This window comes from Eupeodes corollae, chromosome 1, assembly GCF_945859685.1.
Source record: "Eupeodes corollae chromosome 1, idEupCoro1.1, whole genome shotgun sequence".
In the NCBI taxonomy this organism is placed as follows: domain Eukaryota; kingdom Metazoa; phylum Arthropoda; class Insecta; order Diptera; family Syrphidae; genus Eupeodes; species Eupeodes corollae.
The window spans coordinates 285589216-285655698 of record NC_079147.1 but is presented as its reverse complement, the minus strand read 5'-3'; the positions used below and the strand labels follow the sequence as shown (position 1 = coordinate 285655698).

The window sequence follows — 66483 nt, the reverse complement described above, 5'->3', positions numbered from 1 at the left end:
TATCGCGTGCTGTGGACTAAATTTAAAGTTAGCAATTTACAATAAATTACCAGCGATTAACTTTTTTTTTATTTATTTGGTTCATTTTAATGGCGGTAGTATATAGTCCTTTCAATATTTTTACTTTTTGTTTCCGGCATTTTGTTGGGCGTTTATGTATACATTTATAGAAATGATAAACATCTGGATAGTGTAGAATTTAATGAAACTGTATGTTCTAGGTTAGCTAAGCAAGCTTTTAAATCATTGTTCAAAGAAAAAAAACTAAATTAAAATTAAAAATAGTACCAGAAAGAAATATAATGTTGCCATTACATTTACATGGTAAATTACTGATGACTATCTTATTAACATTAGATGCAGTTGTTGAATTTGCACGCATTTGCTTTTTAAATTGTCATTTTTCTATTCATATATTTGCTTGTTTTAATGGTTTTTTGAAGGCTCATCACAGAAAACTAGATGAATTTACTCACAGTCTTTAATGCGAGAATAATTTTATGCATTTTTAACAACAAAATTTAATCTGAAACATCGATTTTATTACAAACGTTGGGCGCCATTTAAGGTAAATCTAGTTTTTGCAGACGAAATAAGTACAGAAATACAAGAACAAAAGATGTAGAATGATTATTTTAATCATCTTTTTCTTTAACAACACAATTCAATCTGCAACTTCAATTTTATTACAAACGTTGGGCGCCATTTAAGGTAAATCTAGGCTTGCAGACTAAATAAGTAAAGAAATAAAAGAACAAAAGATGTGGAATGATTTTGTTCATCATCTTTTTTTTTAACAACACAATTCAATCTGCAACTGCGACTTTATTATAAACGTTGGGCGCCATTTAAGGTAAATCTAGTTTTTGCAGCCGAAATAAGTAAAGAAATACAAGAACAAAAGATGTAGAATGATTTTGTTCATCATCTTTTTTTTTAACAACACAATTCAATCTGCAACTGCGATTTTATTATAAACGTTGGGCGCCATTTAAGGTAAATCTAGTTTTTGCAGCCGAAATAAGTAAAGAAATACAAGAACAAAACATGCAGAATGATTACTTTTTTTTTGAACTGGTGGGCTTTATTTTTCCAGACACGAGGCGCATTATTATCTGTGAACTTGTAAGGTGTAATCAGTGTAGGTCATTGTCAAAGCATGTAGCACATATCTGAAATAATACATCAATTCATGTGATTATGGCTGCGTTACATATTCCGTCTGTCGGCTTCGGATTCGATGTCGTCCTCTCGGCTCGGCGGCGGCGGCGGTGGTGTCATGTCCGAAAGAAAAATCACTTTAACACCCACTTTACATTTATCTAACAACAAGTTGGATATACATATAGGTAATTACCGCACTCCCAACTTTGACAGTTGACAATTTGATTGCAGCTCAACAACGCCATCGCCACACGGCGGCCGTCCCCACAAACTCTCCTCACCAAAATCAACCTAACAATTTATATCTAGATACAGGATAACAAAACAACTCCGAGTATTAATGCGCTAACTGAAAATTCCAATTTATTAATACCATTCAATAATTTTGTTTATCCTTAAACAATATTTATTTATTTATTTTTATTCGTCGTTATCCTGGGCTGTCCTTGTGCTTGTGCTTTTGGTTTTGTTTTCTTGGGTGTGAGGTTATGTGTTGATTTAGTCACATGATTACTCTTCTATCGATAAACATGTCAGGGACAGGAATGATTATTTTTGGTAATGAATTGTTATCCCTGCTTTGCCGTGAATTTATACTCAAAAAATACGTACATATGTACAATATCCTTGAATCATTATGTTTGTTAAAGTTGAATGAAAATAGATAGGAAAAAGAGTGCTTATGGAATTTGTGGTGCTTTCTCTTTCTTTGACAATAAGAGCAAAAGGATTTATATTCGGTTAAGGTCAAAATTCTTTTGGGCATTTTTATGCGACACGTTTGAATGAATATAAAAAGGGTATATACACCCTTTTGTTGTTTACACATACACAAATATGTATATGTATTTGTATGTTAAAGATCAAGAAACCAAAATTTAGATGAAATTGAATTCAATAAATTGAACTTGAATACGTGTTAGCCATAAGGTATGATAAGAAAGTAATTTCATATTATTATTAGGATTTGCTTGTTGTCATTTTCCATAGATTATTTGTTTTTAGATAAAATCATAGGTGTTATAAATAGGTAGGTATATGACTTGCTTAGTGCTTAATAACTTTGATTCCTTAGATTCCATATAAAACGGGTCAATCATATTTCGGTTTCGAAATAAAAGCGTAATAAAGCACACAGAGAAACTGTGACACGTTCTTAAAGTTGATAATTCGCGGATTTAGATTTGTTGATGAAATTTTAAGCCTTTTTTTTACATTCTTGTTAGTCTTGGTTTTGGCATTTGGCTTTAAAGAAAAAAAATCGAATGGTGTCAAATGGAATTACCTTGTTGACCAATTGACGTTATAAAGTCCTTAAATTACGTGGGCAGGAAAATTCTCAATCAATAAAACCATTATTGGTAGAATTATGTGGCTTATTTCCTATTTTGTTGGAACCACATATCGTCCTTGTCATGATCTTCAATAGCCCGACAAAAAATAGATTACCATTCGACTGTGACTCCATCTTTAAAAAATTACGGTCTTACTACACTTTTCGACCATAGAGCACACAAAACAGTTCTTTTGTCTGATTTTAATGGCACCTCTTGAAAGCTTGTGAGTTTGTTGCGGTAAATTTTACCACAACAAGTTTCACCTCCCTTATTGCTAACCACCCTTGACGAATTCTTACTGCGGCCCCAAAATTCTAGAAGAGTCTAGTAGAAACCTGGACCATCAGCCAGTGACCTGCTCTCCTAGCATTTTGGGAAAGCAAATTTAACAGGTATCACCAAAGTGTGCGAAAGGATTCCACACCAACTACCTGTGCGACGGTTGACCCACATATTGGTTGCACAAGATCATCAAGGCACGAAGACGATACCCATGCCCAACAATGTGTGTAGTAAAGTCACACTAACATTAACTTAGTATGGCCGATGGCCCATCATAAAGTATAGTACCGATAAAAAAATCACTCCAAGAATATCTTGATAACTTTTATTTTAATTAAAGGCTTGGCTACCGACTTCCTTCAATACGACATAAGTAGTTTTTCCTCAACCAAAATCTAGCGTGTGCAGGTACTCGGTAATGCGAGGAACTCCACACGATTTTTCCAGAAAGTCTTGACTGGAATGGGTTCGAAAAGAGCTGAACTCACTCATTGAGCTACTGGGTGATCGCATCACCTCTTTAAAGAGATCGCGTGCGATGAAAGATATCTGGCTTCTCGGTCGCACACCCCAATCTTATGGTTGTAGGAAGTTACGGGACCAACAGATCGATCACCACGCAAAAGGTCCGAGAGGATTGCCTGAGGGCAAGTAGCCGGAAGGGTCAAGCTCGCCTGATGATGGCCACTTTTTGAATTACGCCCAAAGCCTTTTAACGAAAGAAAAATTGTGTGAAGGAATAGTTTTTCTTTGAGTTTCTATTGAGTTGAAGATTTTATTTTGTTCTGTCGTGGAGAAAAGTGAGGAAGGGTTACGATAGCTGTTGGAGGAAGTCAAAAAGAAGCTAAGTATAGTGTTGTTGTTTTTCTAAGAATATTGCTTTTTCTGGTGTTCATTTGTTTCAAATTCGTCCTTTTGACCTTCGAGTCGAAGTATTAATTTCCTGATATTACGTGACGCGTTTACCGCTTTTTGATTTTTTTTTCTTATCGAAATAATTTTCTTCGAGTGATTTCTTTTATCGGTTTTTATTATTATAGCCATCATTTTCTTTTGCAAAACATTTATCAAGAATTGCCCTTCTGTCAATCTTAATAATTCAATTTGTATCTTTCTCTTTTATAAAAGATCCTGGTTTTTAATCCCGGCTTCGGCTAAGGTTTTCTAGGCAATAAAACATAATTTAAATTTCCTTTCGGGAAAATAAAACCTTTCTTTTATTTCGTGAGTTTATTTGAAGACAAATTTTTCAGCTACTGGTTTTGGTGAACTTCCAGTACAAAGTTTCCTGGCACCCACTATAATCAATACGACTTGGAGAAATTCACCTCGTCGTATTTCGATATCATTTTGATATCAATTTCATTTCAATTTTATTGATCACCTTTAGTGCTGGCAATACTTTTATTGCTACCTGTGGTGAATTCTTTCACCTGTTTGCACGGTTGCCAGTTTGGTCATTTAAGACCAAATTTGGTCATTATTTTTTTACTTGGTCGCATGGTCATTTCTTATTCCATTTGGTCCCTTTTTTAAGAAATTGAAAAAGCTCGACTCTGTTCTCAAAAATAAAATGCAAACCTAAAGTAATTTCCATTTGTAACAGTACATAAATTTATTTAATTGAATTCGCCCCATAACAAATGCTCGATCAATGAATGCACACGCTGAATGCATTCATTTCACAATTTATTGACAGATGGCTCAACATCTCAAAATCATCACATCTCAAGATTATAATCTTACGGATAAAAGGGATCTTTCTGAATTTTGAGAAAAAGTCGGTTATCATAAAAACGGTTTAAATGAATATTGTTTTCGAAATTTAGGTAAGTGCGTTTATAACTTGATGTTACTTCCTCACAGCTCAGTTGCTTCTAAGTGGATGTCTCTTTTAATTAATTAAATTAAAACGAAAGATAGACTTAATTTTGATACCTTTATTAATAATTAAGAATTTCAAGATGAGAAAAATTACAAAGCGTTTGGTCTGCAAATCATTTTTTTAAATCAATTTTATATATTTGTATTGAGCGATAATATTCGATCTCCTGACATAATGTTAACATATTGTGATCTTAAAAAAGAGGAGTTTCCGCTTGACGATTTGTCTTGCTTAAATGGTTTGCAGGCTTTCGTGTTTTATTAAAATTATTCTAACAATTATTCTAACAAATTTAAAAATTACCAACAATATTTTGAATATGATGAAATAGTTTGATTTCAAAATCTATTTTTGTTACCGAAATTTGTTTAGTCGAATTTTAGTAGCATTTAAGTACTATTTCTTGTAGATTTAATTTTTTTATTAAAGAACTGACTGTTGGATTTTTATAAAAAAAATTACGGAATGTCGGAAACAATATTTTTAAGAGAAATGAGTTGGAAGCCAATATTTTTTTAATTTTTGAAAAGACAAATCGGACTGATTACAATAACTTCCCATGGGATGTTAAAAAACGCTGCGGATGAAAATTATTTTGGTCCTTTTTTGGTACGATTGGTCATTTTTATTTTCAACTTTGGTCATGTATATGTTTTTTAAGTGGCAACCGTGCCTGTTTGTCATATCGACTGACGTTTCTCGTAAAGTGTCAAAATAACTCCCGCGGCACATCGGCGGTGTGCAATTTCGAAAAGGAATTTAATTCGCGTTCGATCTTCGACAATATTGGATTCGGAAATTCAATATTGTTTAAAATAGTCGGAACTATATTCAGTCCGTCGGGTCGGTATTACGGTGGAAAAAGTTGCAACAAGTTGTCTGAGCGAAAAATATTACTTCTACCTAAAAAAGATCGATATTTGTTGCTTGTTGTTCCAACACTCAAAAAGCGTTATGAACGCTAAACAGGCTTCAATTGTTGCATGATTTGAGCTTTATAAAGCTGGAGATTCAAAATAAGCTAAAGTAAGGTGTAATCTTATTAAGACTCTCATTCCGCCTTTCCAATCATTGAAGCTTGTTAGAGGCTGAACTTTTGGCTATACAAGAAGTCTTGTCCTGGCTTAAAGAAAACGCGATATCATCATCTGATATCCGTATTTTCTCAGATAGTCAGACACTATCAAAACTCTGGACTCTGTTTCTACAAAATCTATAACAGTCCATAATTGTCGATCATCTGTAATGGAAATGGCACAGCAGTTTAATATTCACCTTTGCTGGGTGCCGGACCAGGAACTCGCCAGGAATGGTACAGTACAATCAATTCTACCACGTTTGTCAACTGCTGGCATACCAATCGTTACATTTAAACTATTGCTTAAGAAGGATGCTGTGAAGAAGGCAAACACCAGATGGAACAACATCACCACGTGTCAGGTTGCAAAAAACAACTGGCCAACACTAGATTTAAAGCAATCAAGGTGTTTGCTATCTCTAAGCAGATCGCCTGTAAGCTCAACAATCGTTGTCATAACCGGACATCTTCTAATAGAAAAAGCACACCACGTGCGGGTAGGCGTATTCTCAAATGACTTTTGCAGGAGCTGAATGAATGAGAAAGAGGAATTCTTCTCTGTACATGTCCTGTTCTAGCTCAAAAATGCAAGAATTACCTTGCAGTATTCTTCTAAACCGATCTAAAATTTAGATTCTAAATTAAATTAGCGTAATCAGCTTCTCACGTTTCGTAAAGGACTCAAACTGGTTTCATTGAGCTCAGATGAAAGCCTCAAGATTCATGTGGTAGCACAATGGACCAATAAAGTGGCCTTAGTGTATCGTACTCCATCACGGACAGCAACTTCAACCTAACCTAAGGTCTATTGATTTGGATTATTAGATACACTTCCACTTGATATAGAAACCTAACTTTATCAGGAACGTTTCTATTCTCTTAATTTACTTATAAATATATATATAAATATACTTTTCCAGTACATTTTTAACATTTTATTACTTTGTGTTGCTCCAAGCACAAATAAAATTCCAAATGATAAAATTAAGTATCCTCCAGATAACTACAATCAAAAACAATCCTTTCTGTTAAGTTAAAAAACTTAATTTTATTTCCTAAAAGGATAACAATAAATTAATAAGTTTAAATAAATGATAAATTAATTCATACTATTGGTATATTCATATAATAAGAAATTGACAGTTTACTTTGAGCAACGAAATAAAACTTTAGCTTGAATTTTACTTAGCATGATTTTGGCGCCGAATCTACATAATCTTTAACAAAAAAGTGAATGATCAGAACCATGCCCGCACAATCTAAAAGATTAGTTGTCTCTTTCTTTAGAAAGAAAGAAATCTATTCTGCTAAAATGACGGTAGTGTTAAGGGCTTGATTTCAGTTGGAACTTGTTAAGTACTCGATGACACTTTGTTCGATTGCTAAGTAATTTATTGAAGAAATGAAAGCTAAGTTTGATAGGTGTCAAATGCTACCAACTTGAAACCACGAAATTGCCCTTAAAATACGTAGAACAGATGACGTATTATAAACTGTATTTTGTCTTGTTGAAAATGACGTTTCTTTTCCGAAATAATAAATAATAATAAAGCTTATTTTTATTTCATTATAATACAAAAAACTTAGTGAATTCAAATTCCGCTGGAAGGGAGCTAGGACCTCTCACAATTCCGTCACCTAGACGAAGTGAAAATTTACTAAAGTCCGAAAAAGCTGCAGGAGATGACAGCATCGCTGTGGAATTAATCAAAGCAGAATCTCAGTTAACCCAATACACAAGAAAGGAGACCCTCTAAATTGAGCCAACTGCAGGGGCATCAGTCCCCTAAACATTGCATATAAAATTCTTTCTGCCTTATTATATGTGAACGTCTCAATCCGTTCGTCAAAAAACTGACAGGTTCTTATCATTGTGGCTTCAGATAAGGAAAGTCCACCATCGACCAAATATTCACACTACGGAAGTTCTTAGAAAAACCCAGGAACTTCAAATCGATACTTACCATCTCTTTATCGATTTTAAACCCGCTTATGACAGCATCTTAAAGGAAGAGCTCTACAGAACAATGCCTAGTTTTGGCATCCCTTAGTCGGAAAAGATCTCACCATAATGCATTTGATGTCAAAAAAGGTATTAGACAAGGCGATGCACTGTTATGCGACTACTTCAATATCGTTCTTGAAAGAATTGTGCAAAACTCAACCGTCAACACCAGAGCCACAATCTTCCAAGGGACCATCCAATTACTCGGATACACCGATGATATTGACATAGTAAGAAGATCAAAGCATGATGTCAGTGGATCGTTTTTGAACATTGTGACTGAAGCAAAGAAGATGGGTTCAGTGGTCCATGAGGGCAAGACCAAGTATATGCTGTCATGAAAAAAGGACATTGGACGACGACGTCTTGGGCAAAACTTGATCATGGACAGCAATAACTTTGAAATAGTTGAGAACTTTGTCTACCTAGGCACCGCTATAAACTCAAACAACACTGCTTCTTTGGACCTAGAAGGCAATTGGGAAGTAAAGTTCTCTCTCGAGCATCTAAAATCACCATCTATAAGACACTCATCATTCCGGTTTAAAATTATAGCGCTGACCGCTGAGGTTTGGACATTTTTCAAAGAGAGATGAGAGCGTCTTAGGATGTTTTGAGAGAAAAATTCTTCGGGTGATTTTTGGTCCCGTCGAAGAGAAGATACAACGGCCAACTCTACGAGCTGTACGGTGGCACTGATATGGCTAAAACAATAAAAATCCACTACTTAGATACCTGGGTCATGTAGAGCGAATTGACATCACGCTTCAGCCCGGAAGGTCTTCGAATCCAATCTCGAAGGACGGCGCAGAAAAGGAAGACCGCGACTCAGGTGGAGCACGCAGGCGGAAAAAGACCGCAATCAACTGTGAGTATTATCCAAATATCAACGTTCATTCTGAGTGACGTAACAGTATTTTGTGTGTTGGGCACTACTCTATGATCACAACCCTCGATAATCATAATAAACAACGTCTAAGAATACCAGTGTTTTGTTGGAAAATCTATCAATAGTTTAGTAGGATTTTACACGAATAACAAAAACAATATCCGTAATATGAATACTACAAATGGGTTTTGATTTTTATACGAGTGGATCTTATGTGATTTTGCCCTCAAATGTTGGTACGATTGATATTGTATTCGTATCTCGATGGCAGTGTTCGTTGAGTGGTTGTGCATTTGGAATCATGTGTTTTCCATTGGCGAAAAAAAATCAATCTGTTATTGTTGATATTGTTAACTTCCCAAAGGAAGTTATTGTAATGGGTTTGATTTGTCAAATTAAAAATTTTGACATTTCTCGACGTTTCAAGGTCGAAATAAAAGATTTTTAGAAAGATGTTTGTGCGTGTGTGTGTGTGTACGTACGTTCGCAACGTTTTTTTCGTCGTCCATAGGAACCAGAAGAGATGAAGATTTCAAATAAATTTTGTTATACAGATAATAAGGCAGAAAGATGCAGAAAGGGCTCTTAAGAAAATTGCGTGTGTGGTTTTTTTACCATAGCAGTTTGAAAAAAAGGTGAAAATTTTGGTTAACCCTAAATATCTTTCGAACCAAAAACGCTATAGACTTGAATTAAATTTTCCATAATATATGATGATATCAAAGAATTATATTTTTTGAAAAAAATCCGTTTAACGGTTTTTTTTTTTATAAATCAAAAAAACTGAAAAAAAAATTGTCTCTTCCAAAATTTTACTACTTAAATATGATTTTATCTCCAAAACAATTTTGTGCAACGATGAATAATGTTTTTGACATCTGATAAAAATTTGAAAAAATCGAATTGACAGTTTTTTTTTATAAAAAATAAAAATCTAAAAAAAAACATCACTCAAAGTTGGTAAAAATTGAATATCGATTCAAAATCTTGAAATTTAGGCTTCAAACTTATTTTATCATATAAGAAATATTGTTTTAAACATTCTGAAAAATGTCGAATTGACAGTTCTTATTCAAAAAATAAAAACCAAAAAAAAAATTAATAAAAGTTGGTAAAAATTGATTTTGGACTCAAATATCTTTTTAAAACTTTAATTTACTTTTATCTTTTAAAAAATACTGTTGTCAACATTCAGTAAAATTAAAAAAAAAATCGAATTGACAGTTTTTTTTACAAAAAATTAAAAACCGAAAAAAATTTATAAAAGTTGGTAAAAAATGATTTTCGACTCAAATATCTTTTCAAAAATTGAAGATATTGGCTTAAACTACTCTTATCTTTCAAAAAATATTGTTGTTAATATTCGATAAAATTTTTAAAAAATCGAATTGACAGTTTTTTTTACACAAAATAAAACTCTAAAAAAAACAATACTAAAACTTGGTCAAAATTTACTTTCGACTCAAATAGCTTTTCAAAAATTAAAACTATTGGCTTCAAACTTATTTTATTTCACAGAAAATATTGTTTTCGATATTCAGTAATTTTTATATAAGAACAGTCCTTTTTTTCATAAAAAATAAAATCTACAAAAAGTAGTACGCAAATTTGGTAAAAATTGATACGAGTACATATAGACAAACTTTTAAGCAAGACAAATCGACAGACGGGATGGGAAGTTATCAGTGTGGGTCGCGTCCAAGCCTCTTTTTCCTTTTAAAATTTAACGAACAAAATAAACTGAACGGAATAACTCCATGTTTGGGCTGAAAACTTGTAAAAAAGGGGAAATGTGATTGGATTGTAGCAAGTACCTTCTAAAAACTAATAACATTCCTTCATTATCATCATAAACATGGCTGAGCACGCCAATTAACTATTCCGTATTCGTTTTAGACACCTGTCTAACTAGACAACCAATAGGCGATCGCTTTACAATTTAAACATACATGTTCTTCCTCTTTCTTATCTTCAGATAATTTACTTTCCATCCTGGTTCTTCTAATATTAAACTAAAATAAAGCTATCCAAAGGAAAAAGCTTTGAACGAACTAGTTTAATACACAAAACAATTGTTTTCGTTAAGTATGCTTACAAGTATTTTTCATTTCCGGGATGTGCTGTCCTAGAATGAGTTGTGTCTTGGGATGAATCGCGCTGTTTTGTTGACAAGTCAAATTGCATTTTTATCTTTTAAGACAAACTTATTTAACAGGTATATTTTGAAATCTTATATAGGTACATTAAACAGACTCTTTGAATACAGGAGCAAGTTCGTGCGACCCAATCGTGCATTTAATTTTTTTATTTGATTAAAAAAAACTATATTTTCCTCCACACAGGTTTTTCTCTACAAATTTTGACAGAATCGAGGCGAATCAACTCGATTCAGGTATGCAAAGAATTGAGTTGAGCTTCAAGCTCGCTTGGACACCACATGTTTATGTAGTAGTCTACGAACAAACCCCTCCTTGAAGCAATTGTCAAATGGACTTTTTTTTTATAGAATCTCAATTTATAAATGTTTTCTTACCATTTCATCTTGTTTATTTTATTAGTTTTAGTTAGTTTTTTTTTTTGCTGAAGTTAATTGTAACTTTTGATTTCCCAAAACTTTCTTCTATTTGTGTGTATTTCTTAATTATAATTCTGACAGATCTTAACTGATCTTCTGTCAGTTGTACCAATTTTTAAATACAAAAATCTGGCTACTGCCGATGCGTTTTTTGGGAATTTTAACTATTTATAGAATGCCAAAAAAAAATACCGGTAATGAAAACCTCAAAATACTTTCGATACTCGAATAATTTCACTTTAACTTTTATCGCCAGTATAAATGTCTACTGTACTTTTTAAGTATGACTTTCTCAACAACAAAAAATGAACATGGGTAATGTAACAAGTTAGGAATCTGTCAAAGATTAAACTAATTTTACATATAAATAAGTTTTTTTGTTTTAAATTAAGTCTAGCTCTATTAATAAAACCTCTCTTCACGTACAATTTTCAAGAATTCAATTTATCATAATCATGCCTACTGGATAACCCAAATATTCAAAATCAAAGCACGCAACCAAAAAAAATAAGCAATTTTATTTCCATAATAACAACATAAAACGCCAACATTCAACCGACACACAACCTTATATTTACGTCACAACCTCCAACGCACAACATTCTTAAAGGGAACATTTTTGTGACGTATGTATATTCGGCCGAAAGTGCCTCTGCCAACACTTCAAATTCAACTCATTCAGCTTTTTCTTTATCTTTATTACATTTGGATGACGTCAGAGCCAAAAAAGGTAGAAATATATTCCATGTCATTAACATTTCAACAAAAACCTCAATAAAGTTATAAAACTGGGTTCTGTTTTATAGCTACGATATAACAGATGCTGCAATATACTACATATTTTATTAATCCACACAGATTAATTAAATCTCCTAGAAACAAATTCCCTCATTGACATTTCCACATCGGGAATCGAAGAAAAATTACCAGAAATGTTAAGTTCATTCGTAACCTTTTTTGAAATTTATAATTCCACTCACAAAAAGGATGTAGTTATGTATGTAGGAAGGTACAAAGGAATCTCCTCTTCTATAAAATTTAATTTAAGTTGAACTCTGTATGCGATGGATAGCATTATCACCTTTAAGTTTGACCTTCAAAAGTTAAGGATTTTTGTTTTTGTGTATTGTTGTTGGATTTTATTCTTTTCGAAGAGGAAATAAAAGTAAGAAAGCATCATTCTTGGCGTCACAAAAATGCCACAGTGTGTTCCTTTTATTTTTGTTTTGCTGTAAATTTTCAAATTCACTTGAAAAGCAATAACAAACCCTTCAATCTTCTTCTTCAAGCTTCCACCCACCCACATTTCACATACCTACATATATTCTAAAGCCGAGAAACAAGAACACAAATCACATTGAAGTACTTTCACCCGTTACCCTTAAAATTGCATCATGCCTCACATCGCCCTTTCTCATTCACCTACCCACTCCCTACCTTCCTTCCTTCATCTTCAAGAACAACCACCCATCCTCATCCTCGTTCTCATCCTCATCGCGTAGTCAAGTCTAAGAGTCTTTCGAACCACATCACGTTTCCCCTACATGCCAAAGCATAGCTCTAGAAGTCGAGCGACGACGACCGACGACCGACGAGCGACGAGCGACTGTAGCCCAAAAACTTGAACTTTAAAAATAACCTTTCTTATGATAATTATGCTACAGAGCACATAAAAACATCCTTCGTTTTCCAGTCCTGCGACTTTTATACCTTCCATGGCCAATGTTCTCATTTTTACCAATACACACACTGACTCCTCAAACTCACACAAAGAGACATGCATGAGCTCTCTTATAAGAGTTGAAAGGGATTTATTTTCTGCGGTCGTACACAGCGTTATAAAGCCCCACTACCCTACATAATATAAGTAGTAGGATTCTCATACCCTACTGCCCTGCTATGCGAATGATAGAGACGAATTTCGAAACGGTTCGTGTGGAAAGATTGAGATGACTCTCGCTTCGCTATAGAGCTTGAGGACGAACTTAAGTAGTAATATGCATGCAAATTTAAACTCAAACCTAAAACTGAAAAATAAAAACATATCACCCCCCTCCCCCACTTAGAGCAAGGCTGGCTGGTGATGTTATGTCAGCTGGTTGATAAAAAAGGTCAAAAAGGGGTGGGGAGGGGAGTAGTGGCGTTGGATGAACATTGAACATATAGATATCCATTGTACACAAAAAAACTTAAATTTTCTTTTATTATATTTTTGCCTTTATGTGTTTTGTAGGATTTGTTCACGCTAAGTGCTTGACATAACAAAGTTACAACAGTCCGTATCTGTACTGAACACAGTGCGGAAGGCAAGAAACTGGAAAACTTCCAAAACCTAATAGTGTCAAGATACATATACGATTAAAAATAAATAAAAATAAATAAATTGGGTGGCGCAACAGTCCTTTGAGAACCAGGGCCTAGTGACTTACAACTCTCAACCATTCCTGTGTGCGAGTAATGTTGTCAGGAATGGAGGGGACCTACAGTTTATATGCCGAATCCGAACGGCTAATTTGAGAAAGCACTTTTTCATGACAAGAGTTACTCTTGGAGAATTTGTCAATTCCTCGCAAGAGGCAGTACCCGTGAAAAGACTTTAGATGGCATAGGCAGGGATCGAACCCAAGACCTCTGGCATGACAGTCCAACGCACTAACCATCATGCCACGGGTACTACAACATATACGATTACATTTAAATAATTATAGTTATTAAATTTCTATTGAACAGAAATGTCAAGTAGTTTTTCTTTTCTTTTATGTTTGTACAAAATCAATTAAGCTGTTCATGAGATAGGTCACTATTCCATGCTTTCAAAAACGTCAAATTTATGTATTGAATATTCACGCCAACTTTTATCTTAGTTTTAAAGGTCTTGTTCTTGAACGTCAAACCTAAATAGCGAATTGTTATGAATTTTGACAGATATTTAAATAATTACTCAGTAAGTGATTTATCTGTCAAAGAAGCTGTCATAATACTTTCTTACTTACTTAAGGTGGCGCTACAGTCCTGTGTGAAGTAGGGCCTCACCCAACAAACTTATCCATCTAGCTCGGTCCCTAGCTAGATGTTTTTAGTTTCGAACTCCAAGCTGTCATAATAGCGTTTTGAATTTGAATAAAAAATCTGTTTTTTTGTTGCCAATGAAACATGATCCACAAAAATATGTTATTCTAATTATTTTGGTGTTTTCCTTGCAGTATCCAAAGAATCAAAAATCAATTTGTTTTTGTTTAATTTTAGGACGCAAAATTAATAACTACTGGTATAATTTTAACACAATTCTGACCTCTTAAAAATATCACAAATCTCATCACTTAAAGTGACAGAAACTTAAATCTGTAATAAGTCCGATATAGAACTTTGATTTCAAATAATAAAGATCAATTTATACATGAAACATAAATAACGAATTTTTCTGAATTTTGACAGATATTTAAATAATTGTTATGCAAGCGACTTATCGATGAACTGTCAAACAAGCTGTCATAATAACGTTTTGGATTTGGATACAAAATCTATTATTGTTTCGTTGCCAATGAAACATGATTCATAAAAATATGTTATTGTAATAGTTTTGGTGTTTTCCTTATAGTTTCAGGGAATCTTCCAATTTTAAAAAATTGTTTTTGTTTTAGACAATTTAAAAGATAACAACGAATTTTTAGGACGCAAAATAACTAACTACTCGTATAATTAACATAATTTTAACGTTTTAAAAATATCACAAATCCCTTCAGTTAAAGTGACAGAAACTTAAATCTGCAAGAATTGAGATATAAAACTTGGATTTCAAATAAAAAAGATCAAATTATACATGAAACATAAGTAGCGAATTGCCATGAATTTTGACAGATATTTAAAAAATTGCTCAGCAAGTGATTTATCGATGAACTGTCTAACAAGTGACACCTTGTTAAAAGCGTTTTGGATTTGAATACAAAATCTATTATTTTTTATAATGAAATCATTCACAAAATATGTTATTGTAATAATTGTTTTCCTTGTAGTTTCAGGGAATCTGTCAATTTTCGACTGCTAACTTCTATTATTTGACATTTAAAAATAGTTAAGGTTCCCGTTGCACTTGTATGAGAATTATAGTTTTATTTTCAGACAGTATATCCAAATAGCTAAACGCCTTAAAAGTTCTCAAATTAAATATGTACTAGTGTTTATGAATAATCTGAGTAAAATAGAAGGGGTTAGAAAGGAGTTTTCGGCGTACTTACTTACTTACTTACTTACTTAAAGTGGCGCTACAGTCCGGGACAGATCTGTACCTCAACAAACATGCGTCTCCAGCCAGCTCGGTCCCTAGCTAGCTATCTCCAGTTTCGCAAGTTGAGGTTGAGGTCTTCACATACCTGCGTGCGACAGGAAGTATTAAATTTATCGGTGAGATATTTTCCGACCTTGATAGATCAGCGTTCATACTCCTTTTGACAGAAAGGCCAAAACTAGACATCGTTTTGTAGAGCTCCTCCCTATGGATGCTGCCATACGCGGCTTTAAAATCGATAAAGAGATCGACTTGAAGTTTCTGGGTTTTTTCTAAGAGCTTCCGTAGTGTGAATATTTATCCGATGGTGGCGTTCCTAATTTGACGAACGGCTTCAGACGTTTACATAATACGGCAGAGAGGATCTTATATGCAATGTTCAGGAAACTGATGCATCTGTAGGTGGCGCAATTTAGAGGGTCTCCTGCCTTATGTATTGGGCAAATTATGCTGCGATTTCACTCATCGGGCATGCTTTCTTCCCACCATAGTTTGCAGAAGAGTTGGTGCATGCTCCTTACCAAGTCATCGCCTGCTGCTTTGAATACTTCGGCAGCGATTTCGTCAGCCCAGCAGCTTTATTTGACTTCAGTTTAGATACAGCTGTCTTCACTTCGTCAAGGTCGGGTAGGGGGAATTTTTGTTCGCGTCACCTAGGTTGAGTGGTTCTATCTCCCTTACAGCAAAATTCGTTTCGTCATCGTCCCGCCGTTAGTAATTTGGAGAAGTCGTCTTTCCATATTCCTAACATAGATTGATCCTTACAAGCTTCGGTTCGTGGCTGGTATCCTTGAGTTTTGTTTACCTTTTGGTAAAATTTACGAACCTCATTCCTGTTGTGACATCCCTATATCTCCTCGATCGCTCGCTTCTCATGCTCCCTTTTTTTCCATCTAAGGAGCCGGTGTTTCAGTGAAATGGGTTTTAAAGTCTAGAACATTGCAATGACGAGAAGAGACAGAGCTTGGTTACTCATTACACATTCACGCAGCACGGCTAAATAACAAATCTCTGTACTTCAACGTACAAATAAACTAATGGGCATTTCTATTAGCTCAATAAATATTACGGTTAAGCTACTCCACCAGAGCATAGCCCGTTAAAATAACTGTAAAAAACGGTGAGACAAGTAAAATTTCGATAATCTTCAAGTAACTTTTGTGAAATTTAGAAGTACCATAAATATTTTGACTGCAAAGTAACTGTCAGATGTCAATTTACAAATCCATCATCAATTTCAATGGATTGGACCCATGCTTCAAAAAGGTAATGACTCCATTTTAAGAAGACCGAAGATTCGAGATACCAAAAACCAATAAGAAAAGAGGCTGGGATGCGACCCACACTAATAGCTTCCCATCCCGTCTGTCGACTTGTCTTGCTTAAAAGTTTGTTTATATGTATTCGTATCAATTTTTACAAAATTTGCGTACTATTTTTTGTAGATTTTATTTTTTATGAAAAAACGGACTGTTGGATTTTTATATAAAAATTACTGAATATCGAAAACAATATTTTCTGTAAAATAAAATAAGTTTCAAGCCAATATTTTTAAGTTTTGAAAAGCTATTTGAGTCGAAAGTAAATTTTTACGAAGTTTTAGTATTGGTTTTTTTTAGAGTTTTATTTTTTGTACAAAACTGTCAATTCGATTTTTTAAAAATTTTACCAAATGTTGAAAACAATATTTCTTATGAGATAAAATTACTTTGAAGCCAATATTTAAAATTTTTGAAAAGATATTTGAGTCGAAAATCAATTTTTACCAACTTTGAGTAATGTTTTTTTTAGGTTTTTATTTTTTGTAAAAAAAACTGTCAATTCGATTTTTTTCAAACTTTAACTGAATGTTGACAACAAGATTTTTTGAAAGATAAAAGTAAATTAAAGCCAATATCTCAAAGTTTTTTAAAAGATATTTGAGTCGAAAATCAATTTTTACCAACTTTTATAATGTTTTTTTTAGGTTTTTATTTTTTGTAAAAAAACTGTCAATTTGATTTCTTTCAAACTTTAACTGAATGTTGACAACAAGATTTTTTGAAAGATAAAAGTAAATTTAAGACAATATCTCAAAGTTTTGAAAAGATATTTGAGTCGAAAATCAATTTTTTTCAACTTTTATAAATTTTTTTTTAGTTTTTTATTTTTTGTAAAAAAACTGTCAATTCGATTTTTTTTCAAACTTTAACTGAATGTTGACAACAAGATGTCTTGAAAGATAAAACTAAATTAAAGCCAATATCTCAAAGTTTTGAAAAGATATTCGAGTCGAAAATAATTTTTTACCAACTTTTATACATTTTTTTTTAGGTTTTTATTTTTTGTAAAAAAACTGTCAATTCGATTTTTCTCAACATTTTTCAAAATGTTTAAAACAAGATTTCTTATAAGATAAAATAAGTTTGAAGCCTAAATTTCAAGTTTTTGAAAAGATATTTGAATCGATATTCAATTTTTACGAACTTTGAGTAATGTTTTTTTTTAGATTTTTATTTTTATAAAAAAAACTGTCAATTATTTTATCAGATGTCAAAAACAATATTCTTCGTTGCACAAAATTGTTTTAGATATGAAATCATATTTCAGTCATAAAATTTTGGAGGTGACAAATTTTTTTTTTCAGTTTTATTGATTTAAAAAAAAAAACTTTATATTGATTTTTTCAAAAAATATACCTGTTTGGTATCATGTAACAATATATTATATAAAATTTAATCCAAGTCTCTAGCGTTTTTGGTTCGTAAGATATTTAGGGTTAACCAAAATGTTCACCTTTTTTTCAAACTGTAAGAAAACCACCCACGCAATTTTCTTGAGACCCCTTTCTGCATCTTTCTGCCTTATTATCTGTATAACAAAATTTATTTGAAGTCGATATCTCTTCTGGTTCTTGAGCTATGGTCGACGAAAAAATCGTCGCGAACGTACGGACTTACAAACGTACGTACGTACACACGCACGCACAGACATCTTTCTAAAAATCTTTAATTTCGACTCTAGGGACCTTGAAACGTCGAGAAATTTCAAAATTTTCAATTTCACAAATCGGACCCATTACAATAACTTCCTATGGGAAGTTAAAAAAACAAATGTCAACAGAGTTATCCAACAACTATATCGACTTTGACAATCAATTATTATTATGTTATTAAACAATTTATATTCATTAGTTATTGTATTAGTTTTTTTTGTTAGAACTGATAAATCTAAAAAAATAAATAAAAAGGCGTGAAATCGGTGCTTTGACGGATTTTAATCAAATCGAAATTAATTTATTTTAATAAAGGAAAATTAACTTAAAAAATGGTCAGCTGAATAAATAACTGTACAAATAATGAGCTATAAAAATAAAAATAACTTCCCCTGTTTCCATTTTAATTAACTAATTATTTTTAGCCATAAATTTACCAAAAGTGAGATTTACTTCCATAATTTATCTGAAACCTTATCAAATGTCATCATAAAGCTTCATAACCAAATGTCAACTCCGTTGCCATCGCTACTGTGTGCACAATGCTCGAATCGATGAAAAGATGCTTTTATATGCAGAAACATACATAGATACAAAACTACAGAGTGTAGATACTCTTATATCCTATTAACCTTTTAAATTCTACACTACAATGCGAACATACAAAATGGCAACAAAACAGGATAGTTTGCAAAAAAAAAAAAGAAAGACCAAAAGAAAAACAAGCAAAAATCTGAACTTTCAGCATATCAAACTAAAACTACACAAAACAAGTCTTAAATATAGTGGAGACTTATATTTTTATCCACCCGCCACCTTTACCATAACCACTGCTGTACCTTTATAGCAAAGCGTCCCGTTGGCTGTGTAGGTATCAGTATCAGCACCATCCTTCGCATCGCCATCACCATCACCACCACACAACATAACTGATTTTAATATACGTAACGCTAAAAGTCTGTTATATTGTATCGGGTATCTCTCCTATGTCCTCCTGTGTTCTATCCAATCCGTTTGGCATTTCGATAATTGTATGCCGAGAAACTTTTCTCATCACTGCTGTTGTCGTCGTCGTCGTCGTTGATCTATTCTATTCACGTTGCGAAAGCGTGGGATGCTACCTACCCCTAGAAGCCCATCACCACAAACGCCAAGCTTCGAATACCGAACGCCGAACACCAAGCGCCCACTTTTACAGTCATCCACTCGAAAATAGATACAAAAACAACGGCACCAGCTAAAAGAACATTCCCGGAGAAAAAAGAATAGATTTTTATTCGAGCGTCCGATTATATTAAAATAACGCCCCGAAAATAAAGCAGAACTGTAAAAGAAATATATTTACTAGTATACTGCGCCAGAGGCCGGAAGCTGAGGGTGATGGTGATGGTGACGGTAGGTAAAGTAGGGTGGATGATGCTTGGCTTGGTGTGGCTTGGTTTGGCTTGGCACGTAAGGGAGTCCCTTTTTCATGACCGAAAAAAATTGGCAAAAATTCAGTTGACGTCAGTAGCTGGAAAAGCATTGACGTCACGCCAGAGAAATACCAACCATAACTTTATACCTATAGCGATAGCAAATTGTCTTTACAGCTCAGTTCACAGAGATGACATTTACAACAGAATGTGGCGCCCCCTATACACCTCATCCCATCGTTATCGCTATCGTGTTTTTGTGGCGTTGTGTTGTGCTGATGCGGTGCTTGGTATATACTCCTACGCAAATTTTCATGAATGGCGCGCTTTTTCTCCAGCAGAAAGTACACTCGCTGCCACTGCCTCTGCCTCCGATGCTGGTGGTAAGAGATTTGCGTTGTCAGGATTAAGCAAGGATGTGAGTATTGGATTGTTTTAGTAGCTTGTAGTACGTACGTACAGATACCGGTCTGCTTTTCGGTTCGGTTCGGTAGATGCGTGAATACGATGAGTGGTGGGTAGATTTGTTGTTAAGGATGCAGGTTCGGACGAAGAACGGCGTTAAGGACGTGGATGTTCAATTGACGTCATCGAAAGGCATGCGCTCCAAACGGCGGCAGAGTGGAGAAAATCATATTGAATAGGGGAAAAGCGCACGTGGAAAGCTCTAGTTTTAGTTGTCCCTTCATCTTGTACAATATTTGAAATATAGTGGAGAGATTTATCGTGTTTTGAATGTGGGCTTGGTTTTTGGAATACTCGGTGGTTATGATTTATGTCCACAAACCTACCAACTCATATGATCTATATAGGAATGCAGTAAGAGAAAGAGTATTAAAATTCACCTCCTTCTTTCATACGGCTCGGCGTGGCGTGGCGTGGCGCTGGCGATAAAATCAAATAACACTTATGGAACTCAAAAAAAACGCATGCCTGACCTATGGTCTATTGAAAAGTAGCCAAAGCTTCATATTCCTACATCGCCAAAAGGGTGAAAACTATTTTTTCTTTGTTGATGAATTTTCATCTCTCTAGAATTTTTCATCATCAAATCGCAACTCTACACACCCCGACCCGTAGGTTTATATATGCTGGGATGCATTAAATGACTGGCAATGGCAGATGGGATAAATGATTTCAGTTATTTGATTGGAAGGATCAATGATGATGGTATTTGCTTGGGATTTACATAATTCGATGCCGGGACTGGCACCGTTTGCGATTGCGATGGTGCTTTGCACGTGGGTTATCTATTTTTCGAATATATAAATAAAATGGCAAAGGTTCAACAATAGAAAATTGAATTTGTTATGAAATTCTATTTAACTAATTGGATTTGGAGTATAAATGGAGGAAAATAAATTGATAGAACATGTTGAATGTTGAACTTGAAATCTGATTTCAAAGTAATTACTTAAGATGGCGAGTGGTTTTTATCTAAATGTCATCTTGAATAGTTATTTGAGAAGTGTTCTTCCATTAGAGTGCTTCCCATTTGAGTAGGTGTCATTTTTTATTACACTTCCAACTGGAGGTGAGTTTGAAGTTTTTGAATCCTTCATAATTCCTGTTTTCGAAATATCGAAACATTTATAGGGTAGGGTCGCCTAATTTCGAACACTCCCAGTAATCGAACACTTTTAGAAAAATACCGCTCAAACTATATTATAGGGTCAGGTCTCCAGTAATCGAACACTTAGTGGTTCGCTGTAAAGCAATTTTGAATTCTAAGAGAACCGTTGAACATATCTACATTGTGTTAATTGAAATAGCTCCTCAAACCCAAAAAGTTTACATAAAATAGAATTTTTTTTTCAATAAATTCAAAAGATATTTTGTAAGAAAATCAAAACTGAAAAATAAGTGAATTTTCCAGTAATCGAACACTCAGATCCTGAAGTCGAATGAGAGGTTTCCTGAATTCGAACACAAGATTTTTCCGGTGATGAAGAAAAATCTTTCAACAATAAAGAAACGCATTTGTTCACTTTTTGGTATAAACTAACTGAATAATAGTTAAGTATTAATTTAATTCAATTTGATTGAAACAGAAACATAAAAATAATTAAAAAAAAACATACAAACATAAATAAATCATTTCATTCTTAAAAAATAAATTATATAAATAAAATAAACGTTATCAGTCTTTAACTTTACGAACAAAAATTACAAACGAGTCTTCGTTTTGGGCCCCTTCAAATTTCATGTTGCAAAGATTAGTGCATGCTAGATGGAACCATTTGCTACAAGCATCACAGCCGATATTTTTTAGGCCATCTTCTTCTGCGTCTGTATCGAGCTCATCTTCGCATAAACCGCAAGACTGCTTCTGTCTTGTTTTATGTTCAAATTTCTTGTTTTGTTTTTTTTTGTATGGCAAGTTTGTCATTTTTACGTTTCATCCTCAATTCCTTTCTAGCGTCGATATCGTTTTTTCGTTTTTGTTTTATTTTTTCTTGCTTTGCATACATTCTCTCCACTTCTTCCAATTCCACTATCCATGTGTGGTACTTGCATCGAGGAGACTGAACAGCTATCAGTCTTAGGTATGTGCATTACAAACCATTTGTTGTGGAGGTTTTCTCCGAAGATGCAAGAAGTTTTTTACACCTTCTGATTCAATCTATAAAGCTTATATTCGCAGGTGCTCCAATAACACATTTAAGTCTCTTGGACAGAATTCAAAAAAGATCTCTTAAATTGATAGGTGACCGTTGTTTAACTAAAACTTTTGTATCTCTTGAGCACCTCCGTAAGGTTTCATGTCTGTCATTATTTTATAGCTATTTTCATACACAATGTTTTAGTGAAATTGCCAGTTGCATTTCTCCCCTCAAACAATTTAACCGTAGGTAATACCCGTTCTTTTAGTAATACCCATCAGTTTACCTTTGAGCCCTTACAGTAAAGTACAGTAAAGTACAGAGATTCATTTTTTAGTCGCACTACACGAATGTGGAATGTTTTACCAGACTCAATATTTCCCACTCATTACAAGGTGCAGCCATTCAAAACCAATGTGCATCGGTATCTCCTTTCCAATCCTATCCTTCCTTCCTAATTGCTCGCACTGTGTATAATCATTATAAGGGTATTCATATCCCCTTGAGTGCGCGCACAATATAAAAAAAAACGAATAACAATAAAAACATTGAAAATTGCTTTCGATATTCGACTAAAATTTCTATCCATAGCAGGAATTTTGTTATTCATATACATTTCTACTGTACTACGTATAACTTTTCCAAAAAAACAACCAGTATTTTCCTTGCCTTATGGGAATGTAAACCAACAAAATCAACGTCGAGGAGGTTCTGTTACATTCGAAAACATATGAGCAGTGTCCTAGCTACGATATTAAAAACGTCCTTGGTGATCTTAATACCAAGCTAGGAAGGGAAGACATCTTTGGTGGAATTATCGTGAAAAACAGCCTGCACGACAACACTTCCGACAATGGATTCAGGCTCATAGATTTTGCTGCGGGGTCGAAGATGTTGAGAGGTATAAAAGCAGGAATGAGATTCGAAAAATGTATGAACAGGTGAAACGAAATTCAAAGGTACATAAACCTAGAGCCGAAGGGTGCAAAGACGAAAGTGGAAACATCATAGTGGAACCGCAGTCAATGCTGAAGATATAGAAGGACTACTTCTGCAGACTGTATAACGGGACGACGAACCGAATTCCGTTGTCAGGCAGGATGATCCATTCAACATAAACCACGAAAGCCAACAATCCCACCCTCCCGACTTAGACGAAGAAAAGATTGCCATCTAAGCTGAGGTCTAATAAAGCCGCTGGAGCAGTTGGCTTGAAATCCGAGCTCTTTAAAGCAGCTAGAGATAAGTTCGTTAGGAGCATGCACCAACTTATCTGTAAGATATGGTCGGAAGAAAGCTTGCCCGATGAATGGAACCTCAGTATTGTTTGCCCGATCCTGAAAAAAGGAGACCCTCTAAACTGCACCAACTATAGAGGGATCAGTCTACTTAACATCGCCTATAAAATCTTCTCTGCCGTAATATGTGAACGTCTAAAACCCATCGTCAACAACCTGATAGGTCCTTATCAGTGTGGTTTTAGACCAGGAAAGTCCACAGTTGATCAAATATTCATATTACGGCACATCCTGGAAAAAACTCAAGAACACCAAATCGACACCCACCATCTTTTCATCGATTTCAAGGCCGCATATGACAGCATCTACAGGGACGAGCTGTATAGAGCCATGTCTAGTTTTGGCATCCCTGCCAAACTCATCCGTTTGTGCAGGATGACCATGGAGAATTCACGCTGCTCCATAAAGATTGGAAACAACTTAACAGAACCTTTTGATGTCAAAAAAGGCTTTAGACAAGGTGATGCGCTGTCATGCGATTTTTTAACATCGTGCTTGAAAGAATAGTGCAGAGCTCACACGTCAACACTAGAGGCACTATCTTTTAAAAGTCTGTCCAATTACTAGCATATGCTGATGACATTGACATAATCGGAAGAACTCAGCGTGATGTCAATGGGGCTTTTGTGAGTATTAAGGCAGAAGCGGCAAAAATGGGTTTAACGGTTAATTAGGGCAAAACAAAGTACATGCTGTCGTCTAGAAAGGACATACAACACCGACGTTTTGGTCAAAACGTCACAATCGACAGATGTAACTTTGAGGTAGTCAAGGACTTCGTCTACCTAGGCTCCGCTGTAAACGCAGAAAACAACACCAGCGCTGAGATCAAACGCAGAATAACTCTTGCTAACCGCTGTTTTTTTGGACTAAGAAAGCAATTGAGTGGTAAAGTCCTCTTTCGAGGGACCAAAGTGTTGCTATATAAGGCCCTTATCGTCCCTGTCCTGCTATATGGTGCAGAAGCATGGACCATGACAAAAGCGGATGAAAGCACCTTGGGTCGCTTCGAGAAAAAAATTCTTCGTGTGATCTACGGTCCCGTATGCATCGAAGGGGAGTTGAGGAGAAGATGGAACGAAGAACTGTACGGGCTGTACAGCGACGTAGACTTGGCCAGAAGAGTAAAAGTCCAACGACTAAGATGGCTGGGTCACGTAGAGCACATGGAAACCAATGCTCCGGCCCGAAAAGTCTTCGAATCCGCACCCACAGGACAGTGCAGTTGAAGAAGACCGCGGATCAGGTGGCGCGCACAAGTGGAAGGTGACCTCACCCAACTTGGAGCACGAAACGCGAGACATCTAGCTAGGGACCGAGCTAGATGGAGAAGTTTGTTGGATGAGGCCCTAGTTCACACAGGACTGTAGCGCCACCTTAAGTAAGTAAGATCATTGATGTCATTAAATGTTTGAATGATAAGCTATTTCTTGCGGCGAGATAGCAGACCATGACTAGGATAACCTAAAGTACCAGAAAAACGGGACAACTATCCCCGAAACACCAACAAATTATGTGAGATCTGACATAGATTTTTTCTGAGAGACTTCGCAACTGTCCTTTCTTACACGAATAATTCATAAACTCTAGACGAGTTTAAAAACCAACATTACTCAAGTTATGGCCGAGACAACAACCCCAAAATGTGGATAAAATGTCCATTAAAAAATGTCTCCAAAACTGAATGACCCTATATAATTCGAACGAGAGTCATTATTTTGAACTTTATTAAGTCGTTAAACCCAAAAAATCTACTACAAAAACATCAACAACTAACTTCAAACTTCCAATTTTGTATATTTTATTCGATGCGTATTGATGTAGAACAAAAGCTTATTCATAGGCATATTATTTAGCTACCTCTGTCATTATTATAAGACTTCCTATAAAATAAATGTTCATCATAAAATCTCGATTTAAGTATAATTTACCATTAAATCAAAAAAGCTTAAATAACCGGAAATCCGCTTACTGTTTTGAAAAATACTCTGAAAAACAATACTGTAAACCTTTAACCTTTCCACTCAAATAAAATTGCTAGTTCCTATATATTTCATTATTATAGTTGTTGTATAGTTAAATCAAAAAACACATCCATAACTATGTTTATAAGTTCCTTAAACGAAACACACAGATTCTATTGCGATTTCCCCTCCATAATATGAGGGCATACAATGTGGGTGCATATTTCCAGTTTTGAAATGCCACAGTAGGATGTCATAAGTACGCTTCCAGCCATAGCATCAGTTTTACCAAAGACCCGATTTTCAACGACGTAATAGTTTGTTCGTTTAGATTGTTGTTGTTGTTTCTATATTTTCAAAGGACTACATGGTTCTTTTTTTATTTTCAAAAACCCACACACATTCACAAGCTTAAAATATCGATTCGAAAACCATTTGTTTTTGGGGACTTGATATCGCAAAAAAGCGAGGGTGGATGGCGATGAATGTTTGTGCAACAGTGAAAGCATTTGCGATGCTTTCTAGTTTCTACACTCGATGTGTGTTACGTTATAAAGGATACGCATGCGTTTAACAAGGATTTTCATCAATACCCTAGGAGAATAAAGAAGCTTTATTACACACAGAAACATCAGAAAACAACAACACACAAAAAAAGGACATTTCTGAATGTTCTTACGTCATCAACCCTACATTGATTTTTTCGTCGTTGCCTTTGCTTTGCGAATCGACTGTGTGTTTTGGGGCAAGCAGCCATCCAGTCGAAGCTAACCACTACAGTTTGGAATAACAGCTCAAACATATTCCACGGGCTAAGCGAAGTCGTTTGTTTGAATAAGAAAAACAGTCTATCCTCTGGGAAACAATTTGTCAAAAAACAAACTAACCTAACTAAATTTTTCAGTATTTTTATACTTTAAAGTAAAATATAGAAAAATGTACGCACAATCTTTTCGGTGGCCAAAAATTCTGTGATCATTTTCTACCGTTTTGTCCCAGTTTCATTGTCTCTCAAGGAAAATTAAAAATAAGAAAAAGTCAATAAGGACCAAGGCCCAATAGTGTCACAGTTTTGGCTGAAGTGTTTGTTTTTTATTTTCGATTTTCTTCCTTCAATAGTTTCGAAATCCTTTTGACGCAATTTGGAAAAAAGTGAAATCGAGTTAATTTGTGTCTCGAAAATTTGAAAAAAATATAAGTGCTACCGTTATTTTCGTGAATTTTCGATTTAATTTCGATTCTCTAACGTCATTTGTTGTTCGGGAAAACAACAGAATTTGAAAAACATAAAAATATACAAAGAATTGTGCAGAATTCCAGAGTTAAGGTTTTGAGGGTGGTAGCTCTGTGCTGCTGCTGCTGCTGATATTGCTACCGAAGTATTTTTAGGTCACATCACTTATGAGGAAAGCGCAACACACCAATACCAGTATAAGGATTCATTAAATATACATATTTAGAGTGCAGTGTGAGCTACTTTGTTGTTTTTCTCGTGCAAAATAAATAGGACTGGAAAGTAGAGTACTCGAAAACGAGAAAAAGGAAAAACAACACAAAATACAATAAAAAAAAAAACTTACAGAAATTACAAAATGGAAGCAACTCCGAAGGTCCATCGTCACCATCATAGACGTGAGAGGCGTTCAAGTTCCCGAAGAAACGAACAGCGTACAAATCACGAAGACACTTCTACGGAACGTCGAAGAAGTGAACCTGCAGCTAGAACAACAGCAACAGTATCAGTACCAGTAACAACAACAACAACGACGGAAGCGACACCTACAATAGTACCTCCAGTGATAATAACATCAGATGCAATTACGAACGATCAACCAACGACCAGTACCGGAACCGGAAGAGTTGTATCAGCTCTGGCGGTGGCGGCGGCCGCATTCATTGACTCATCATCATCAGCCCAAGTGTCAAATAATAGTACGTCAATTCAAATCGAAGACGAAACTTCTTCATCATCGCCAGCAATCAACAATCCCGAGGTTCTAGTTAACGGTCATGTTATGGAAGATGAAAACGAAGACAAGCAAATTGCTGTTGAAACACCGACAAATAATCCCGAAACCTCCTCAATTCGGGACACAGCTAGAAGTTCCATAGATTCTATAAGTCTCCGCAGTGCTATAATGCAACATTCACGTCGAGCATCGCCCCACGCAATTGGCCTAACGCAATCACAACCTCAGCCACACGCCCATTTGCATCGTGGAATTCTGGGATTCATGGATCGAGAATTGAAGGCGGGTGCTCAAAAGAAAACCCAATCTCTGTCCGATCCCCAGGCAAGTCCGGCACAGCGTTCGACTCGGAGTCGGAGTAGTTTAGAAAAAAGTCCGCGTCGAAAACGCAGTAAATCGGAATCGCGAAGACGACGCGAAAGAAAACTAATCGCCGCGGGCGAAATGGAAGTACGACAGGCTAACGAAACTTTGATGCGTTACTTAAAGCAGTGCTCCGAAATGAACGACGCCTCGCTGTCTGGCGAACTAGAAATCGATCACAATTACGACGAACGAAGAGTGCACCGAAAGACGAAATCGCAAAGGGATAAGCGGGGTCAACTAATAAGTAAGACATATGGTCAGTTGTTGTTGTGTATTTTTGTATAGTCTATTGTTCATTTATTCAATTTTGAATCATTAGTCGTTATTCGTTAACGTTAGTTAACATTGGAATTATTCTTATTGGAAATTCTTGTATTGGTTCATTAATTTAGATGGGTGGCAATTTTTGGAAATCAAAACTTTTTTCTATTGTTATTATTATTTTGTATTCAATTTCAATTTTCTTGTATAAGGACAGAATTTTTGTGAGTGACATTTTAAACTTACTTTAGTTTTTATTTTTCCTGCGACTGTCAATCCAATGAACCAAAGATAATCAAATCAAAGTTTTGGCCTAGAGTCCTAGAGGCATGATACACATACATAATTTCTTTTTCGAAGACAAAATGGCGACATACTTTATTTTTATATGAGTGTGTACTGTGTACGTCTGTTTTTGAAGTTTCAGTTCTTGACTTTATAGAAGTTTATTTGTAAGGAAGAATTTTGCTAACCATTAAGAAGTAAGGCTATTAATAAAGTTAGCTAGGTCGGGTTTGTTATAAGTTTGTAATAAATTTTGTGGCAAATAATAAAAAGGAGATAACTATAAGCTAGAAACGTTTGGTGGCGATACAATTCGTAGAGAGTCAGGCCCTTCAGACATTTATAATAAATAATAACATAAGAAAAAAAGGGTAACATTTTAAGGTTTCGTTTTTTAGAGTGGTACTTGTCGCAATCTGAACTGATTAATTATATGTATGTGTATGTTTTTGGCCTCAAAAAAACTTAAAAGGTCAAAACTGTTCTTGCTTTCGTTTTATTTTTTGTTCACACGTTTGGCGTATTTTCGGAGCCAAGTTTTTGCACGCAAAAAATACGTTTGGTAAAGGTTTGTCTCCTCTCTTAAATTTTATTAAAGTTTATATTTTAGGAAATTGTATTTATGATCGTTTTAATTAAAATATTACGATGTGGTCCAAGTTTTTGAATACTAATTAAAAATTTCATTGAATGGTTTCTGTTTTTGAAATACTCGGGAAATGGACTACGGCCCCTATTATGAAAAGCGAATCCTGAATTGGAATGAATGCAAACATTTTTGAAATCACAAATTTGTCGGACTTCGTTCCAAAAGACACGTTTTTTGGAAAAACAGAAATTGCTCTGTTTGAACGTCGAAGTTTACGTTTCTTAATATTACCACTCATAGCATTTCTCAAAGCTTCGCTTTAAGTTAATTATTCGATTCGCTTTTCGTACAATTGAACATTAAAAAAGAGGCTGGGATGCGACCCACACTGATAACTTACCATTACGTTTGTCTATTTGTCTTGCTTAAAATGTTGTACAGTTGGGTTAAAAAGGTGTTAGTTTTGAAAATATATTTAAGAGGAATATCAATTTTTACCAACTTTTGTTAAACTTTCTTTTAAGTTTTTATTTTTTGTAAGAAAACTGTCCATTCGATTTTTCTCAAAATTTTACTGAATGTTGACAACAATTTTTTTTTCAAATAAAAAAATAGTTTAAAGTCAATATCTCAAGGTTTTCAAAAGATATTTGAGACGAATATCAAATTTTACCAACTTTTATTGATTTTCTTGTTTGGGTATTTATTTTTTGTAAAAAAACTGTCATTTCGATTTTTTTCAAAATTTTTCTGAATGTTAAAAACAATATTTTTTAATAGATAAAAAAGTTTAAAGCCATTATCTCAAAGTTTTTAAAAGATATTTGAGTAGAAATTCAATTTTTACCAACTTTGAGTAATGTTTTTTTAGGTTGTTATTTTTGATAAAAAAAATTTCATTTCGATTTTTTCTCAAAATTTTACCAGATGTTAAAAACTTTATTTTTTGTGGCACAAAATTATTTTGGAGATAAAATCATTTTGTATTCGTAAAATTTTCGAGGTGACAAATTTTGTTTTAGTTTTTTTGATTTATGAAAATGGACTGAACGTACGTACACACGCACCCACAGATATCTTTTCAAAAATCGTTTATTTCGACTATAGGGACCTTGAAACGTGGAGAAATGTCAAAATTTTTAATTTGACAAATCGGACTCATTACAAATAAAATCAAATTAAAAATTCAAACTTGAATTTTAACAATTTCAAATCTAGGAACCGAAGAAAAGTCGAAAGAATCACAAATTTAACAGAATTAAAAGTTCCTCTAAAATGTAAAGCTTTGATAGATTTTGGCTAAATTATTTTCTGAGTGTAGGTAGTTATTGTTTTTTAAAGAGTTATTAGCGTATTACTGTTCCTGGAATTTTGTATAACGGCTCCCGAAAACTGTTTTAGAAGAAATTGTGCATACATTTTTTTGGGAAAATGGCCAAAAAGTATGTATGAAAATTTAGCCTTTTGTCTTCTAACATTTTCTGGCGTTTCTGTATTCTAGGAAACGGTATAAGCGCCAGGAAAAAAGGCAGGACTATGCCCGTGTTTAGTTGGAAAATCTATCCATAGTATAGTAGCATTTTATACGAATAACAAAAACAATATCCATATTCCATAGTATGAATAACACCGATAAAAGTTAGAGCAGAATCTTACTATGGATGATTTTTGACATTTATACGAGTCTCGAATGGATGTTATGTATGTTATCAAATGTCGGTACGATTGATGTTGCTTTTGTATATCGATGGCAGTGTTCGTTGAGTAGTTCTGCATTTGAAATTATGAGTTTCCATTCGCGAAAAAAAATCAATCTGTTACTGTGGATATTATTTAGTTAAATTAATGAAAATGGACTAACTGGGCTTATTTTGCAAGAATAGAAAAGATAATTAAGTTTTGCTATGTTTCCACCAAAGGTTTATCTCAGTTAAGATTAAATAAATGTTTTTTGGTGTTTACACCGCATAAGAAGATTTAAGAATTATTGAGTTTGACAGCACTTTCTAAAATGCAAATGGTGTTTCGATGTTTCTTATGAAGTGCAAGTGAGATAGTTTGATTCGTGTTAAACAATGAAGAACTGAATAGTTCAACACCATATAAGAATATGCTATCTACTCCATGTGCAATTTTTTTTTATTTGATTAAAACAAAACTGTATTTTTTGTACACAAAAATGCAAATAAATAGACCATAATGTATTATCTACAAAACCAACTCTTCCACACATGTTTTTCTTCACAAATTTGGACTTGACTTCAATCCCCGACCGGAATCGAGTCGAATCAAGCTCATTTCAACTCGTTTTAGGTATATTAAGAAATGAGGCTAGCTTCAAGCTCGCTTCAATAACACATGTTAATTTAGTAGTCTACGAACAAACCCCCTGCTTGAAACAATTGTCAAATGAACTTTTTTTTATAGAATCTCAATTTCCAGATGTTTTCTTAACATTTCTTCTTGAAAATTGTCCATTTTATTAGTTTCAGTTAGTTTTTTTGCTCAGTTAATTTTAACTTTTGATTTTCACAAAACTTTCTTTTATGTGTGTGTTTTTTTATTATTATTTTGACAGATCTTCTTTCAGTTGTACCAATTATTAAATACAAAAATCTTTCTACAGCGGATCGTTTTGTTTGCAATTTCTCACTGAAACGCACTTTATAATTCTTATTGTGTGGAAAACAAAAAAAGTAAACTTTCTAATATTGGTACAAACTTGGGACGTGAATAATTTTAAATAAAATATAATTCATTACACCGTTCAAACAGTGACTTGAATTCTCTGTCTGTAACCTATGAGATTTTGGGATAAGTGCTAGGTTGGATGAATGTTTTTATTCATATTTTTGAAACAAATTTCTTTAAATTCAAAAGAAAATTTGCTAATACGCAACATCGCATTTACCCCAAATGCCCAAATGTGCATTAATTCTTTTGGCTTACAATTTGTAAAGCATAATTTTTTATTTGGAAAGTTAGCCAGAATATGAGTTATTTTATTTTTAGACTTAATTTTATGTATTGATTTCTGACCGTCTTTTCTTTTCTGTCTTGCATAATTTTCAATATTTATAGTTTCGAAAAAATTTCTGACGTTTTTTTAAATTAATATTTTGCCATCTTTCAATTTCTATTAAGTACAAAAATGTAAGCTGATGATTCTCAAATATTACTAAAAGTTATCAAATATTTAATCATTTCAGTTTTTTTAGTACACGTTTTCTTGTAAAAGTTGCCTAGATATAAGGACAAGTGAAATAAGGCCAACATTAAAAAATTGTCCTTATTGCACTTTAAAAAAGTGAAATGAGACATATTTTTAGCAGTTGATCATATTGGACTTCGAAAAAGTGATATAAGGCCAAACTATTTTAAGAAATAACACCGACATATTTTTAAGGTGTGGTATATAAAGGGGGCACACTGCCCCTTGCTTGAACACACTATAGGATTTGGGGTAGGTGCGGGCTTGAATGCATGCAAAGTTCTTTTAAAGTGAAATAAAACCAATTTGGTTATTGACTTGATTAAACTTTACAAAAGTGATATACCAATTCTTAAAATGTTTTTCTTTATATCATTTGGCTTTAATTCACGTCACCGTTGTAAAAATTTTAACCCATAGGTGGCGTTGTGGTACTTTTAGTTTATCCTAGTAGTTTGAATATAATTTTATTGATTCTAAAATGAATATTATTCACTCGGGCGACTACGTCCATTTATTTTGTCTTCATACTTCTGTGTTCAAGTTTTGCTAGATTGACATTTGTTTGACAACGAAATTTGGCATTTAAAATCGTCAAGTGGTTTGTGTGAGATGAAAAAATGATACGTTAAGTTTAAACTTGTTTTCGTCTAAGAAATTTGTTAAAAATCAAAGATTTACAAAAATTAAGAACTTTGCAGTCCCTCAAATAAAGAACAAAAAAAAATTTGACTTCAACTGTGGTACTGTCCTTTTTATTCACAACGGTGATAAATAATTTGACATTAAGTGAGTTTTTTTTGGTATTCCATCTATAGAACAGTCAGATTTTTTTATTTGAAAATTGGTACAACTGAAAGGATATCTGTCAGAATTATAATAATAAAAAAACACACAAATAGAAGAAAGTTTTGTTCAAATCAAAACTTAAAATTAACATAGAACAAAAACTAACTAAAGCTAATAAAATTGAAAATCTTCAAGAAGAAATGGTAAGAAAACATCAAGAAATTGAGATTCTATAAAAAAATTTAATTTGACTAGGAGGGGGTTTGTTCGTAGACTACTACATTAACATTTGGTGTTGAAGTGAGCTTGAAACTTTCCTAAATTCTTTATATACTTGAATCGAGTTAAAATGAGCTTGATTCACCTCGATTCTTGTCGGATATTGGAGTCGAGTCAAAATTTGTAACGAAAGACCTGTGCGGAGGAGTTGGTTTTACAGATAATGCGTTATGGTCTGTTTATTTGCATGTTTGTGTACAAAAATATGTTTTTGGTTTGATCAAATGCACATGGAGTAGGTAGCATATTCTTGTACGGTACTGAACTATTCAGTTTTTCATTGTTTAGCACGAATCAAAGTATCTCAATTGCACTTCATAAAAAAAATCGAAACACCATTTGCATTTTAGAAAATGTTGTCAAACATAATCATTTTTAATTCTTCTTGGGTGATGGAAAACCATGAGGATTTATTTAATCTAAACTGAGATAAACCTTTGGTGGAAATATAGTGAAACTTAATTCTCTTTTCTACGGTTTTCTTTTGTAAAATAAGCCCAGTTAGGTCATTTTCACTAACAAAACTAAATAATATCAACATTAATAGATTTATTTTTTTCCCCGATGGAAAACACATACATAATTCCAAATGCACAACTACTCAACGAACACAGCCATCGAGATACAAATGCAATATCAATCGTACCAACATTTGAGAACGAAATCACATAAGATCCATTCGAGACTCGTATAAAAAAACCCATCCATAGTAAGATTCTACTCTAACTTTTATCGGTGTTATTCATACTATGGATATTGTTTTTAGTATTCGTGTAAAATCTTACTATACTATGGATAGATTTTCCAAAACAAATTGAACACATACTTTTTTGAAAATTAATAGAATCAAAAACGAGCATCACTCACACAATCATATTTTGTCTATATTTGTAATAAAATATTTATTGGTGTTTTGTTTTTAAATCATTTGAAATTTTAAAGCAAAGAAAGGGGATGAGACTCTTAGGTGAAAATCTGTGTTATTTTGTATGCTTAACCCAATACTTTAAATTTTTAAAAGAATTCAATGTAATTTTCAGGATATTATTAAGAAACTTTAAGGATTTACTTATGTATTTATATACCTTTTACCATTTCCTGGAAATTCAGATTATATTTTGTTTCTTTAAAAAAATATTAAAAGGTTAATGAAACCTTTTATTTTAGTTAACCCATTTTCTCCCTACTTATAAATCTTTATCTAACACCCTCACACAGCTAATGAGCTTTAACTGAACAATGGATTCATTTGCATAAATTAAATCACAGAATAACCTTATTAAAGTTCAAAGTTGTATACCAGTTGAAAACCTGAGAAAAGCTTAAATAGCATCCGAAAGTAAAGTTTTAATATTCTACTCAAAACCTTATGTCTCCTATATATTTATAAACATCATTAACGCTGAAATCGTGACGTCAATCTTAAAGAAAAATCATTTTATTTAAGAAGGTTTACCTTTAATTTTCTACATGTTTAATTAAGAGACCAAGATAAAGTCTTAGGCTATCATCATATTGTTTAATCATCATTCCCCATATAATCAACAGCCCCTGCCCTTATTCAAAGAACAAAAAGAAAAACCACCTACATTAATTAATCCGTATAAAATCTTTTCTTTTTATCTGTGTTCCATTATAGGGAAATTGTATACGGCCGGTGGACTATCATCTATTCTTAAAGAGCTCTCCGATGACATTGTTCCAGCTGATGGAGAAGAAATTTACAATCCATTTACCCCAGTTGTTTCGCCAACGGAGGAACAATCAACACGAATTGACAAAATGTTCATCCAGACTGCGTCCGGATATCGACCCGTTGATCATTGTTACTACAAACATCCAATTGGATCGGATCCAGAGAGTAATAGGTAAGTCCACAAATACCGCCTCCAGTTTTATGGTTTTGCGATATTTTTTTGGATGATGCGGGGCGGATTAGTTCCAATATATCGTATGCCATACGGAATTCCAATATCCCACCAGCAGGCTCTACACCGCATATCCATTATACTACAATCCCAATATGGGAACTCTCTAGCCCTCAAATTGCGTGTGAGAAGTTTTGGTGGTGGGGTTGGTCTTTTTTTTTTCTCGAGTCTGGTTGGGAATAAATTAGCGACTCCCGGGGACGAGGACGACGACAACGGCCACGACGCACGACGAGGGTACAATAAAAGGAGAATTTATTTTTGTGGTTTTATGCATAAATGGTGGGTTGGTTCCCGAGAATGTTTACGTACGTATTGTGTAGGTTGTTGTATATGATGTCTATTGTGGTTTTTACGGTTATTTTTAGAATTTCATGATGTTTTTTTCTATGTTTCTGGTGTTTTGTGGCTTAACTTTTTACATATACGAGAAGTACAAGTAAAGGAATAACCCAAGGGAGCCTTGAATCTGTTTTTCGTAAGGAAATTTCTTGTTTATGAACCTTTTTGTTATGTACAGATACAATTTTGGGGATGGGATCAGTGTTGCCAGGTGGAGTTTCTTAAATTTTAAGAGGAACTTAAAACTTCACACATGAAATTGATTTTGAAGTTTGTATGTTCAATTAAAATCAACATATCTTTGTTCGTCTTTTAATAAAATAATATGAAATAAAGGGTTATCCATTGTGCGGTTTCAAAAGTAAACGTAAATAAAACACATGTCAAATATTTTTTTTTTTTTGACATTTAATTATTATTATAAAGTTTTAATGGTGACATTAGGTGTGAAAGACTACATCATTTAAATAACCACCACGCGAATTGTTGCAAGCATCGATTCCTTTGGGGTAATTTTGTATCATATTTTGACACATTTTGAGCGCTTTCTCAGCTTTAACTTGACCATTGTTGGTTTTTAAGTGCTTAGAGTTAATAAGATTTATTTGCATATACCGTCTTTCGCGTTGCCGCACAACAAAAAAAAAGTACAGCAGTGTCAAATTGTATGATCTTGGTGGCCATTTTGGTACCGCCACAGCGAAATTTTGCGATGCCAGGAAATGCCTCTTGCAATAAAGTCATATTCGCTAGAGTTGTGCGTGGCATGTGGCTCTCGTACTCTTCAATAGCAGGCACACAAAAGTCGGTTATCATATGACCATAACGCTCCGAATTGACGATGACAGTCTTTCCATCGTCGTTTTCGAAGAAGTAAGGTCCAATCAGACCTTCGCCGGACCAAAGAGCGCACCAAACAGTGACTTTTCGTGGATGTAATGACCTCTCTTTAATTACCTGGGGATTCTCAGAACGTCAAATACGACAATTTTGTTCATAGCGAGTGAGAAATGTGCTTCATCACTGAAGAAAATTTTATTCTCTCGCCTGTTTTTCAAGCAATCATTCGACGTATCTACGACTTTGTAAATGGTCAGCTGGCTTCAGTTGTTGTGTGGGCTGGACTTTTTATGGATGTAGGTATAAATCCAAATGAAAAATACGCCATAATGTGTAAGACAGTCTTAATTAGTGAGAACGACGAGGAATCGACTCATTCGGGACTTCGGCAACACTTTAGCTTACAACATTAAAAACGTGTCATATGAAATCTCGAAATTGTCCTTGGCTCTCTGCGTATATATTAAATGCTATTAAGGCTAGAGACGTCTCATGCCGAAGTTGGAGACGTTTTGGTGGTCCTGAAATGCTCCTCGATTTTAAACGGTTACGTAACTCTGTAACGAATTTGATCAAAAGATCGGTCGATGTTCAATCTTGTGATGATAATATTGATTTGGAAGATTTGAATGTAAAATTCTCTACTTCACAAACCAAAATCAGTGAAATGCCTTCTAGACGTGCAGAGAATTATACCACTAACGCCTTTTCGGTAAGTGCCGTATAGATGATTATTAGGTAGGTAAAGCAATTTTCTCTATAAAATCTAAATGCACCGGACTTGACAATATTCATCCTGACTTTATTCAAATCCTCCTACTCTTTTGAAAGTCTGATAAGTAACCAGATAAAATATTATATTAAAGACAAGAAATTATTGAATCCTTTGCAATCTGGATTTCGGTATGGACATAGTTGTGTTTAACCTTTACTCAACGTATATTATGACATATGACATGCTTTTTAGACAATAAATTTACAACTGTGATAACCTTACTTGACTTTTTAAAGGCATTTGACTGTGTCTTCTCTGTGATTACCTTTTTAGCTTCTCTGACACAATTAAAAAACTTACTTACTTCCAATTGTAGAATGTCCTCGTTTCTCACTGTAAATAATGGTGTGCCTCAAGGATCAATCTTTGGACCTTTACTGTTTTCATTGTTCAATAATGATCTGCCTTCTGTTATGTTTTACTGTCAGTTTCATATCTATGCAGATAATGTCCAATTATATATTAGTTTTCCTGAGATGATGCTCAAGGATGCAATATCTAAAATGAACATTGACTTACAGGCTATATATGATTGGTCGGCACGGACCTAAACTCAATACTGAAAAAAACGAAAGCTCTTTCAATTTCGATAAACAAACTAAACCCAGATAATTTCCCTCCAGTTATGGTGAATAATTGTATTATTGAATACGTTGCCCAATTTAGAAATTTAGGTTTGGTTCTTTTTTAACAGGTTAACTTGAAAAAACCATGTCGATACAGTTGTGTCAAAGGTTTTAAGGGAACTATCTGTTACTAAATCCAGACTATCCACCCATATTAAATTAAAGCTGGTAAAAGCTCTTGTCCTACCTATTATAACACACGGGTGTGAGCTGTTTGCTGATCTTGATTCTCAATCAGCTCACAAACTAAAAAAAAATCCAAGTTATTTATGTAACAGACTTAATTTTTGTGTTTCTAGCCGTTCGATTTTAATGCATTCTTCCACAGTTTTTTGTTTATGCTGTTAGACTGTGGAATAACCTTCTCAGTCGTATGAGGCTTAGAATCGAAAACAGAAAGATTCTCGAACTTTAACTGAACATTCTTTTAAATTAATCACTTTAAATTTTATTTTCCTTGCGTCTTGATTCATGATAATTAAACGACCCATTTTCGTAAATGTCAATTGGTTTAACAACTTAGTTTGAATTCCAGACCTTAACTTTCGAAACCGCAAAATAGAAAGCCCGTTATATTCTTGGACTTGATGGAAGTAGAAGCTTGAAAAAATGTATAAGTACCTCTTGTCATAATAACGAGCTTCTTACTCTAAAAAAAGTATCAATTCTCCAGAAAATTATGAATCCATTAAATTTCTGCCAAATCAAAACAAAAAAGAAAACTACAACAGCAAAGGTTGAGATTCCATTTTTCATTTTAATCAATTTATCAATCATAAAAATACAAAAAGAAAATGGCAGCTTTGCTTTTGAATTTATTTTTATTTTTAAAACAAGAGAAAAAGGCCAAATAATATTCCTTGGGTATGTGATGGATGTGTACATATTTGTCAGGATATTCTTGAATTTTTAATATTTTACTTAATATTCAAGTACTTTTTATTTTTACGAAGTCATCTGAAGATGTGTAATATCTTTAACAATATAAATATAGGATACGTTTTTAACAGAAGAGATATAAAGTTATTTTAGGCTCAAGACTTTGATAACTTTATTTAAATTTTATTACTTTTTTATCTTCATGACTTATACTAAAATGACATGCATATCTACTTCATATTGATTCCCTTGCTTTTTATTTCTTTTAAAGAGAGAAGAAATTCAGGCTTTATTGAAAAGGTTAATATTATGAAAAAGGATGTGCTTGACAGAAATTGTGCAATTTTGTATGTTAAGTTAATACAAATGTTCAGCTTCACCAGCTTTTAAACAATGAATTTAATTTATCGACTAAAAATACCACAATACTTTTAATAATTTAATAACAAAAAAAAATTGTAAGAACACAAACGTAGAGACAAGGTTAAACTGTTTAAAATAAGATTAAAGGCAGAATTGTAACTTTGATGCTGCTTTTTTATTTGCTACATAAAGGAACTATACGGCAAGTATTGTATTCGTAAAAAAAAATCTATATCGAGATTTTAATCAAAAATGACATTAGGATGGTAGAGAATTGGAAAAAAGTAGGTCTTTAGTCTCTGCCCATCCGTCTATCTGTCATCGCCCAAATTGTAAAATTAAGGCTCTAAGCCTTTTTTTAATTTTTGTTTAAAGACTAAAAATAACACTCCACTCACCATAAAATTTTTTAAAACTCGAATTTTTTCCAAAATATTTTTTCTTAATTTTAATTTAATATGAAATGTTTTTGTATTGCTTCAGAAGGGTACCCATATAAAACAGTTATTTTGGTTTTAAGTTTTTTTCAAAAACTAATCAATTTCCAACAATTTTTTTCTGCCCAAGTTCTACTGTTACTAAGGGCGTTTTTTTGGAATTCCATATATAGTACAGTGAGACATTGACAACAAAACAATCAGCAGTAGCCAGATTTTTGTATTTAAAATTGGTTCAACTGAATATAATAAAAAGAGGCTGGGATGCGACCCACACTGATAACTTCCCATCCCGTCTGTCGATCAATTTTTACAAAATTTTCGTACTATTTTTTCTAGATTTTATTTTTTATGAAAAAAACGGACTGTTGGATTTTTCTATAAAAATTACTGAATATTGAAAACAATATTTTCTGTAAAATAAAATAAGTTTGAAGCCAATATTTTTAATTTTTGAAAGGCTATTTGAGCCGAAAGTAAATTTTTACCAAGTTTTAGTATTCTTTTTTTTTTAGATTTATATTTTTTGTAAGAAAACTGTCAATTCGAATTTTTAAAAATTTTACCAAATGTTGAAAACAATATTTTTTATAAGATTAAATTAGTTTGAAGCCAATATTTAAAATTTTTAAAGAGATATCTGAGTCGAAAATCAATTTTTACCAAATTTTATTACTTTTTGTTTCGGTTTTTAATTTTTTGTAAGAAAACTGTCAATTCGATTTTTTTCGAACTTCAACTGAATGTTGACAACAAGATTTTTTGAAAGATAAAAGTAAATTAAAACCAATATATTTTAGTCGAAAATCAATTTTTACCAACTTTTATACATTTTTTTTAGGTTTTTATTTGTTGTAAAAAGACTGTCAATTGTATTTTTCTCAACATTTTTTAAATGTTGAAATCTATATTTCTTATAAGATAAAATAAGCTTGAAGCCTAAATATCAAATTTTTGAAAAGATATTGGAATCAATATTCAATTTTTACGAACTTTGAGTAATGTTTTTTTTTAGATTTTTATTTTTTATACAAAAAACTGTCAATTAGATTTTTCTCAAAATTTTATCAGATGTCCAAAACATTATTCTTCGTTGCACAAAATTGTTTTAGAGATGAAATCATGTTTCAGTCGTAAAATTTTGGAGGTGACAAATTTTTTGCTCAGTTTTATTGATTTATAAAAAACCGTTATATTGATTTTTTTTCAAAAAATATACCTGTTTGGTATCACGGTACAGTATATTATATAAAATTTAATTCAAGTCTCTAGCGTGTTTTTGGTTCGTAAGATATTTAGGGTTAACCAAAATTTTCACCTTTTTTCAAACTGCTATGGTAAAAAAACCACCCACGCAATTTTCTTGAGAGCCCTTTCTGCATCTTTCTGCCTTATTATCTGTATAACAAAATTTATTTAAAGTTGATATCTCTTCTGGTTCTTGAGCTATGGAGGACGAAAAATACTTCGCGAACGTACGGACGTACGAACGTACGTACACACGCACGCACAGACATCTTTCTAAAAATCTTTTATTTCGACTCTAGGGACCTTGAAACGTCGAGAAATGTCAAAATTACCAATTTGACAAATCGTACCCATTACAATAACTTCCTATGGGAAGTTAATAAACAAACACACAAATAGAAGAAAGTTTTATGAAAATCAAAAGATAAAATTAGCTTAACAAAAAAACTGACTTAAACTAATAAAATACACAATTTTTAAGAAGATATGTTAAGAAAACATCTATAAATTGAGATTCTATAAAAAAGTTTATTTAAAAATTGCTTCAAGGAGGGGGTTTGTTCGTAGACTACTGCATTAACATGTGGTGTTGAAACGAGCTTGACGAATTGAAATAAGCTTGATTCGCCTCGATTCCGGTCGGGGATCGGAGTCGAGTCAAAATTTGTAACGAAAAACCTGTGTGGAGGAGTTGGTTTACAGATAATGTGTTATGGCCTGTTGATTTGCATGTTTGTATAAGAAAATATAGTTTTGGTTAAATCAAATCAAAAAAAAATTGGTGCTGAACTATTCAGTTTTTCATTGTTTAACACGAATCAAACTATCTCACTTGCAATTCATAAGAAACATCGAAATACCATTTGCATTTTAGAAAGTGCTATTTAACTTAATCATTTTTAAATCTTCTTGTGTGGTGGAAAAACCATGAGGATTTATTTAATCTAAACTGAGATAAACCTTTAGTGGAAACATAGTAAAACATGAATTTCTTTTCTATTGTCTTCTCTTGCTAAATAAGCCCAGTAAGTCCATTTTCATTAATAAAAATATCAAAAGTAATAGAATGATTTTTTCCCCATGATTCCAACTACTTAACGAACACAGCCATCGAGATACAAGTGCAATATACCAACATTTGAGAACGAAATGACATAAGATCCATTCGAGACTCGTACAAATGTCAAAAACCCATCCAAATTAAGATTCTACTCTAACTTTTATCGGTGTTATTCATACTATGGATATTGTTTTTGCTATTCGTGTAAAATCCTCCTAAGCTTTGGATAGATTGACCAACAAAACACGGGTACTGTTTCAATAATATTTGATGATAAAACAATTCATTGTTTTTATTTTTGATACAAAAAATATTAAATGTTTTTTTCTAAATTCGATATATCAAAAATAGTTTATCAAATGCGTGCTGCGTGCTCAAATATACGAAATTAATTTAAAAAAAAAAACGTTTAACGATTTCAAAAAACAAATTTTAAAAAATTTGGTCTTTTTTGAAAAAACAAATGAAATGGCAAATTTTTAAACAGACTAGTTTTTTACATGAGAAAGTTCATGCGAACGTAGTACCGGTGGCATGATGCTTAGTGCGTTAGACTGTCATGCCAGAGGTCTTGGGTTCGATCCCTGCCTGTTTTTTTTCACGGGTACTGCCTCTGGATAGGAATTTCCAATTCTCCAAAAGTAATTCTTGTCACGAAAAGTGCTTTTTTAAATTAACCGTTCGGATTCATCTAAAATACACTGTGTCCCCTCCATTCCTGACAATATTACTCGCTCACGGGAATGGTTGAGAGTTGTAAGTCACTAGACCCTAGTTCTCAACGGGCTGTAGCACCACCCATTTTATTTATTTTAAGTTCATTCGACCCAGTCGTTCATTTTACTAACCATTGAACTACAACTTACAAGATACGGCTTAAAACAAAAACAAAGAGAGGCTGGGGTGCGATCCACACTGATAACTTCCCTTCCCATCTGTCGAATTGTCTGCTTAAAAGTTTGTAGTGTTTTGTTAAAAAATTTGTTAGTTGAATTATTCTTAAAAATTGTAAAATTACCAACAATATGTTTGATATAAATAAATAGTTTAGTTTGAAAGTCTAGTTTAGCTTAATAGATTTTTGTCGAAAACAAATGTTTCCCAATTTCAGTAGCATTTCTTAATTTTTTACAAATTGGAGGAATGATTTTAATTTGAGAGATATCAAGAACCGATCATCAATTCTTACCAAATTTGCGTTCCTTTTTTTTTTAGATTTTATTTTTTTTATGAAAAAAACGGGTTGTTGGATTTTTATAAAAAAGACTACTGAATATCAAAAACAACATTTTCTGTAAAATAAAAAAATTTTGAAGTAAATATTTTTAATTTGTGAAGTTTTTACTTTTTGTGAAAAAAAAACTGTCAGTTTGATTTTTCTCAAAATCTTACGAGATGTTGAAAACGTTATTTTTTATTGCACAAAATTGTTTTGAAAATAAAATAATTTTTTATTCGTAAAATTTTCGAGGTGACAAATTTTTTTTAGTTTTTTTTTTGATTTATAATAAAAAATGTTAATTGGATTTTTTTTTCCAAAAATATGTTGGTTTGGAATCACGTTATAATATATTATATACAATTAAATTCACGTCTCTAGCGTTTTTGGTTCATGAGATATTTAGATTAACCAATTTTCTCCTTTTTTTTAAACTGCTATGGTAAAAAAAAACACCCACGCAATTTTCTTGAAAGCCCTTGTACGAACGTACGTACACACGTACGCACAGACATCTTTCTAAAAATCTCTTATTTCGACTCTAAGGACCTTGAAACGTCGAGAAATGTCAAAATTTTCAATTTGACAAATTGGACCTATTACAATAACTTAATATGGGAATTTAAGAATGTTTTCTTAAGATACTTCCTCTAGAAAGAATTCTTCACCAATCAGACAACAATAAAATAAATATACATTGAAAGGGAATAAAATGTTCATTGTTCTAGAATACTTAAGTATTTGGAATTTTTGTGTATCACAATTTCTGTTTAGTATGTCAAAAAATTGTGAAAGTGATCATAAATGTACTGATAAAATTGTAAACTGTCAGAAATTCTTAGGATCACTTCGTCGGGAACTTTCTTGAAATTATGTTTCTCTTGCGGCAAGTAGCGCCATCTTGATGAACAAAACTTTGTCCACATTAACTTCATCCTTTTATAGCCATGAAATTAAGTAATTATATAGTTTGGTAGTGCAATTTATTCACTTTAATCATTGAACCAGCCTCGAGAACAATTAAGGTCCATTACCACCACCAGCTCAAAATCAGAACTAAATAGTGACACGTTAAGTTTGAAGATACCTTTGACAATCATTCTTGAATTTTTCTAGCACCAATTGTAACAATTTTGCTCTTGATTAAGTAGCGTGATGCTGAGTTCTTGTGTCAACTGAACTTTAAAACCATTGCAGACCTACATGTAAAATACGGCGCAATGTCGCTTGTGGAAAGTTTAATTTAATTTATTAAAGAGAAATTGACAAAGAATATCGATTTTTTCCATTTTTCTTGAAGGAACCACTTGGTTTTGATTCCTTACATCACAAATTTTTCCTAACAGCTCAAAATTTCCATGTGAAGAATCAAAAAATCTGTGGTTTCAAAATTTTAACCAATTTTAGTTTTGAATGTATTATTAAATGGTATTTTGTTCCGTTTTTAGTTGTGGCGCAGTTTGTACTTGTTAAATGTCAAAATATGACAGCTGCTGTACTATTCAAGATCAAACCCCTCATTGAAACACTCTATTACAATTTTAAATAAGTTTTCCATTAATTTTCAAAACCTGTGAAATGTCAAAAGATGACAGCTAGTAACAGGTGCCCAAAAGGTGGGCAAACCGATTGACTTTAACTTTAAAAAACTTGTGAATCTATTCTGGTTATAAAAACATACATAGATAAGTAAATCTGTGCAAACTTTATGTAACGTGAAATGTCTTCACATTTTTTTTTACAAATTTGTATGTTGTACTTTCAAAACTCAAATAATTTAACATTCAATACGTAAAGTTAGCGCCTTGGCGATCTTCTTGTCAAACATATACATCCATACTTTGACATTTGTTAATACGTTTTTCTCGAAAAACAAACAAACAGACCTAAAATATGTCTGTTCGTTTACCCTTACCACAAGACTTTCTGTTTACTGTTTTCGTGAAATGTCATATGGATATAAAATGTCAACAACATCATAAAAACGTTTTAAATTTTAAACATGCCTCATTTTAATTAAATTGAAAAATATAAAATTTACCTTATAACTTTTTATGTCACCAGATTAATTTCTGAAACAAAAAGAACTAACGAATTAGGAGAAGTCCTTAAAATTCAACTATGTATTAAGTTTATTGTTACCTTAAATTAATTAATTTAAAATAATTTTCTCATTTTAAAAGCCATAAACAATAAAAATTGTACCTTTTATACGTTATACCCAAAGAACCTTCTTGGGATTCATTTAATATTATTCTAGCTTTGCCATTGTAAACATTATCAATAAAAAGAAAAACGCCTGTGTGATGCTGTTCTATACGTTTTGTGATGTTGGGTAATGCGTCCGTTTATCCTTTTTGCGTCACTCCCTCAAAAAGAAAACATTTAACCCAAACCTTAGCCAAGAAATAACTTTATTTTACCAAATCGTTCCAAAATCAGCTCACGATTCTACCTCAAAAACATATAAAAAAAATAATAGAAAATACATAAGTATGTAGTAAAGTAGAAGAACTTAAGCCCTGGCATTTATAATGAAAATGTCAAACTGCCACACTACTCTCCATCTCCATCTCCATCCTCCATTGCATGCAAAATCATCATTATCAAAACATTCTAACTTAAGGTTCACTTCATATACCTACATACACACCTAACCTATATCGGAGCTACAACGAAGAAACCGAAGCCATTAAAGCTAAACTCCATTGTTTTTGAAGAGATCTTTCAAGTTCCAAAAAGGCAAAATATTCATTCAAAAGAATTCCATTTCAACGTTCAACTATACTCTTGTATACGTCCAACGCACTCTTGACGACCGAACCGACGCAGACACCGACACCGACACCGACGAAGATGGGGACAGTTCTCGGTTTGTCGGAAACCCACGCATCAATTGAAGCACACCGCCCGCGCACCTCCTCCGCCAGAAAGTCAAATTCCAAAGGCAATTCACAAACTGTTTGCCTTAGTCGTCCTTAATTCAACAACCACTGCCAATATGCGTGGGTGTGAAGTAATTTCCTTTTGTATAATCAACAAACGTCCCGATTTCATCCCATGTCCCAGCTCCATTCCTGACTTTCTCCGAAAACACAGTCCCAATTTCTAATTTTAGAAATACCTAACGTTGCGTTGGTTGTGTTTTGAAAAGTCTCCTCACATACACAGCCTCTGCTGTCACATCAGAGATTAATCGATGAAGCAACTGTCTTGGTTTATTTTCTGTACCTTTAAAAAATTCATCTTTAAACCTACGTTATATGTAGGTTTTAGGTGACTTTTCATAGTATATGTATAGGATTGCTTTTATTATAAATAAATTTATTTGCGTCTTTTGTTCCATTTCTAGACATGACATCTCCTCCAACGTCCAATTAGCCTGTTCTTTCCATCGAATCTGGATAATGGTTTCCAACATTTGTCACGGCCTATTAGGTGGCCTGGCATTGGCGCACCTGCTTTTCGTGACCACAAGTAAACCATTGGACTGGCCAGATGGCGCCATACACCATTATTCGTCCTTTGCCGAAGCGTACGCAAACACCTTCTATTGCTTGGCCATAATTTGTATGGTGTCTGTTTTTGACCGGTAAGTATATACTAAATTATATCTTAAGGCTTTCTCGACATTTCATAAAGTTCTATTCATATTATTTATAAATTTAGCTGATAACAATAATAATATCAAAAATAAATATAGAAAGTTGCACGGTTCATTAGGAATTGCTAAAAGTACGAGGTTTTATTGTATACGAGGAGTCTATGACGTTCATGGTTTCTATTTATAAATCGAACGAATAAAGGATATCATTTTATTTATGTGTCGTGTCGGTATATTACATTATGATGTCAAAGTGTGGGGGGGGGGGTTGTTGTTTAGGTACCTATTTTTCGAAGAGTAGGCACATTTATAGTCTGAGGAGAATTTAAAAGAAAAAATCAATTTTTTGTTTTTAAATTTAAGAGTTTGAGCTTACAGAGGGCGTATGTGAAACATTTGTTTGGTTGTCTTAGATGGAAACAACCTTGGGGAAAGTATTAACGGGGTGTAATTAAGATGATTTATGAAAAATGACAGCATTCAGCAAAATATGTGAATTTTATTTCATAAGACCATTCAATTCTTTACATCACCCTTAAGCCACAGAAACTTTTGTGGTTTTTGATTTAATCAAAAAGTGGACCTTTGTTGGGATCTATGGTTGACCTTTATAATGGTATTTTCTATTGGTAAAATAAATCAATTTATTTGAATCTGTCAAACGTCAGTTTCCTCTTTTTTGTGTTTCGTTGGGTAAAATAAATTGATTCATTTTTAATTTTAATCAATTTTTGTATAATGTACCAGTTTAATATAAGTGGTTTGTTATTTATTAAATTTGTGTATAGGGTTTTCGAATACTAGTTTCTTTTTCGATATAAGTAAATAACGAATATTTTTTTTTAAGAAGTCAATGGATTTTACTTCACTTTACATTAAAAAAGGAGTCACTTTACATTAAAAAGTCATTAGCAATACAGCACGGTATCACCCAAATGACAGCCACAACTGTCATCTCTTATACGTAACAACAAGACATACATCTAAAGGTGTTTAATCTAAAGGTCTTGGTGATCAAATGTGAGAAATACGACGTGACGTTGCTGGTGACCAAGTCTTTCTTTTGTGCAATATCTTATTCTTGATCGTTAAAATGACACACAAAATTTTGATTTTAATGGGTGAAACACAAACACGCCTTAGCTTCGGCTTCGCCTGACGTTTACGAGTTAAGCCATAGGAATTCAATGCATGCTATCACAATGAAGCTTCGACCTAACATTTCATTTGACAATCGTAAGGAAAAGAACGCAATGTACATTTGCTTTGTGACAGCTCAATAGCTGAAAAACGTCAACAAACAAAATATATTTGCTTTTAGAGGGATTCCTATTGGTTATTGTAGGCTGTGTAAGCTACTTCCGCGATAAATTTAATTTTTTCGACTTCAAAACTCATGTTTTTTTTGTATTTTGATAAAAAATACAAGCTGCTAATGACAGAAGTGCAATTTTAGAAATGTCATATTGGAAATGTCATTTAAAACAACCACTAAGCAGGCCCAACGTAACGAAGCCGAAGCTGAAGCGTGAACAAATAGTTACAATTTTTCGCCCAATAAGGTCCTTAAGGCGTCGTCCCAAAATTGCTTTAGTTTTGTTTACTTTGGCTTCATAATTTTCACCACGTTTGTAAAGAATTTTAATAACTTAAATATGTTAAGCACTTTCACTTTTTTCGAGAAAACGCATCTAACCAGATTTTTGTATTTAAAAATTAGTACAACTGAAAGAAGATCTGTCAGAATAATAATTAAAAAGAATCACACAAATAGAAAATCAAAGGTTTAAATTAACTTAGCAAAAAAACTTACTAAAACTAATAAAATCGACAATTTTCAAGAAGAAATGGTAAGAAAACATCTGGAAATTGAGATACTTTAAAAAAAAAGTTAATTTAACAACTGCTTCAAAAAGGCGGTTTGTTCGTAGACTACTACATTAACATTTGCTGTTGAAGTGAGCTTGAGTTAGCCTCAATCCTATATATACCTGAATCGAGTTGAAATGAGCTTGATCCGATTCGATTCCGGTCGGAGATTGGAGTCGAGTCAAAATTTGCTAAGAACATCTGTTTGGACGGATTGGTTTCACAGAAAATGCATTATAGCCTGTTTATGAGCATGTTTGTTAACAAAAAATATAGTTTTGTTTTAATCAAATCAAAAAAAATTGCACATGAAGTAGCTAGCGTATACTTAAATTGTTCTGAACTATTCAGTTCTTAATTGTTAAACACGAGTCAAACTATCTCACTTGCACTTCATAAGAAACATCGAAACCCCATTTGCATTTTAGAAAGTGCTGTCAAACTTAAACATTTTTAAATCTTCTTGTGCGGTGGAAACACTTAAAAGATTTATTTAATCTTAACTGGAATATACCAATGGGAAATACATGATTCTAAATGCACAACTACTCAACCAACACAGCCATCGAGATACAAATGGAATAATAATACCAACATTTGAGACTCCTATAAATGTCAAAACCCATCCGTAGTAAGATTCTACTTTAACTTTCATCGGTAGTATTGATACTGCGGATATTGTTTTTGTTATTCGTGTAAAATTCTACTATACCATTGATAGATTTTCCAGCAAAACACGGGTATTATTGTCTACAAAATACTCCTCAAGCTAGTTACAAGTCCATCACGATTTGTATTTTTTCTATCGTCAAGAAATATTACTTATTACTTTTCCAAATTGACAAGGGTCCCTTTTACAGAAAACTTTAAATGAAGTTGTGCAGAAAATAAATAAATCATGGAGTTATAAAATTCAGCTTTCATTCATTTTGACAGACAGAAGGAGATCGATAGTTAGGGAGATTTTTCTTGACTTATTTTTCAGTTAACTTTCCATTAAAGTTGCCTTAATTGGAAGGTCATTTTTTTGCAGCTGGCCAATCATGTACCAGAAACTTGCCTTACTTATGTCGTCTGAACGTGGCCATTAATCTTTCATGTTCAATTGACAATTGGTGTTTTGAAAGCTAACTAAGCTTTTATTACATTGAATTTGTGAGATTAAGGATATGATGACATTAAGCAGTATTTGTTTTTTATCCTTAACTATCTCATCTATCATGCTTTTCAAAAATATTCTTTCATGTTTATAAATTATACAATTTTATATAAATTTACATTTTGTTTTTCTAGCATGGATTTATGCCATTTAGATTTTTCTAATGCATCAGAAGTAATATCATTTCGGTGGATAATTATAGCAATGATTTACATAGCGACAATAATCCTCACACTATGTGCGGAATCTATGAATGAAAAAATCTACTTGACCAAAAACTCGAACGTGACAATGATGAGAGAAGATATGGTAAATATTTTAAATAACTCACAAATTAACAAATTTGTTTACTAATTATTACAATTTATTTAATTTTATAGGAAAGTCATAATCAAGCAATAAGCGTATGGAGTAGTCTATCGATGGCACGAAGCATTGGTGGTATATTTGGTTGGATAATGATTGGTCTATCACCAGCCGAAGATCTACTCTATAGCCATTTAATGGACATGGATAAATATCAAATGACAAATAATTAAAAATATAAAAATGTATATTTGACAGATGTCAAAACATAACAAAATATATAAACATAATTATAAATAAAAGCATTATTTAGAATTAAATGTATTTATCAATAAAATAACAATAATAATATAAAAATATAATATATATATAAAAATAATAATTAATTAAACCAGCATGTAAACAACAACCGAACAAGTGATATATTTACCCACATATTTATTATTGTAAAAATAAAACAAGATAGAAAAATAAAAATCATATACTTATATAAAAATAAATATTAATTATTATATTCATGTTTATTACGTTTTATTTATTTGCCTTTATATACTTTGAAAATAAAACAAAATTGTAATAATATGTAAATACGACATTACTACCTACAAACAAATAAAAACAATTTAATATTTAGCAACATTAATTTTTAAAACTAAAATAATTGTATGATTGTCCGACAAAATATATAAACCTAGTCTATAACACTAATAATAATAATATATTGAAATAAACTAGTTTGTTTTTATTTTTTGAATAAAATAAATGTATAAAGAATAAATGTGAGCAGAAAAAAAATAATAATTTATTATAAGCAACGCAATTTAAAAACTTTTTATTTTAACGAATTTTAATTTTAATTTGAAAATTTGTAATAAAAACAAAAATGTATATGAATGTACTATATTTAATTTCTTTTGAATAAAAATTTAATCAATTCGTTTTATTTGTTAAACAAAATCTCTACTTATTGGCTGCTAATAAATTAAAAACAAAACAGAAAATTATATATTAATATATTTAATGCAAAATTTAAATATTTAAAAACAAAAAGAAGAAAAGTAAAAAAAGCAATGAATGTCTATTAACAAAAAAAAAAACAGAAACAAAAAGAAAAATCAATAAGGAAAAGAGACTACGAAAAGAGGAAGGAAGCTAGATCGATAGAAAAGAATGACGTATAATTTAATAAACAAAAACATTTAAATATATGAGACTTGATAAAGTGATCGCAATAAAATTGAATGAGAATAATTATAAAATTATATTGATTATTATAAAAAATGATATAGTTTGTTTTATTTCGAATTTTAAAATGAAATCTCCATTCGTGAATTCGGTTGACCAATGGAACACGATCAATTATTATTGTTTACTCTGTTGGTTTCCTCAAAGGTGTAGCTGTCAAATTTTGAATTCAAATTGTTTTCAGTTGAATTGAATTTAAAAACGTTGTTATTGAATTTAAAAACTGAATATGTTGTTTAATTGTGAAAATGGCAGTCCTATTAAAGTGTGTGATATTGATCTTAAATTGATAAGTTTCTTTTTTCCATTGGTGAACTTTAAGAGAACTTTTCTTTGATAAATGGAACGTTTAAACGCCAAATAGGTCCCCGTTTTCGGCAAAAAGTTTTCGAAAACAAGAAAATCGTTCACACCGAACATTTAAACGTTTTCATTTGATGTTTAAATTTGTTTGAAACCGGCTGTCAAATTTTGTATTGATAAATCAAATTTGTGAGTAAAAAGTTTTGAAATTTGAGAAGATTCAAATTATTTGTGAAAAAAATGAATTCTGAAAAATTGAAATTATTTTTAATTATGTAAAAAGAAAGATGAACAAAATATGAAGATTTTGTTAAACTTTTTTACATCATATCAAGCCTCTATCATGAAAAAAAACCTCGTTTTCTTTTGCAAATCCTGGAACTTCTAAGGAAAAGAAAAGTTTTGATTGATGCAATTGAAAAACGTGATCGCCAAAGATATATGTATGTGGACAAAGGTAAGCTTGTTATAACAATTCAATTAATTGGAAGCTATGTATATATCTAAATATTTGATGCAGGTACGCACCAGCACTTTTTGTGAACATGAAATGTTAGAAAACGATGATGAGTATTTTAAACAACATTTCAGAATGAGTCGCAGAACTTTCAATATACTCTGCAATGAACTAAAGGATCTGGAAATGCAAGATACAAACTTTAGGAAGTGTATACCATTACAAAAAAGAATAGCCATTGCAATATATACACTGGGATCATCCGCTGAATACAGGACAGTTTCAGCTATCTTTGGGGTATACAGTATGCATTATTGTGACAACATTTTGTCAGGAAGTTTGGCGTGTTCTACAAAAGAAATACTTGTGTGCATATCCACTTACTGAACAAATTATTAAGGAAAATGTGAATGGTTTCGAAAAACTTGGTTTCCCTCAATGTTTTGGAGCTATTGGTATGGGTACAATTAATGTATGTTCTTAAAAGTTGTCTCAAATAATATTTTCAATTTCACTAAAGATGGTTGCCATATTGAAATCCAACCCCCTGCTCAGGATGCTGTTGATTATTATAATTATTAGGGATGGTATTCTACTGTACTACTAGCTGTGGTTGATTATCGGTAATAATCGAAATTCTAATTGGAACCTTTTCTTTAAAAATTAACTAATTCTTATATGTGTACACAGTTATAGATTTCTTTATAAAAACGTAGGAAGTCCAGGGCGTTGCAATGATTAGAAGATATACGAAGATTCGTATGTGAGACAACAGCATCGGCAACCAATTTTGAAAGAAATGTCAAAAAAATATGCGATGTGGATGTTCCTGTAGTCCTAATTGGGGATTCCGCTTTTAGGTTTTCCGAATCTTTGATGAAACCATTTCCTTTCACTACCACAGCTTCCGAAGAAGAAAAGAACTTCAACTACGCACTTTCGAAATGTCGAAGAGTTGTTGAAAACTGTTTCGGACACCTTAAAGCAAGATTTAGGAGAATCGGAAAGGGTCTTGATAACCGAATCGATAACAGCATCTTGATTATTAAAGCATGCTGTGTCTTACATAATTTTCTGAATGTTAATAATGATGAAATCAACATCCAATGGTTGCAAAATGCAAACAATAATTCGCATAGAGAGCAACCGGAACAATCAACACAGGTAGATGATGCCAGAAATACACCTTCCATTATCCGAAATGCCATCAAAATGCAATTAGGTAAGATCACAAAATACCTATACAACAAATGTACACATACTGCACATACTTAAGTATATACACATTACATATCTACATAACGCAACATATCGACGAACTCAACGTCGCGACGCATGGTGAAGTGGTGCTTTTGTATAGCTCACACTCCACCGTCTTCTCCCATCGCGCAAAATACTTCTTGTATGTACATACATACATACATATAACATTTTCAATATACTAAAAAAACACTAAACAAACATTTATTTTAAAAACTTTATTTTTGGAACAATTTTAAAAAATTAGAGTTAAAGTTTTTTGTCTCATCGACCAAATCCTTCAATATTGCAATTTTTTTGTTTTCTAGCTCTAAGGCTTTTTCGACTGTTTCCTTGCACTCTTTCATAAAGAGCTCTATTTTTCCTTCTATTTTATTTATAGTGTTCTCCTCATCACTTTTCCTTTTCTTTGCAGCCCGGGGCCTTGACGGAGTAGCCCGCGATGAACAAGATGCAGACTCGGCCGACGGAGTTTCTACATCTTCTTCGTACTGGGATGAGGAGTACCTCCTAGAGTCACCAGAAACCGCAAATGCATCTAATGATGTCTCTTCTGAAATTTAAAATAAATATGTACATAGTAAAACTTCATTGCGTTGTTTATTTGTTTATTAATACTTTACCTGAGGGGCGGCTGTCCTCAACAACAAAATTGTTAATTATGTGTCCACCAACAATTGTGTGGACTTTATTGAATAGAGCCCATTCTGATGGAGAACCTTCGGAAGGGCCGATGTTTTTTTTTCTTTATTATAAAAAAAAACAAGGCTATTGTGTACTTACCTATATTTCGTTCTGAGATTATGGATTTTTGTTCTAATCTCCTCGGAAGTGTTGTGGACCAGCCTCCCCTCAAATGCAGCCGATATTTCTTTAAAAATGTGGCAATTTTTCCGGTTGCCCCACAGCTCAGACTCCTTTTCAGCCCAGAGTTCGAGCAGGTACTCCTCATCCTGGCTCCCCCACAGTTTTCTTTTTTTAATTTTGTTTCTTCCATATTCTGTAAATAAAAAAGAAAAAGGAATAATTATTATTTTGTAAAGATAAATTGTATAAATAATATTACTTACCACGGCCAAATTGTTTTGATTGTTTGAATATAATTGTTTTGAATAAAATTTCAAAGTAAAATATTTGTTTTGACAGCAGCCATCAGCTGTTTTGTTTACATTTATTTGATCGCTGAATGTTCCGAAAGGTTTGTTTGTTTTGTTCAACTTTGAATTCCAACTAGTTTTCGAGAGGTTTTATATAAAACATGTTGTTTACGAAACCTTGTCGTTTACGAAAATGTATGGGAAAACTTGAGTTTTCGATGTAGGTTTTCGGCGAAAACCGATAATTTCGCGAAAACAATGTTTTGGGTTTGGTGTGAAAAGCCTATTAAATAGAAAATAAATTGAAACATGATACAAATAAATATCCCCATTAATAGGAAGTTAATTGGATTTGAGAATATCAGCACTCATGTTCGACATCAGGTTTTCTATTAACAAACAAACTAAAATAGATGAGTTTAGAGAAATATTTGTTAATTCCAAAGTTGATGCGAGCTGTGTGTCGGAAACTTGGTTCTTGTCAAATATAAATGATGCTGTTTATGCTTTAAATAGTTCTAAAATTTTTCGTGGTGGAGGTGTACCTATTTATATAAGAGAAGGTCTAAATTGTAAGCTTAAATGTTTTTCACCCATTGGATGTCCTATTGAATACCTTTTTGTAGACATAATGTTAGGAGTTCATTTTGTTCGCTTAGGTAGCGTTTATAGACCAAATAGAAATGTCGATTTAACACCTATATATTCATTAATGGATGAATTTTCAACCACCGCAAGAAACGTTATTGTATGCGGAGACTTTAACAGCAATATCCGGGTTGAAAGGTAGTACCCGTAGCATGATGATTAGTGCGTTGGACTGTCATGCAAGGGGTCTTGGGTTCAATCCCTGCCTGTGCCACCTTAATTAAAAAAAAAAAAAAAATCGCGGGTACTACCTCTTGCGAGGAATTGACAAATCCTTCAAGAATAATTCTTGTCATGAAAAAGTGCTTTCTCAAACTAGCCGTTCGGATTCGGCCTAAAAAATTGTAGGTCCATTCATGACAACAGTACTCGCACACAGGAATGGTTGAGAGTTGTAAGTCACTAGGCCCTTGTTCACAACGGACTGTTGCGCCACCCCATTAGATTTGATTTTGATCCTGGTTGAAAGTCAACTCAGCGAAAATATGGAAGCGTTTGATTAACATTTAGTAAATACCTATACCTATAATACAAGAATATAAATTATACTGCTTTGGAAAATCATATTCGTTCAATTCCTTGAAGTCTTCTTTATGGTATGACCTCGCCGGATGCTCAAGTTGACTTTCTTCATAGTAATATAAATAACATATTTGATACACAAGTTCCCTTATCAACAGATAGGGTGAGACCTAAAGTAAATGCTTGGTTTACGAATGAAATTCGTTTGTTAATAATGCAAAGAGATCATGCTTACCAGCGATGGAAGCGCTTACGTATAGATAAGTACCTTCAAGCTTACAAAAATAAACGAAAAGAAGTTGTTCGTGAGATAAAAATAGCTAAAACAAAGTTCTATTCTAATAAGCTTAAAACTAATGTAGATGGGCGAAAGATTTGGAATAATCTTCGGGAAGCCAGATACTAATATCACCTATGGTAATAGAGTCCTGCTTAATAGCACTGAAAACACCACTGAAACACCGTTTTTCTTTGAAAGTACAAATTTCGTGGAAAGCCTTTTATCCATTAACTCTAATGCAGTTGGTATAGATGGAATACACCCGGTTTTTATGAAATCTATACTACCTTTTTTGCTTCCGTATATAACACACATTATCAATACAATCTTTTTGACCTGTGATTTTCCTTGTTAGTGGAAAAATTCAAAAATTATTCCAATACCTAAAAACTCATCGAGTGAGGAATTTAGGGCGATTTCAATTCTTCCCTATTTGTCCAAAATCTGCGAACGAATTATGCATAAGCAAGTTAATGATTATGTCATACGTAATGATCTTCTCGTCTCAGTTCAGTCTGGTTTTCGTCCCAAACATAGCTGTACCCCAGCAATTTTGAAAGTAGTTAAAGACATAACAGCGCAACTAGATGAAGACCAGGTTACTTTTCTTGCCTTACTGGACTTCTCCAAGGCATTTGATATGGTTGACCACTCTATTCTTATTGATAAGATGAGCCACCGTTTCAATATGTCTGCTTCTGCTGTTAAATTGTTTTCATCGTATCTAAGTGATAGAAAACAGGCTGCCTCCTCAGAGACTGCCTTATCAAATTTTTGTCCTGTGCTACGGGGTGTTGCACAAGGATCGATTTTTGGCCCTCTGTTATTTTCTATGTACATATATGACATACAACATACAATCTTGAATTCATCGAAACATTTTTATGCTGATGATATTCAAATCTAAAAAAACTGCCCTCTTGGGCTCATAGAAAACTGTGCACATGATCTGAACGATGATCTCCAAAGAATTATGAGGTGGTCGGTAAACAATGGTCTCTCGCTCAATCCGAAGAAATGTAAATGCCTTGTTATCTCGAAAAAGAAGCTAGATCTGTCATATTTTCCCTCAATTATGCTTGGTTCTTCAAAAATTGAATTCGTGGATAAGTCAAAGAACTTAGGGTTGGTATTCAACCGAACTTTGACATGGAATGACCATATTAATGAAGTTGTGGGTAAAACATATGGGGTTCTTCGAACTTTATGGACAGCTCAAAAGTTTACACCACCAAAGACAAGATTAGTTCTCGTTAAGGCTTTGGTGTTACCAGTTCTCGTGTATGGTTGTGAAATATTGTATAACTGTGATACTGAAAGAAAACTTCAAGTAGCATTCAATAGTGCTCTGCGCTATATTTACAATCTGAGGAGATTCGACCATATTTCACATTTGGAAACAAATTTTTTAGGCATGTCATTTTATAATTATGTATATGAAGTTTCGTACCATGTGTTTGTTATTTTCAATTCTAAAAACTATGCAGCCGTCATATCTTTTTGATAAAATCCGGCTTTCGACATCCAACATATCTGCTTGTTTAATTTTACCACATTTCACCTGCCTTACATCCGAGACATCTTTATCTCAGCTATACGCCTTTGGAATACAATACGCATTCACAAAGCTAGCTGAATTTTGACTACGCAGCCCCTAGCTTTGTGAATGCGACTATTGTTCACGCTTATGAAATTATGCCCAGGTATTGCAAACAAAGGGGTAAATGTCATTCTCAATCAATCAGTTTTCAAGTTTTCAAATAAACTTTTTTTATTGGTGAATAAATCCGAGTTAATTCTTAAGGTCCTCGTTTTCTTCGATACCAGGCAAACAAAAGTCGGATATTAAATGACCATAATGCTCCAAATTGACGGTGACAGTCGTTCCATCGTCGTTTTCGAAGAAGTAAGGTCCAACCACACGTCCGGCCCAAAGAAGGCACCAAACAGACTCTTTTTATTCTCAGAACCCCAATACGAGAATTTCGTTCTTTGTCGCTGAAGAAAATGTATTCATAATTTTGCTAATTGCTTGCGTAGTTGGACGATTAAGTAAACCATTATGTCCTCTTAAAGCATGATATGTGGCTGTGGCAGAATGACAGTAGGTTTTAACAATTTGGTTTAACAATTTAGTTTGTAAGGTTTCAAATTCCAGCCTTATACTTTTGAAACCGCAAAATAGATAACCCGTTATTTTGAATTAATTGTACACTAAATAAATACATAAATTAGGTGGCGCAACAGTCCGTAAAGAACTAAGTACTAGTTACTTACAACTCTCAACCATTCCTGTGTTCGACTAATGTTGACAGTTTTAAGCCGAATCCGGACGGCTAATTTGATAAAGCACTTTTCATGACAAGAATTACTCTTTAAAGATTTGTTAATTCTTCTTAAGCGGCAGTACCCGTGAAATAAAAACTTTAGATGGCATAGGCAGGGATTGAATCCAAAACTTCTAGCATGGCAGTCCAACTTGCTAACCATCATGCCACGAGAACAAAAAATCAAACATAACATTACGATGGTAGAAAAGTCAAAAAAGTGGGTCTGTCTGTCTGTCCTGGCCCCTACAGCCTAAACCATTGTGCCGATTGAAATTAAGCTTTTTAGCTGATTAGCTTAAGGCGTTTTTTTTTTCATTTTTTAATACGAAAAATAACAGCAGTACAATACAACTTTTTCGGTTAAGAATCGAAAATTCAATTTTTTTCAAAAGTGAACAGATAGATTTTTTTTAAAACTTTCTCTAATTTTTTTCCCAATTCATATTTTGGCATTGCTCTAATCTTATCGAACAATTTCAATAATCTTCTCTTTCAGTTAAACCTCTTAGACCAAGAGCCGGCAGCAAATTTTGGGAGTGGAGTGATAACCAAAATATATATACATATATGTGTAGATATACGCAACACTATGCCAAATTCAACCGTCTGGCAGGTTTTTTTTCAGCCGGGGGCGGGGGTGGGGGTTCGAAAATGGTCATTTTTCCGATTTTGGGGTCGAAGTGATAACCACTTAAATGCATATATACACAATAGGGGGTGGTGCCCTGATGTCAAAAAAGTGTGTCCAAGACGTTTTACTTTCAGCCTTCCCCTTGCCAGACGGCCGCCAAAATGCGCGAAAATCAACTTTTTGGGTCGAAGTGATAACCACTTAAATTAATATATAATCAATAGTAGATGGTCCACTGATGTCAGAAAAGTGTGTCCAAGACGTTTTGTTTTCAGCCTTCCCCTTGCCAGACGCATTTTAACACTTTTTAACAGAATCAACTTAAATCCTTTAATAATTTGTTTTCTATTAACCATAACCAAAACAGTCATATACCAAAATATCAGAAGATTTCCAATACGTTTTCTTTTCAGTCTTATGCTTGCCAGAAAACCCCAAAGAAAGAATGCACAAAAACCACCGTTTTCCTTCAAAGCATAATAATTGTATTTTATTTAGACAAAAATTATTGAATTACATGACATAAAATTGAATGAAATTTTGAAATAAGAATTTATAAATTATAAAAAAAACTATTCTCCATCATCAGATTCGTCCGATGAAGAATTTTGGTTTTTGTGCATTCTTTCTTTGGGGTTTTCTGGCAAGCATAAGACTGAAAAGAAAACGTATTGGAAATCTTGTGATATTTTGGTATATGACTGTTTTGGTTATGGATAACAGAAAAAAAGTTATTAAGGATTTAAGTTGAAAAATGTTGTTAAAAAGTGTTAAAATGCGTCTGGCAAGGGGAAGGCTGAAAACAAAACGTCTTGGACACACATTTTTAGAATCAGGGGAATTTTTCTGATTTTTTGATGTATCATTCATGTGGTTATCATTTCGACCCAAAAAGTTGATTTTCGCGCATTTTGGCGGCCGTCTGGCAATGGGAAGGCTGAAAGTAAAACGTCTTGGACACACTTTTCTGACATCAGTGGACCATCTACTATTGATTATATATTAATTTAAGTGGTTATCACTTCGACCCAAAAAGTTGATTTTCGCGCATTTTGGCGGCCGTCTGGCAAGGGGAAGGCTGAAAGTAAAACGTCTTGGACACACTTTTTTGACATCAGGGCACCACCCCCTATTGTGTATATATGCATTTAAGTGGTTATCACTTCGACCCCAAAATCGGAAAAATGACCATTTTCGAACCCCCACCCCCGCCCCCGGCTGAAAAAAAAACCTGCCAGACGGTTGAATTTGGCATAGTGTTGCGTATATCTACACATATATGTATATATATTTTGGTTATCACTCCACTCCCAAAATTTGCTGCCGGCTCTTAGACTATCTTGTCGATGATCAAGTTTTCAAATTTTTGATGATCAAAAATGTATTTTTTTTTTATTTAAAAAAAAATTCTTTATATCTCAGAAAGTGGTGAACATTTTTTAACGAAATTTTAAAGTGAAATTTATATTTATAAGCGCTTAATAACTGCATACCAAAAATATAAGACAAAATAAAATGACATTTAAATTTTTGAGAAATTCTGCAGGTACATTTTTAAATCTCAAAATATAGGAAATATTTTTAAACATGGGTGGTAATTGTTGAAAAATGAAAGTCAAAATAATCTTTTTTGATCTACGTAAAGTGATATTTAAATTGATACCTTAAAAGCTGTCACAACAAAAATATGAATAGAGGTACCAGACGATTACAAAAAACGAATGTATTTTTTTTCAGTTACCTTTTTTAGGTACAAAAACACATTCATGTGACGAAAAAAGCTTATGACATTCGAAAAACACAAGGAAATTATGAATGTTATTAAAACAAAGCTAATTTAATACTTTTATGTAGATATTTTATATTAATCATTTTAAAATTTCACTATAGCAACTATGAATTGTTACAATTCTATTCCGGAATTGTTCAATCGAATTGAACTAAACTATCTTACACAGACTGAATGGAAATGATAGTCAAAAAAAAATATGATAGTCCATTTTCGCCTAAGGCGATTCCACCCAGACTTTTTTGAAGAAAGTAGCAAGTTTTAGCGACCCAGCAGCCACGTAGAGAAGGGGTAAGGGACCCGGGATTTTCTAGGGACCCGTAAAATTGAAATCAATGTTTTTATAAAGTTTCTTTTATTCTATTTTTGTTTCTGCTGTAAACGAAATTTTTGATTCGGTTTCGGGGGACCGGAAAATCAAACGCAAACGTCTTTCAACTGGGGTTTCCCTAATATTAAATAATTAAACTTTTAATAAGTTGTTTCAAAGTTTAAGTATAAGCCATTCAAAGTGTGTATATTAAACCAGCCATAAAATATTCCATAGATTACATATAAAAGTATGACCGACATAATTATATGCAGCTAGTTAGGATTATTCTTGCCTTCAAGTGTGGAAAAAGCAGTACGACGGATTGCCTGCTCATGAAAACAATACCGATCATGTTCAGTGTTACGTTCGATGGCGCTCATTACAACTCCTAATAATGAAAAACTTTTCAATTGATGCTCTTCTCAATGACGAAATCACTAGGGAAACCAAAAAATGTCAAGGAATTCTATATAGAAAAATGAAGACCAATTACTTTTTGGCGAAAGGAGACTAGGGCTACGAGGCGATAGCAATCTTATTGGAGAGCCAAATAATGAGAATTTTTTGCTAATTTTGGAATTAATTAGTCATTATGACCACTTACTTCAGGAGCAATTGAAAAAAGTAAGAATTTCACAACAAGAGCACAAAATGAAGGAGAGATAAAACGCCAAATACTTCGCTATAAATGTCGATGCAACACCCGATTCTAGTCATGTGGAACAAAACACATTTATTTTGCGATATCTGTGAAAGAAAATGTGTTTACCATCCAAGAACGGTTTTTGGAATTTGTCGATTGCAACAAAAAAAAAGAGGCTGGGATGCGACCCACACTGATAACTTCCCATCCCGTCTGTCTATTTATCTTGCTTAAAAGTTTCTAGTTTTTCGTGTTAGGTTTTAAAAGTTGTTAGTTGAATTATTCTTAAAAAAAATTAAAATTAACAACAATATTTTTCATATAAAAAAGTAGTTTAGTTTGAAAATATAGTTTTGTTAAATAGATTTTTAGTCGAAAAATTTTGTTACCAATTTTAGAAGCATTTCTTAGATTTTTACAAATTAGATGAATGATATTAATTTGAGAGATATCAAGAACCGAACATCAATTTTTACCAAATTTGCGTACTTTTTCTTTTAGATTTTATTTTTTAAGGAAAAAATGGACAATTTTTATAAAAAAAAACTACTGAATATCGAAAACAATATTTTCTGTGAAATAAAAATACTCGTAGTTTGAATTTAATTCAAGTCCCTAGCGTCATTGTTTCATGACATATTTAGGGTTAACCAAAATTTTCACCTATATGATAAAAAACCAAAAACGCAATTTTCTTGAGAGCCCTTTCTGCATCTTTCTGCCTTATTATCTGTATAACAACATTTATTTGAAGTCGATATCTCTCCTGGTTTTTGAGCTATGGACGACGAAAAAAACGTCGCTAACGTACGTATGTACACACGCATGCACAAACATCTTTCTAAAAATCTTTTATTTAGACTCTAGGGACCTTGAAACGTCGAGAAATGTCAAAATTTTCAATTTGACAAATCGGACCCATTACAATAACTTCCTATGGAAAGTTAAAAAACTGTAACCGCAATAACTGATCGGATCTGCGAAACATTGACAAAAAACGGAATCCGTTTAGAAGACACAAACTTTGCGACACAAGATGATCAGCTAGAACGGAGGCAGTAAAACCATTTGCAAATCATCTGAAAACCTTGTTACATCATTAAAAGCCTTAAGTGATATTAATTTAACTGCTGAAACTTGAAGAAATGTAAATAGCGTTTTAAAATATATGAACAAAATTGGAATGCGTCCTGATGATTTCGATTTAGTGCAAGGTTCTTAGCGCTATAAATGAGAGAAGTACCATTCTTCAATCCAGAAACATGGCTTTTGACGTTGAAATTCGAAATCTCGATAACTTGATCTCCGATTTGTACATCATTCGAAAAAGATGGGATCAAATTTTATCTTAATGCAATCAGTTGCTTTTGGATTGGAGGATGTTCCAAAATCGTTCTCATCGAAACGAAAAAGGCAATTAAAGAGAAATTTGTAGAAAATCGAGGAGCCGGAGAGCAAATTGAAAGAGAAGAAGAAAAAAATTCAAGAGAAAGAGACCAAGAAAATTTTTTCGTCATAGTTGATTTAATTTTATCTGGAATTTCTCGTCGGTTGGATACGATGAAGAATTTGAATGATACATTTTCATTTTTATGGCAGTTTTTAACAATGGACTTCGTCCAAAAGCATAACTTGCATGTGTCTCAAGTATGTTGAAAAAAGAAATAATTCATATAAAACACGTTTATGAAGCCAATTTTGCAGCAGAACTTCCTCCATTGAGTTTGCTCAATGCTATTTATTCACAGAATTTGGAGACAATTTTCCCCACCATTTGTGTTGCTCTCCGTCTGTTTTCCACAATACATGTAACCGTAGCTAGTGCCGAACGATCATTAAGTATCCTTGCCACAACAAAGACTTTGCATCGTTCTTGTTCATCCCAAGATCGTATTTCTAGACTTACTACACTATGCATCGAAGCACCTTTGGCAAGGAAATTAAATTTAGATGCAATTAAAAGTATTTTTGATGTTTAGAAACCTGGTAAGGCTCGTTTGAAAAAGAACAAATTTCATTGAATGTAAACTAACTCTAATGAAAACATTGTGATAATATTTTGATATTAAGAAAAACAATAAAGGGTATTTAATGTAAAGCTTTTAAAATACATAGTTCTTTCTTAAAAACAACATTTTTAATACTTTTATTTTGCTCTATTTTATTTTAATAGATAGAATAATAGGTAATAGATTTCCATGCTATTTTTTTATAGTTAATTGACCGTATTATCAGTTACTAACATATCGCTGGCAATATTGAATTGAAAGTATGATTCTGGTTGGAATCTGATCTACTCGTATGTACAATTATTTTCTATTCATCTTCCATTTCAACTAAACTGGACAATACCCGTAAGATTGATTTGATGATTAACACTTTTTTCGGTTCACTTTGCAAACAAAAAAATATTATTTCCGTTAATTCCAACCAATTTCATGCTATTCGTTGAAATTAGAACGAACTATATCTTTTTGCCAAATAGATTTGTCCGTTCCGGGTCCGGATTTCCTCTCGACGGTCCTGCAACCCAGTCGCGCATTATATTTCTTTCAAAATTGATTTTCTGTTGAATAAAATTTTTAAGACCTTACAAAATTATAGAAATCTACTTTTTAAAGTAAATTTTCTTAAGATGTTCTAGAACTAAGATTTAAACACGAACTTTAAGAATATAAAAGTCCCAAAAACAGCAAAAGTGACACTTTTATTAAACTAACTAAGATTAAAATATTTTGCTAGCATTAAATCTACGAGTTAGCATACTGATAGCGATAGTAGAAATAGTAGTTGAAAGGAACCCTCTAAACTATTGTGTTCAGCTCTTAAATATGCCATATTTAGAAAACTGTTGCAATCTTGTAATGCTTTTATATGTAGAGAGTTGACTTAATTAAGAAGTTAGACTATATTTACCTTGAATAAAAGCGTTCTTTAAAAAATTTACAAGTAACTTTAGCCGTTAAAATGTGTACATTTAAGGTTAAGATACAGATTATGTTTTTTAAATTTTGTTAGCCTCCTTTACACAGCAATTTTAAGCGGTGAGTAAAAACTTGTTTATATGTAAAGCGTTTGACCCCCCTTATTTAAAGTCTGGATCCGCCCTTGGCCGAGTTTGACAGGTTCCAAATTATAGAGCTAATATCTTAAAATCACGAAATGAATGAACCTACATATGTTTAAAACGAATATCATAATTTAATTGAATCTAGATTAGTCAACAACACTTGGCATCATTCTTTCTTCCAAAATATTTCCACATTCGTAACACTGAATTAACATTTTTACTTTGTATATAAAATGCTTAGGAAACAAAAACAACGGAAATATTCGTTTCTTCGACATTTATTCTCAAAACTTCAATTAACCACCAGCCACCCTAGTATTTTCCACCAAACGATGACAATGATCGTAGGCAAATATCGGTGTCTCACTGGCTAGCCATACAGATCCTTGAACTCCGAAAAATATCTGTTTTATTGGCAACGAACTCAATGACAAAATCTCATTATCTTCCGTCGATAGACCCATTCTGGGGAAGCACCTTATCACTGCTCCAAACTTTGGCACCAAATAGTACATTATGCCAACATCATCGATAATCATCCCTTGCGGGGATCCAATTAGATTTCCCATAAATTCCGCCTGAATTTCAGTTCCATTGCCTCGCGAATTGGCCAAAAACAGTTTGCCACATTGTTCACCAATTAACAATTGATTGCCATAGCCAAATGCTATATCTTTGGGATGGACAGGAAATGATTGTTGAATGTTGTCGTATTTCCGACTGGAGATTGGTAACTTCTGCCAGGTGTGTCGTAGCAAGTCGAACGTTAGGAGATAGGGCTTATGAGCAACGACAAAGTAGGCCTTCTCTTCGACCTGACAGCATGTGGGTGTTGGACCAAGTTTCATTGTTATGATTTCGTTTCCTCTAAATTGATCGATTTCAATTCGAAAGACCTAAAAAAATAAAAGCAGTTAAAAAGAAATAAATAAAATATTGGCTATACCATGATGCTTACCTCAAGGTTATCTCTCAGAAGATCGTAAACTATAATTTTTGGCTTACATGACCGGCTGCCCTTATCCAACATCCATAATCTGTTCCAGCTGTCTATCTGGGTGAGCATAGCTTGTTGAATTAAGTTGCAATCTTTAGACTTGTCTCGTCTCCTGTGGGCAAGTTTATTGGGAAACACTTTTGGTGCTAGAGCGAAGAAATTCTCAGGCCAATAAGACTCCACCAAAGTTGGATGGTATTTGGATTGTGTTTCGATGCACACAAAAGCCCGGATATAGTACGTGGAAACGTGCATCAATCGATAGGTTGTGTCGTTCAACCCCAATGAAACGAAATTCCATGAGTGAACTTCAGAAACTACTAAAACTACCAAGAACAAAACTGAAGAACTATTGATGTTCATTCTTAACGAAGTCGGGTGAATCACTGGCAGTAGTGGCTTAATTCAAAATCTTAAACAACTCATGACTCAATTTTTAGGTTTATTTTGTATTTCTTCTTTGCTTTTTGTTTATAAACATTGCAATAAGACTTAAAACAGAGCCATGAAAACTGACCTTATAAGTTGATTATACCAACAACTTTGTTTGGGGTCATAAAATGATGATTCCGCTTTTTTTGTTTTAATGAGAAATAAAATAATATTTGGTCTGGTCATGAAAAGCAGCTATTTAAAGACTGATTCATTGACGAAGAGAGTTATTGTAGTGCCTTAGCTATATGTAGGATTAAAGGTTTCAAAGAGAAATGCTATATTCTGCCCGATATAGCAAAACAAA

At 33.1% G+C, this 66483-nt stretch overlaps 3 protein-coding genes across 4 annotated transcripts; 2 read left to right on the top strand and 1 right to left on the bottom strand.

Annotated features, from left to right (window-relative positions):
- The first annotated feature begins 26405 nt into the window (after positions 1 to 26405).
- LOC129938904 (uncharacterized) lies at positions 26406 to 51267 on the top strand. 2 transcript variants are annotated; one of them, XM_056046729.1, is made up of 5 exons: positions 26406 to 28334; positions 35144 to 35372; positions 46574 to 46813; positions 49988 to 50162; positions 50234 to 51267. In XM_056046729.1, exons 1-5 carry the CDS (start codon positions 27347 to 27349, stop codon positions 50390 to 50392), a joined length of 1791 nt encoding a protein of 596 aa, XP_055902704.1. In that variant the 5' UTR covers positions 26406 to 27346; the 3' UTR covers positions 50393 to 51267. The 2 variants fall into 2 exon arrangements, with proteins under 2 accessions (XP_055902704.1, XP_055902702.1); XM_056046727.1 differs by having other exon boundaries at positions 26409 to 28346.
- A 1773-nt stretch (positions 51268 to 53040) lies between these two features.
- Positions 53041 to 54015, top strand: LOC129938923 (uncharacterized). Its single transcript, XM_056046757.1, has 2 exons — positions 53041 to 53386; positions 53840 to 54015. Exons 1-2 carry the CDS (start codon positions 53041 to 53043, stop codon positions 53986 to 53988), a joined length of 495 nt encoding a protein of 164 aa, XP_055902732.1. The 3' UTR covers positions 53989 to 54015.
- Positions 54016 to 65043: 11028 nt separating this feature from the next.
- On the bottom strand, positions 65044 to 66117 carry LOC129951118 (uncharacterized). The gene is made up of 2 exons (XM_056063135.1): positions 65706 to 66117; positions 65044 to 65643 (listed from the first exon to the last, which is right to left on the bottom strand). Exons 1-2 carry the CDS (start codon positions 66105 to 66107, stop codon positions 65044 to 65046), a joined length of 1002 nt encoding a protein of 333 aa, XP_055919110.1. The 5' UTR covers positions 66108 to 66117.
- Between the last annotated feature and the right edge of the window lie 366 nt (positions 66118 to 66483).

Excerpts from the sequence above, each read along its gene's own strand:
- LOC129951118 (XM_056063135.1), bottom strand. The coding sequence starts at position 66,107 with ATGAACATCAATAGTTCTTCAGTTTTGTTCTTGGTAGTTTTAGTAGTT. Across the intron at positions 65,644-65,705 it reads TTCTGAGAGATAACCTTGAG|GTCTTTCGAATTGAAATCGA; the intron begins GTAAGCATCATG and ends TTATTTTTTTAG.
- LOC129938923 (XM_056046757.1), top strand. The coding sequence starts at position 53,041 with ATGAAACCATTTCCTTTCACTACCACAGCTTCCGAAGAAGAAAAGAAC. Across the intron at positions 53,387-53,839 it reads TGCCATCAAAATGCAATTAG|CCCGGGGCCTTGACGGAGTA; the intron begins GTAAGATCACAA and ends TTTTCTTTGCAG.
- LOC129938904 (XM_056046727.1), top strand. The coding sequence starts at position 27,347 with ATGGAAGCAACTCCGAAGGTCCATCGTCACCATCATAGACGTGAGAGG. Across the intron at positions 46,814-49,987 it reads ATGGTGTCTGTTTTTGACCG|CATGGATTTATGCCATTTAG; the intron begins GTAAGTATATAC and ends TTGTTTTTCTAG. Across the intron at positions 50,163-50,233 it reads CAATGATGAGAGAAGATATG|GAAAGTCATAATCAAGCAAT; the intron begins GTAAATATTTTA and ends TTAATTTTATAG.